General features: G+C 37.8%; 2 protein-coding genes and 2 non-coding genes across 4 annotated transcripts; 3 read left to right on the top strand and 1 right to left on the bottom strand.

Moving 5' to 3' along the window:
* Positions 1 to 5,710: 5,710 nt before the first annotated feature.
* LOC141635038 (small nucleolar RNA R71) lies at positions 5,711 to 5,817 on the top strand. Its single transcript, XR_012539746.1, has one exon. It is a non-coding gene; the product is annotated as a small nucleolar RNA R71 (small nucleolar RNA).
* A 27,876-nt stretch (positions 5,818 to 33,693) lies between these two features.
* Positions 33,694 to 34,458, bottom strand: LOC141626235 (uncharacterized). Its single transcript, XM_074440161.1, has one exon. It carries the CDS (start codon positions 34,456 to 34,458, stop codon positions 33,694 to 33,696), a length of 765 nt encoding a protein of 254 aa, XP_074296262.1.
* Positions 34,459 to 40,865: 6,407 nt separating this feature from the next.
* LOC141636789 (small nucleolar RNA R71) lies at positions 40,866 to 40,972 on the top strand. The gene has a single exon (XR_012541374.1). It is a non-coding gene; the product is annotated as a small nucleolar RNA R71 (small nucleolar RNA).
* Positions 40,973 to 54,919: 13,947 nt separating this feature from the next.
* On the top strand, positions 54,920 to 66,718 carry LOC141626597 (uncharacterized). Its single transcript, XM_074440307.1, has 4 exons — positions 54,920 to 55,277; positions 63,754 to 65,967; positions 66,048 to 66,200; positions 66,387 to 66,718. Exons 2-4 carry the CDS (start codon positions 65,248 to 65,250, stop codon positions 66,618 to 66,620), a joined length of 1,107 nt encoding a protein of 368 aa, XP_074296408.1. The 5' UTR covers positions 54,920 to 55,277; positions 63,754 to 65,247; the 3' UTR covers positions 66,621 to 66,718.
* Positions 66,719 to 72,089: the final 5,371 nt, after the last annotated feature.

Genomic DNA, 72,089 nt, shown 5'->3' with positions numbered 1-72,089 from the left:
TCTTAGCATTTGAACCATTGCTTTCATTGTCGCTTTCGGAGAATAGGTCAAGACTGACGCTACTTAGACAAAGATTGGTGATAGGTTTATCGCGTACCTATGCAAAGATAAATTCCCTAAACTCAAATAAATGTAGTAATAGCGGTCGAACAACAAGGAAACGGGAATTACGTTATGAATTGCTATGAGTAGATTTTTATCAAGGTCGACTTCAATTTTGGTTTGATTGTTTTGTTTGATGATTAATAAAAATTGTAATGTAAATTATATGATAAAAGAGAGTCTAAGGGGTTCGGGTCACACATGCAAGGGTAAATATACGATCATGATATATTCGGTACTAATAACATTGTCAATTGCTTAGGCTTAGAGACACCCACCTTACGATATTAGTGTCAACCATAGACCGGGTCGTAGAGAAACTCTCGTCCATGACTAGGTCGTCCTACTATCCATGCTTTGTCTAATTCAATTCCGTGCCTCTCGACTTATAGAACGAATGAAAAAACATAATCAATTGAATAAGGCCTTAAACAAAGATTAAACATTATGGCACAAGCATGTGATAGAAGCAATTTAAACAATATTATTATTAACCTATTTAAACATTTTATATATTTGATTTTGCATGGCTCCCCTAGCCCTTAGACTAAGAGATTTAGCTACTCATATTAAGGTGTAAATTGTAAACTATATAAAGAGAAATGATAAACATGGTTGAGTGATTTATATGAACTAAATGTTTTAACATGTGAAATAAAATAAACTAGAGTAATCTAATTAGAGTGCTAAATTATAAACTAGTATAAACTAAATAGATATGTAAAATGTAAACTAGAAATAGAAATACCTTAATAATAGAGAACTTGTATGGAAGAATAAATTAAACCAAATGCTTGAAATAACTTAGAACCAAATGTTTGAAGAACTACAAGCTTAACTAAATTGTAAACTAATGAGAAAACTATTGAGAGATTATATTGCTTAAGGCTATGAAGAACAAACGTGAGACGTAAAATTGAGATGCCCAAAGCCTTGGAATACCTCTCCTATTTATAGGAGAGGAGAAAGAAACGTAAATCTCCTAGATTCATGCGGCCCCGATCGGGGTTGGGTGGCCTCGATCGGGGTCGTGTGTTTCCGGGTATTTTCTCTTAATTCCGCACTTAATTGCTTGAGGAATCCAATGTTTGCGATAAATGATCCTTAATTCACCCGGTTAATGCTTCATAAATCCTTCTATGAACATCCAAATGAGCATCCTAAGCTTGTTGGAATCTTATGATTTCCACCTTGACTTGGACTTGAACATTGGGCTTTGACTTTGATTGTTGGCAACATTTGCAATTCTCACTTCAATCCAACAAATCTTCATGCAAACACTCATTCAAACACTTCCATGCTAGTCCAATATTAGGTCTTGTTTAGCTTAGTGGACTTGGTGTACAAAATGATAGGAAAAAGCCTCTAAATGCTTAGATTCCTAAAAAAATATGTTAAGACAAGCAAATACACTAGAACAACAAATATTAGCTCATGACACTATGATAAGTGCTAAACTACAAATAAAATGGAGCTAATATAGGGGGTGAAAGTATATCAAATATGCACTTATCAAACTCCCCCAAGCTAAACTCTTGCTTGTCCTCAAGCAAGAAACCATATCCCATCAAATGCAATATCCCAAACAAGCTAAGCATAATGATTTAAAAACCCGAAACAACATGGGCAAGGGATAAAGCAAGATATGGATGAGATTTACACGACGGCGCAGCATAGAAAACTTTGAATGAACCTTTAAGCTCTTGCATGATCCTTTGACTTATGGAGTCTCAAGGTGCACTCAAACTCTTTTATGTGAAAGGACAATTTTGTGAAAAACACTCAACTATCCTCGACTTATAATAATGTGCCCGCAATCTAATATGGTGATCAATCAAAACTAGTAAGCCAAAACAATCAAATGCAAGCATAATAAAGAAGCCAAATGGGTAGGAAGAAGGCAATATGTAATGGGTAAGAAGGGGGAACAAATGAATTATGGTAATGTGGAGCTAAGTCAAGCTAGCAACTACCAAATTGTAAAGGTGCTCAATCTCATTTCTATCCCAATTTGCAATTCAAATCATAAGAAAACTCTCCAAAATATATGAATAATGTATGAGAGTTTCTTACATCAACTTCTTCTTCTCTTTTTTTCTTTTCAATTCATACTTCTTTTTTCATTTCATTCTCGTTTTTTCCATGCTTTATCCATTTCCTTTTTTCAACTTTTTTTCTTCTTTTTTCCATTTTTCTCAATTCATCATTTTTTTTTCTTTCATCTTTCTTTTTCATTTTCCTCTCTTTTATTTCTTGAGCATTAAGACCAAGCTCACATGATTTTCATAACTTTGAAACAAATCCCAATTGAGCACCCAAACAAGACCAAACAAGCTACTAGCTCAACAAGGCAGACAAGTTATAATGTAGCTATAGAACATTGTTTGTGAAGGGGTCAAGAAGGCAAATATATCATGTGAATGGCTCCAAAATGCTATAACAAATGAATGAATGCTTACCAAGAGATGAAATGAAAACCATATTTGTGCGTTTTGATGAAACACACATTATAAGGAGACACTTACACTCACCTAAGAGAGACCGGATATGGATGCATCGGTCAAAAAGAGGCTCTACCTTACCATTTTGTAGCTTGCCACAAGTCAAGATCAAGCCTATTCGGTTCATTCTCCATCTCCTACCTACTATGTCAAGACATCCCCATGTAGCTAATATCCCAACATGAAAGAATAAATCATTAGCAACAAGCCATTATTAGGATAAGCAAAGATGAAAGTAGGCTACAAGCAAGCACAAAGCAAAAATTTCTCTCAAAAATTTTCAAAATTTCTACACTATATGCGAACTACACTATAGTCAAATGCAATATCTCCCCCCAAGCTAAACATCACATTGTCCTCAATGTGCCAACAATTCATAATACCCAATCAAACCATAAAAATGGCTCAAAGCACAAAACAAGAAGGACTAGAGGTTATGTTTAATGGGTTGCAAGACCTAAAATAATATGTAAAGCAATGAAAAGCTTACTCGACTTGCTAGCCTCCCCCAAGCTAGCATGAATTCGGGGGATGGAAATGTTCTTTGTGATCTTTAGTGAGGAAATGTGAAGAAACGAGAGAGAAAGGAGGAAATGAGTACCGTCGGGTATGCTTGAATAATAGAAAGAAATCTATCTTTTTTTTTTACCCGTATAAAGCAAAGGCTAGGAAGTCACAGAACCACGACCCCGATCGGGGCCACCAACCCCGATCGGGGTTGACTACTCCTTTAGGTTTGACTTTTTTCCGTATTTGATTTTAATTCCTTCTCGTTTCTCCAAAACCACGTCCCCGAATGGGGTTTTTGCATGGGGAAGCGTGCCATAATCTCTTCTAATTCTTCTTCCTTCATTTTTCACCTAGAATTCACAAAAAGAAACATCGTCAAGTCGAGTATTTTATTTCTAAACTACGAAAAACAATAAATTGCAGAAAAATAAATAAAAACAAATAAAAAGCTTGGGTTGCCTCCCAAGAAGCGCTGGTTTAACGTCCCACACGACGTAAGAAGCTTATTGATTCAAGTTTCATCATTGAGCTTGCTTCCAACCAAGCTCCATTTCATAGCTCCTTTAGCATTCCACAACCATTTGAAATTTTTCAAATAAAATTTCCTTTTCTTCTTTTTGGCACTCTTAGCAATAGTGCCCTTAGCATCATCACCTACAAAACAAACAACACCCACATCGTCCTCCAACGGATCCATTAGTAAAGATTCAAGCGTAGTAGAGGCATAAGAAGAGTCCACAGTGCTAAATAAATAACAAGACTCTTGTAACATTGGGCTTCTAATGGTGTTGTTTTTGCTAAAGGAGACCCAGTCATCCCCCACTTCCAACGTCAACCTCCCATTTTTCACATCAATTAACGCACCCGCGGTGCATAAAAATGGCCTTCCCAATATAATTGGGGTTTGTGAGTCCTCGGCCATATCAAGTATGAGGAAGTCAACAGGTATGAAAAACTTGCCGACTTTGACGGGAACATCTTCTAAGACACCTAGAGGTCGCTTTAAAGAACTGTCCGCCATTTGCAATGTAATACTTGTGCATTTTAAAGCACCCATGTTAAGTTTTTCACAAAGGGAATAGGGCATGACACTTACACTAGCACCTAGGTCGCAAAGGGCCTTATCAATGGTATATTTGCCTATAGTGCAAGGAATAGAATAGCTACCGAGGTCCTTAAGTTTCGGGGGAGACTTGTTTTGTAAGAGTGCACTACACTCTTCGGTGAAAGCAATGGTCTCAACCTCATTGAAGGATCGCTTCTTTGAGAGGATTTCCTTCATAAACTTTGAATAGGAAGGGACTTGGGTAAGCAATTCCATAAACGGGATGGTGACTTGCAAATTCTTACAAACTTCCAAAAATTTAGCAAACTTACCTTCCTCCTTGTGCTTTTATAGACGATGGGGAAATGGTACTTGAACAACTTCCTTGGCAGGAGCATCCTCCACATCTTTCTCACTCACATTGGGAATACTCACCTTCTTCGTAACGACATCACTCTCCTTAGCATTAGGAGAGACTTTTTCAACAATCACATTGTCATTATCTTCGGGCAATGGGGGCTCAACATTCATGGCATCAAGCTTGCTCTTCCTCTTAAGCATCAACAATCGATGAGGAAATGGCACACGATCCTTAACAAGAGGCTCTTCACTAGCCTTCTTCTTGTCATCTCCCCCAAGCTTGGCCTTTTTAATAACCACCTCTTCATCCAAAGTCATGGATTGCGCATCATAGCTTGAACCACTTCTCAAGGAAATAGAATTAACAGTTTCATTTGGTTGCTCACCTTGGGGAGGTAGTTGACCATTCTTCCTTTAAGAGATAGAAGCGGCTAGTTGAGCTACTTGTTGTTCCAACATCTTGACCGCGGCACTATGAGCTTGATCATTCTTTTGAATTTGAGCCAATAGTTCCCTTTGCATTTGGATTATCATGCCCTCGAGCTTACCAACTCCTTGATTGTTTTGTTGGGTATTTTGTGGTGGATTTTGTTGGTAATTGTTTTGTGGGGGCCTTTGTTGATTTTATTAACCAGGTGGAGGGATATACTTTTGTTGTTGAGGAACATAGGCATTTTGTTGTGGTGGGGGTTGAGAGTTAAGCACATTATTGCTAGTGTAAGACAAGTTCGGATGAAATTTTGAATTCGGGTTATAAGTGTTGGAAAATGTACCCGGTGGATATAAACTTTGTCTTAGAGCTTGAAAAGCATTTACCTCTTCGATAGGAGCTCGGCAATGAGCGGCATAATGACCCGCACCTCCACAACCATCACAAACTATGATTTGGCTTGTTGAAGACACGACATTTAGTTGTTGAATGGAATCTTTAGCATCTCTTTCCGCCAATTGTTGTTGGAGCAAGGCAATTTGGGCTAGCAAAATGGAGTTGTTAGAGGATTCATCTTTACCTTGGGATGGCACAACTCGGGAATTGACATATTGAGCATCATGGACCGCCATAGATTCGATCGTGGCATGAGCAAGGTCGGTGTCAATTTGATCAAACCGCCCATTGTTGGCGGAATCAAGAATCTTTCGGGACTCGGCACAACATCCATTGTAGAATGTTATTGCTAGAAACCAATCATCTAGCCCATGATGTGGGCATTGTCTTTGAAGCTCTTTGTACCTCTCCCAAGCCTCATATAAGCTCTCAAGAGCTTGTTGACGGAATCCGGTGATTTGGCTCCTCAAAGTTTGAGTTTTCTCCGGTGGAAAAACTTTTGATAGAAAGCAACGGCCAAAGTCTCCCAATTGGTGATTCCCATGGCGGTGCGGTCAAGGCTATTGATCCAAAGCTTGGCCTTGTCCTTCAATGAGAAAGGGAAAAGTATTTCCCTTATTTGGGCTTGGGTGACGCCCGTTTGATAGATCATGGAGCAATAGTCACAAAAGTTTTGCACATGCAAATTGGGATCCTCCAAAGGACTTCCCCCAAATTGCTTCCTCTCCACAAGGCTAATGAAAGCCGGTTTGATCTCGAAGTTCGGTGATGCCTGTCGTTGTGTGCACTGAAAATAATATTTATAATACCAAACTACAACTAGAAAGTGGTAGTAAGGATCGATCCGCAGCGAGGTAGGGAAATTATAGTTGCTTTTATTTCAGTCTAACGGTAACAGTGAGGGGGGGGGGGGGTTATATGAATTATAGCTAAGTCTAAAAACATAAACTAAATAAACAAATAAAAGTAAATAAGGACGGTAAACAATGATAAAAGAAATTCTAAGACGGTCAGTTCACTATAGCTACGATTGCACATAATCCTAGGTAAATCCGAAATACAGTCGTGTACGATTGCACATAATCCTAGGTAAGTCCAAGTTAACTAGTAGCTCCTTTCGGCCTATGCTACCAGTCCCTAAGTCTCACTAATGCTAGCTCTCGCCCCGATTAGTGATTCCTAAAGCCTAAATTACATTATCTCTCGATCTCAGCAATTTAGTCGTCTTAATTCATTAATTAATGGCCTTCCCTATCTCTCGATCTACGGGTTGGTCAAAACTAAGCATCTAACAAGTCTCCTCTCGGTCTCATTGTTAAATATTGCACTTAACGAATCAAACAAACGCTAATCAAACACGGTCCGGTCGATCGACCAACTACTTCAGTCGACCGACAACACGGCTTAGTCGATCGACTAGTTAAGCCAGTCGATCGACCATGCCCTAATTCGGGGTCACCTATTCTAATGCCATCTACGCCATAGATCCCCTACATCTTAGCAAAGGGTATTTAGCTAGACATACTAGCGATAATAATAAAAGTAAAATTAACAACTAAAGCAAATGAACTCATAATTGAATTAACTAAACAAATAATCAACATGAAACGATAAATTTGCTTTGGGAAAACTAAACTAGCAAGAACTAAACTACGGAAGAATTGAAAGTAAACTGAAATTAAGGAATAAAGTTACCGAAGCAAAGGAATAAGCAATGAATCCGAAAGATGAGAACTTTGTTGAGAATTCTAACTACGAATCATTAATGTATTATAGGAACTGAATTAAACTAAGCTAATGAATGATAGATGTGTCAAGCAGCAGGTAAAGTTACGTTATATAGGAAAATAACATAACCTATTCCTAAAACTAATTACAATTGGGCTTCGGTCTCTCGTCTTTTAAATTGCGCATCAGCTCGTGGAGTGGTCGATCGACCAATGAGGCCAGTCGATCGACCACATGCGCTGTACAGAATGGCATTCTGACGATTCCTGCAGCGCGCACCAATATTAAAACAGCCGCCGTTTCTTCGTTACTTGGTCAAATCAGGCGTTCTACACGGAGTTGGAAAGCTAAGAGGATAAGCTTTCACCTCCAAATGGAATCACTCGATTATCTGCTATAGAACTCGAGATATAGCCATCTATAGCAGCCTGCAATGTCGAGAAGCATTTTGACAGTCTATTGACCATGTAGGTCAGTCTATAGACCACTGTAGCTGGTAATCCGCTTCTAAAACTCTCGCAAATACATCTTCCAGGCCTTGAAATGCGCACTATGTTCGCTTCCCGAGTGTTTACTCCATGTCAAATGCAATGCTAAGTACTTACGGACATATTCGACTTGATTTCCGCTGATTCTTCACATTTCTGCAATATTATACAAAAACACGAAAGTAGACGAAAATAGGGAAAATAGTAGCATAAACTACATAATTGAGCTCTGAAATACGTGTGAAATAGGGTGTAAAACATCATATTTAGGACACGCATCAAACTTCCCCAAACCAAACCCTTGCTTGTCCCTAAGCAAGAACTAGACTCGATCCTAAGACCTAATGGAACGAGTTCAATCTCAGAGCGAAATGCAAACTGTAAAGCCTAAACCAGTTTAATGCTAGAATTAACAATCAATTAGCAATATGAATCATGCAAACGAGTTATGAAGTTGGTAAAAACTGCTGAACCATCATCTATAGAGACTTATCATTATGGACTCTCACGGGTCGCTCATATCACACATAAGCACAGGTGAGTATATGTAAAAGATAGAAAGAATTCATCTTGTTAATGACACTCACCTAACTACGACCTATAAGAACATGCCTGCAATATAATGTGAAAGTAATCCCTACAACCGTACATATGCATTCCAACCGAACAGATGACCATGACACATGCCGAGGTAAATATGGATATGTGAGGCTATGGGCAAGAAGGGCTAAGACGAATTTGGATAAAAACAGAGTTAAAAGCCAAGCTAGTAACTAAGGGAACCAAATTAATAAATCATCCCAAATCCTTGCTCAAAATTCAATCGAAACGGTGTTAATTTTCAAGCACAAAACTCACAATCTCCGTAATTAAATAACTCCCCATAAGATACAAATGAAACATGGGAGTATAAATCACCAACTCATAAATATTCAAACCATGTGATTTTTTATTTTTCTCTTTCTCGGGTTTCAGTCGATCGACCGAAATGGGCAGTCGATCGACCGTCCTCTACAGTACAGCACTCTTTTTCTCTTTTTCGAATCATTTTTCTTTTTTTTTTTTTCTTTTTTTCTCTTCTTTCTTCCCTTTTCCATCTCTTCCCAACTTCATCTCAAAATGAGCATTAGCTACCAAAAATGAAGTAACAATCCGTAAACGTAAACTACTAGCTTGACAAAGGCAGGCTAAATGTAGGATGTAGTTAACGGGACAAAAAGGCTATTTTTGGCAGTGTGAAGCTTATGGGCAAAATGAATAAAGGGATGACCTCTTCCACATGTGTCAACAAACCACGAACCCGAATGCATACAGGTATTAAGTAGATTAAGTTCATATTTATGCAAATTAATGTAACATGTCTCATAAGAAGTAACTACTCACAATCCTAGATGAACTGGTCATAGATGTCACCAGTTATAGGCTTTAAACCTCAGAAAATGATGTAGTTTGCCAAAAATCTAAGTCAAGTTTCATGTCCAGCAAGAATTTAACGAAAACTCGTAGACTATGCAAATGATTCTACTAATAACATGTCAATTAGCAAGGCTTATGCATAAAATAGCTGAAAATGCAATGTCATCATTGAAATACTATCGTTCCGACTCGACTTATAAGCTAAAATAAACGTGCATTTTGAATTTTTGAAATTTTCAATTTTTTTGATTTTCTGTATATATAAGAGAAATGAAATAACAAATGCAAACTGAAGTGCAACAAACGTGAAACAGAAATGCAATAAAACATATGAATGCAATGCAAAACCCTTCCCCAAACCAAATCACACAATGTCCTCATTGTGGAAAATCATATAATGAAATAAGAGGGAAAACGGGAATTTGCGATAAAATTAAGTAAAAAAGACATGAAGTAAGAGCTCGGAAACTCACAAGACTTTAAGCGCAGCAAAAGAAAACCTCCCCAAACCAGCGTGAGCTAGGAGGTTTCAGTAGCCAGCAGTGCTACCAATAAGTACTTGAAAAGACAGAATATACCGCGCATTATCCGAGAAAACAAAAATGAAGCGGTAAATTACGTGCAAAGAATTAAATTGAAGAAAGAAGTAAAGCAGCTACAGTGGTCGATCGACCGATGGTCCTGGTCGATCGACCAATTCATGATGATCAGAGGGTACTATACTGCTGAGGGCAGTCGATCGACTGACCTACTTGACGAAACAGCTTCTTTCTTCGGATTAACTCAATGAATTGAGTTAACTTGGTCTAATAACCTGTAAATGCACATAAAAACACGCCCAAAATTGCGCTAAACCCAATTATAACAGTCTAACGACTGAAATTAAACTAAGCACACACTAAGAGTTCTTATTTATTTTTTTAAACAACTACGAATTTTATTCGCAAAACTAAACAAATCACATCCGGGTTGCCTCCCGGCTAGCGCTGGTTTCAGACAGGTCCCGCTCGACCTCTTTTTCTTCAGCAGCTTACTCTAATGGAGCCCAAACAAAACAACTCAAGGCTCTCAGCAACCTATCATACATCTGCGCATGTGCTACACAAAACTGTAAGTAGCACCATAAGATAGAAATAACATAGGAAATCAAAATGTAAAAACATTTAAGCCTAACAAATTTCCTATGGAAGCTCCTAAAATCATCCACAAAATAATTCTGCCCTCTAGCTAAGACGGAATATAAAAGCTCAAGTTAACCACAGGTGGAGAAATAGAGAGCTCAGGAGCAATTGACTCAAAAATAACGCGAGTAGAATTAAGATGCTCAGACGGGTATGAACTGTGAGGTGGAGAAATCTGGTCATCTAAAGGAGAAGGTGGATAATCATCCCAAATGAAAGGGGCGGTAAAGTGAAATGGGTCAATCGGGTCCTCTATAATAGGTTCATCTATAATATCGTCATACACATCCCAATTAACCTCAAGACTGTCAAAATTTTCCTCCTCACTCTTCTTTTCGTTAGACTCATCAAGTTGGAGGTTCTCAAAGAGATCCTCCAAATCGTCCTCACTATCAGTGCAAGAATAATAAAGGGGTTCTAAACTATCCTCATAAAAAGGATTATCAACCACGCTAATGGTCTCCTCTATCTCTCCGTCAGCATTTCCTAAATCAGTTTCTAAGGTCTCACCCACCCCCTCATCTGAGTCAACATGAAGAGAAAAGTTGGGTTTAAGAGATTCAGTAGCAAACCAATTAAAGAATTCTAATACTTCAATACGGGGATTCCTTCGAAATCCCACTTACCTATAGACTCGGGGTATGCTCGCGTAAGGTCATTCATATGCCGGACAATAGTGCAGCATATTTGGAGATCAGAAAAGGCATCTCATCTGGGCTCAATAAACTCCCAAACTCTGGCTAAATAAGCACCAAATATTTCATCCTCTTCATGTGGAAAACTTAGAACATGAAACATGAGTACGGTCTCAAGGAACCAAAGTTCCCTGTGACTAAAGAAAGAAAGACTAAAATTAAAAACAACTAAAACTAGCGTTGCCTCCCCGGCTACGGCGCCAAAATTTGATGCCTGTCGTTGTGTGCACCAAAAATAATATTTATAATACCAAACTACAACTAGCAAGTGGTAGTAAGGGTCGATCCGTAGGGAGGTAGGGAGATTATAGTTGCTTTTATTTCAGTCTAACGGTACGGGGGGGGGGGGGTTGATATGAATTATAGCTAAGTCTAAAAACATAAACTAAATAAACAAATAAAAGTAAATAAGGATGGTAAACAATGATAAAAGAAATGCTAAGATGGTCAGTTCACTATAGCTACGATGGCACATAATCCTAGGTAAGTCCGAAATACAGTCGCGTAGGATGGGTAAAACAAGTCCTCTCGGTCCAAGTTAACTAGTAGCTCCTTTCGGCCTATGCTACCAGTCCTTAAGTCTCACTAATGCTAGCTCTCGTCCCGATTAGTGATTCCTAAAGCCTAAATTACATTATCTCTCGATCTCAGCAATTTAGTCGTCTTAATTCATTAATTAATGCCCTTCCCTATCTCTCGATCTACGGGTTGGTCAAAACTAAGCATCTAACAAGTCTCCTCTCGGTCTCATTGTTAAATATTGCACTTAACGAATCAAACAAACGCTAATCAAACACGGTCTGGTCGATCGACCAACTACTTCAGTCGACCGACCACACGGCTTAGTCGATCGACTAGTTAAGCCAGTTGATCGACCATGCCCTAATTCGGGGTCACCTATTCTAATGCCATCTACACCATAGATCCCCTACATCTTAGCAAAGGGTATTTAGCTAGACATACTAGCGATAATAATAAAAGTAAAATTAACAACTAAAGCAAATGAACTCATAATTGAATTAACTAAACAAATAATCAACATGAAACGATAAATTGGCTTTGGGAAAACTAAACTAGCAAGAACTAAACTACGGAAGAATTGAAAGTAAACTGAAATTAAGGAATAAAGTTACCGAAGCAAAGGAATAAGAAATGAATCCGAAAATAAGATGAGAACTTTGTTGAGAATTCTAACTACGAATCATTAATGTATTATAGGAACTGAATTAAACTAAGCTAATGAATGATAGATGTGTCAAGCAGCAGGTAAAGTTACGTTATATAGGAAAATAACATAACCTATTCCTAAAACTAATTACAATTAGGCTTCGGTCTCTCGTCTTTTAAATTGCGCATCAGCTCGTGGAGTGGTCGATTGACCAATGGGGCCAGTCGATCGACGACATGCGCTGTACAGAATTGCAGTCTGACGATTCCTGCAGCGCGCACCGATCTTAAAACAGTCGTCATGTCTTCGTTACTTGGTCAAATCATGCGTTCTACGCGGCGTTGGAAAGCTAAAAAGATAAGATTTCACCCCCAATTGAAATCACTCGATTATTTAATCTAGAACTCAAGATATAGCCATCTGAAGCAGCCTGCATTGTCGAGAAGCATTCTGACAGTCTATAGACCATGTAGGTCAGTCTATAGAGCACTGTAGCTGGTATTCCGCTTCTAAAACTCTCGCAAATACATCTTTCAGGCCTTGAAATGCGCAACAAGTTTGCTTCCCGAGTCTTTACTCTATGTCAAATGCAATGCTAAGTAATTAGGGACGGATTCGGCTTGATTTCCGCTGGATTCTTCACATTTCTGCAATATTATACAAAAACACGAAAGTAGACGGAAATAGGGAAAATAGTAGCATAAACTACATAATTGAGCTCTGAAATGCGTGTGAAATAGGGTGTAAAACATCATATTTAGGACACGCATCATCCGGCGCGGTGATTTGATTGGTTGTGATTCCGGCCGGAAGCATGGCCGCGGTGGGCTTTGAGTGATTGGAAAGTTTCACCATCTTTTTGGTAGTAGATGGTGATGATGGTGGGGATGATAAACTTGAAACCTCCTCCTCTTCAAAGGCTTCTAGATCGTTTAAGTAAGACTTTCTAGCACTTTCAACTTGTATGGGAGGAGTGGCTTCTTTCACTTCCCTCCAAAAACGTCGTCTTCTCCTAAATGTTTTCTCGGGATCGAAATCCGGTGAAAGCAATTCTCCACTACGAGAGGACCTGGGCATAAGACAACAATTTCTAGAGAAGTGATAAGTAACGGTCTTGAGGAACACGGTCTTAAGGAACAAGTGTTCCTCAAGACAAAGGAAAACAAGATAAAATCGACAATTCAAAAAGCAATAAAACCGTTTCCCCGGCAACGGCGTCAAAATTTGATAGGTTTATCGCGTACCTATGCAAAGATAAATTCCCTAAACACAAATAAATGTAGTAATAGGGGTCGAACCACAAGGAAACGGGAATTACGTTATGAATTGCTGTGGGTAGATTTTTATCAAGGTCGACTTCAATTTTGGTTTGATTGTTTTGTTTGATGATTAATAAAAATTGTAATGTAAATTATATGATAAAAGAGAGTCTAAGGGGTTCGGGTCACACATGCAAGGGTAAATATACGATCATGATAAATTCGGTACTAATAACATTGTCAATTGCTTAGGCTTAGAGACACCCACCTTACAATATTAGTGTCAACCATAGACCGGGTCGTAGAGAAACTCTCGTCCATGACTAGGTCGTCCTACTATACATGCTTTGTCTAATTCAATTCCATGCCTCTCGACTTATAGAACGAATGAACAAACTTAATCAATTGAATAAGGCCTTAAACAAAGATTAAACATTATGGCACAAACATGTGATAGAAGCAATTTAAACAATATTATTATTAACCTATTTAAACATGTTATATATTTGATTTTGCATGGCTCTCCTAGCCCTTAGACTAAGAGATTTAGCTACTCATATTAAGGTGTAAATTGTAAACTATATAAAGAAAAATGATAAACATGGTCGAGTGATTTATATGAACTAAATGTTTTAACATGTGAAATAAAATAAACTAGAGTAATCTAATTAGAGTGCTAAATTATAAACTAGTATAAACTAAATAGATATATAAAATGTAAACTAGAAATAGAAATACCTTAATAATAGAGAACTTGTATGGAAGAATAAATTAAACCAAATGCTTGAAATAACTTAGAACCAAATGTTTGATGAACTACAAGCTTAACTAAATTGTAAACTAATGAGAAAACTATTGAGAGATTATATTGCTTAAGGCTATGAAGAACAAACGTGAGACGTAAAATTGAGATGCCCAAAGCCTTAGAATACCTCTCCTATTTATAGGAGAGGAGAAAGAAACGTAAATATCCTAGATGCATGCGGCCCCGATCGGGGTCGTGTTTTTCCGGGTATTTTCTCTTAATTCCGCACTTAATTGCTTGAGGAATCCAATGTTTGCGATATATGATCCTTAATGCACCCGGTTAATGCTTCATAAATCCTTCTATGAACATCCAAATGAGCATCCTAAGCTTGTTGGAATCTTATGATTTCCACCTTGACTTGGACTTGAACATTGGGCTTTGACTTTGATTGTTGGCAACATTTGCAATTCTCACTTCAATCCAACAAATCTTCATGCAAACACCTATTCAAACACTTCCATGCTAGTCCAATATTAGGTTTTGTTTAGCTTAGTGGACTTAATGTACAAAATGATAGGAAAAGCCTCTAAATGCTTAGATTCCTACAAAAACATGTTAAGACAAGCAAATACACTAGAACAACAAATATTAGCTCATGACACTATGATAAGTGCTAAACAACAAATAAAATGGAGCTAATATAGGGGATAAAAGTATATAAAATATGCACTTATCAATTGGCAGTTTCTTCTTCTTCTTCGGATTCGCCATCTTCAGAGTCCAAGTCTCCCCAGCAATATGCCATCATAACTTGCTTGAATTCCTTCTTTGTTTTGTCACGTTGATTTTTGTCTTTAATTTTTTTCCATGTAGGGCAATCTTTGATCATGTGATCATTATCACCACACTTGAAACATCCACGATTAGAGAAAGACCCTTTTGACTCAGAAGTTTACTTAGGAGTTTGCTTTGATTTGTTATTTGTCTTATTTTGATTTTGAAAGAAGGGCTTTTTCCTATGACGTTTAACAAACAGTACAGTTTCATCTTTAATATCTGAAGAATCATCAATCTTACTAGACTCAACTTGTAAGGCCATCTGCCAGCTTCCTCCTCATCCTGATTCAGAGTAATCTCGTGAGCCATTAAGGTTCCAAGTAGCTTCTGATAGGATAACGAAGTTAGGTCCTTACATTATTCTATGACAGATACTTTATATCTCCATCTGCGAGACATACTTCTGAGTATTTTTCTAGCAATTTCCCCGGAGTCAAAAGTTCTTCCTAAATTCTTTAGCTCATTGATGATGCTAGAAAAGCGAGAGGACATGCTATCAACTGACTCGTTTTGCTCCATGGCAAACAGCTCGTATTTTCGCATTAGTAATGCCATACGTTGCTTTTTGACAACAGTGGTTCCCTCATAGGCTAATTCTAGACCATCCCATATTTCATTTGCAGATGAACTGGTTGAGAAACGATCGAATTCAGTAGCAATCATACCGTTTTGCAATAAGCTTATTGCTTTTGAATTCTTCTCAGCCTTTTTATAATCCGCCTCAATATAGTCTTCTTCTTTCTTTTCGACGGTAGTGCCATTACTGGTTGCAAGTAAGATCTTATTCGTACCATTCTTGATAATCAACCAGCACTCCCAGTCATTTTCCTTAATGAAGTGGGTCATCATATTTTTCCATAAACCATAGTTCTTCCCATTGAATATATGACACTTTAGGTGTTTGGAATCCATTTGATAAAAAATAAATGCAGCGGAAAAAAGATAAATAGACTCAAAAAAAGATCAGACTCTAGCCGTTAGGCTTATGAAGAGCACGAGGCTCTGATACCAATTGAGGAGTCTATTGATCGAATACGAAGAGGGGGGGGGGGGGTGAATTGAGTATTAAAAACGGTGACCGCTTTTTCGATCTATATGATATAAAATAATTATTTGATTTTATTGATTAAATCAACTAATTAAATTACTAATAATAAATGCAAAATCGAAATAACAAAAATAAAGAGAGACACACAGAATTTTTGAAGTGGTTCAGTTTCACAAGTCGAAACCTACGTCCACTATTCTCGATTAATAATTTTTAGTACCTTTCTACGGATTACAAAAATTATCAATCCACTCGTATAATCAACTATATGATTATAACTCAGATTGAGTATCGCTAAATACTCTAGGTTGCTCTTACGTTAATAAGAAAAGTACAACGATAAATACTAATCTCACGTTATGCGAGTGAGTACAATATCTTGTGTACTTAGTATCCTATAACGATTTCTCTTCGAGTGATTGACAAAATTGATGCGCAATTTTTGTATAAGCAAATTGGAAAATAAGAATTAAAGCTCAAATTATTTTTCTTAAAATATTTTTCTCTCTAAAAGTGTAGATGTGTGTGTCACGTTTAAATGACAAATGAATGAGAGTATTTATAGTAGTAGAGAATTAGGGTTTAGGAATGTTCTGGAATTAGGGCATAGGAATGTTCTGGAATAATAAATCCCTAAACTACTTGATGAACAAGTAAGAAGCAAAGGAAGAAGGAGTTTGGCCTCCTAGGGTTTCGGCCACCTAGGGTTTCGGCCTCCCTAGGGTTCGGCCGGCCTTTAGGCCTCCTTCGGTCCACTATTGCTTCCATAGTCCACAACAAATCGAGATAGAATTTAGTTAAAGCCCTAGGTTGCATGACGATATAAATATCGTGTTACAAACCAATAGTTTATTCAACTTAAATTCTTATTAATTAATTCCAATTAAAATAAATACTCTCTTATTTTTATAAACCATTAAAAATATATTTTCCAAAAATTAACGCATCATTTTTGTCTAGCAATGAAGTTATGGCTATTAGGTCATAACTTCAATAACCTTTAAATCAAACAAAGTAAAACCATTACCGGATGACGACCTATACTATCTAATCTTCAGTAGATCTTCAGTAAACGAATCGTCTCTTCACAAGTCTCTCATCTTGAGTCTCGTGGTTGATTTCTAATCTTGATCTTGCTTGAATACATCGATCAAGTGTATTTGAAGTTGTACCTTCTTGGTCCAAATTTCAAGCTTGCATCATTGTAATTGTTCCTTTCTATATTAAGACTTAAGAACACAATTACACGCACATGTTTATAATATTAAGTCCACATACAAATCATTACTGTCATTATCAAAACAATTAGTTAGGACTAAAGGTCCAACAGTATATGGCAGGTTTCATTCGAAAGTTGATAGAGAGCAGTAGTGGGGGAAGTCGCCGTAACGAGGAGAACGATGAGATTGATAATGATGATGACGAGGGTGTTGAGACATTTAATCCAGAACAAGATAATATACAGATAATTCTATCACAACACAAACAAGATGGTAAATAGTAAGTGTTCTAAAATTTATTTTTAGCTTTATGAAATATATATCATTCAAATCATTTTATTTAAATTTTCAATATATGTTTGTTTTAATTTTCAGGTGGAATGACAAGTGCATAAAAAAATATGTCAGTTGGTTGTTCACAAATAACATTTCAGATGAAGAGTACTTCACCAAATGGAGTGAGGCGAGCCAAGCACAGCGTTTGAAGATGTGGAATTGGTTTAGGGTAATTTAAAAGTTACCTATTATTTACTTTACGTTAATATTTTTATTTTATTTTTATTAATTAAAGTCATCTTCTATTACTAATTAAACACTTGTTTTTGAAATAGAAACATGCGAAGTCCGTCGATAAAGAGTATGACCCTAAGCATGATTGGCAAAAGGAGGTCACGAGGCGGATTACCAAGCTTATTAATGGACTCAAGTATCTAAAGAACAAACCCGATTGGGTACCGCTCTCTTGGTGGGTGAATCTGAAGGAAAGAGAAGAAAAAGACCCTGAATTTGCCAAAAGTTCTAAGATAAATAAGGCAAATAGAATGTCGGGTGCTAAGGACGGGAAAGCACTAGGCACTCATACTCTAGCCGTAAGAGTTGCTCCGATGCTTTCAAGGAATTGGTAAGTATTATACTCCCTCCAAATTTATTATTTTTCACAAATTGGTTACAAGTATTGATTGCTGAATATAATCAATTTACGTTTTTATGCTACTTTCAGGGTGAGTCGGCCACACCATACAAGTTGTTTACAAAGACCAAGAAAAACAAGAAGGGCGAGTGGGTTAATCCTCGAGCTGCTAAGACCGACGTAAGTTAATATTTATTGTATTTCTCTAATTCATAATGTTAATACTTATTATATTTTCCTCATTTATAAATATAACATCATTTTTTCCTTATTTGTTTTTCTTTTAGGCCGTTTATCCAGAAGAGATGAGTCGATCAACGCCCCCCGGAGAGGCTACAAACGAGTACCGTTCGTTCTACAAAGCGGTCGATGGTTTTGACAATCGTGGAAGATTTTTCGGGAACGGTGATGTAGCGGCCGAACAATGGTATGAACGTTCGTCTAATAAAGGTACTCGTCGATCATTCTCTTACACTCCTACCCAGTATACTCAATTTGCCACCCAAATAAACAATGAACGAGCCGAACGACAAAGTCTTGAGGAACAAATGCGCGCCACTCAAGAAACAGTCCGTCTCCAAGCTCAGCAAATGGCAGAAATGAAACAAGCAATGGCTGAGATGCGCGCATCTCAACCCCCTTCCTCGTGCTCCGGTTTCGCCCGCCCTTTCCGTAGAGAAGACAATGAGGATGGCGGGCATGGCTTTGGTAGTGACTTTATTGAGCCTCTAGGTAATTATTAGTACCGTCGTCTATGTTCTTATGTTGGTAGTTTAGTTAAGGCTACCTTAGGACATTTATGGTTATGGATTTTAGTAGTTTAGTTGGTATGTAAAAGATATTATTTTATGAGATATGTAAAAATTTGACCTTTAACTTTTATGTAATAACTTCAGTCTTCCAATCGTGTTCGGTTTTCTATCGATGCTTTCGTTGTCTACTCTTGATTCCCGCTCATGCGGTCGACATGATAATGGATTCCCGCTTGGCGGTCGACGGTTGTATTTGGTTTTTGCAGGTTTGGTGCGTAAAAACAATGCAAAATCCGCATTGTGGCTGGGCAGCAAGCCGCTGTTTCCAGCTACTGCCCAGATAAGTCCTGACGGAAAAACCATCAGGATTGAGTAACTTCTGACGGAAAAACCGTCACAGAAGTCAACAGTTTGTTGACCAAAGTGACGGAAAAACCGTCAGTATGGGGCATCTCCTGACGGAAATACTGTCACAGAAGTCAACAAATTTGTTGTCTTATCTGACGGAATTTTCGTCAGGAATGTCTCATTTCTGACGGTTTTTCCGTCACACTGGTCAACATTTTGTTGACTTGCCTAAATTTGATATTTTGACGGAATAACCGTCAGAAGGCTACCATGTGACGGAAATACCGTCAGAAATCTGTTTTCTGTGACCATTTCTAGTGACGCTTCAATCATAATGGAAAAACTGTCAGGACTGGCTGTTCCTGACGGAAAAGAGGCTGTACTGACGGTTTTTTTTCCGTCAGTTTACCGTGTTTATTTTGTAGTGTATATTACTTAATAATCATTACTTTTGTTTTGTTTATTTAAATGTACTCGCGATCAATGTGTTACTGTGTAAATACATACTCCTTATCACACTATTTAAACCTATTAAAATCTTATATATATTCAATTTCTCGCAATATAATTAATTTTTTTCATTCTCAATACTATAAAAACTTATCTCTTACCAGTTTTCTTTAAGTTCTGTTTTTAATAAATACAATGACTCTCTCATATATATTTTTCTTACCGGATTTAATGGTTTAAGTTTTATAACTTTCTCAAAATGTTTTTTACGTAAATGTAAAATATCATGAGACACTCATTTTAATCATCTCTACATATCAAAATATTTCAATAAATATAATCAAAATTATACTCAATTGAAAGCATTTTTCGCAATGAACATAATTATTTACATTTTAGATTTTTTATCAAAATAATTTTTTACTAAATTTAGAATCAAATTACCGTAATTTTTTTATGTAATTTTATAATAAATTTATTAAACTATAATTAATATTTTGCTGAGATTTATACAGCATTTATTATGCTTATATTAAATGATTAGCTGTAATTAATGATTGTCATTAAGGCTGTATAGGACACGTGGTGCATCCACAACGCTCTAACCCAGTTTTATATATATATATATATATCAAGTCACAATACAAAAGACACAAGTCTCTAATTGATTTTTTTTTATTTTATGTGTGCTTGAATGTTTATTTCCACTCCTTACTATATAGAGAAGAGATGTTTGACACTGGTTATAGTAAGCATTTTCTATGAAAAAAGACATATTTTTCAGATTCAAAAACTTCCATTTTTTATCAGCTCACATAAAATTATACCACTATTTAATTACCGTGCAATGCACGTGCAGGAAATCTAGTAATTATTAAAAGACTAAATAATGAAAGTTAAATTTTTGTTAAAGTAAAGAAGAAAAAAAAAAGTTTGTTACTATTAGAGAAAATTGCACAATTTCACAAATAGGATTATACATCCAATTGTACCATAAGCATGGTACAACCAAGTATAAGAATCCGAGATTATGTAAAACAAAAATGTCGGTATCACACAATGAAACGTTTATTTTTATAAAATAACTATTCGCTCATTGCTAATGAGTTGTTTTTACACAATAAAAGTGTCTCACAATATAATACCGTATTATGTAATAATTACTGTAAAAAATTGAAAGATAAAGATCATCCCTTGAAAAAAAACACAAAAATCAAGAAAGATAAAAATGTCTTTAAAAATTTTGACTGATGTGTACTAGTGTACAACCGTGTAGTGTGAACCAATTAAATAAAACAAAAATCAAAGAATTGGAGGAAAGTGGGAAACAAAGAGGATAAATGTATAATACACTGTGTATGTTTGACCTTTTGGAGGGATTGAACTCAAAATTTTGGTGCCCTATTTTGCCTTGTGATTTTGGTGCCCTATTAGAGAGCTGAAATGCACACCATGTTGACCCCCGGATACCAGACTGAATTGCAAAGCCTTCCTGAAATGAAGACTGTTTGAAAGAGTAACAAGTTCAGTGAATAGTTCCTCAATTTTTATTTTTATTTTTGCATACAGAGCATCAACATATATTCCTGTATCACAATATTATCGAACCCAAAATAGTCATACTTAGTTTTAGTTTTACTATTGTTAAAAATACTAACAATTTGATTCTCGTTAAAGTCTAAAAGTTTTCAATATTCTGAATAATGACTTTATTTTTTAAACTTTACATAGAAAAAATTTAAAAAAATATTTCATTTTGTAGATGCGATCATATAACTATCACCCTTTATGAACCTTATTTGTGCTGAGAGATCGAATACAATCATACCAATGACAAATTAAAAATTAACGAATGAGCTAGTTGCAATTTGTAAATGATGGGACACTTGTTATACCTATTGAGAGATGACAGAGAAGTTAAAGAGAGGATTCTCTAATTTCTTTGCGACGACTTAAACTTCTCTAAGGGGAAGTATAAGAAATCCACTAATAATCTCTATAATAATAGTAAATAATTCACCAAAAAAAAAAACAAAAAAAAGTCGCCTATTTTTGCTGCTAGTACTAGTATGAATAATACAAAATCGAATTCGCCCAAATCATTGAGGAAACCTAATCTTAGGGTTACTCCACTGCGATTTGAGACGAAACTTGATCCTGTGGAGGAAGATGTGGAGTGCGATGCTGGTGAAGATCAGTGGAGGAGCCAAATCTTGATCGTCCTCCACTTCAGATCTCGAAACTGGATGTTGATGGCGAGATTTTATTTTGGTCAACTACTGTTTTCTGGTATATCCTCGGTAGACCTGTTATCGGGCCGGGTTGAACTGGCTAGGCCCTGAACAGGCCAGGGGGGAGGCGGGCTTGGCTGGCCTGGGCAGATGTCTGACCCGGGCCAGGCCAGAGGCCGGTTGGGGGCAGGCTGGAAGCGGGTTGGGTCGGGCCGGGCCTGATGGACCCTTATGACTTTTTTTTTTCTAAAAAAAATAGTGACAACGAAATTGCAATCGTAATCGAAAAGCTTTATATTATTCCGTAATAGAAACGACATACATTCGATAACTCCGTAACTAAATTACATAATTATTTGACTTGAATAATGACGACGGAATAAATCATTGGAATTGACAGACTCGATTTAAATATCACGGGTATAATTCACGAGTAATGCCATGGGCCACCTTCAAATGACGATACATGACGTCGTAGCCTTCACCGGTCCTCCATTTGTAGTAGGGGCATCTTTTAATAACAATTGTGTAAGTGGTTTAGAAATTTTAGAAAAGTCCTTGATGAACCGGCGATAAAAGCCAGCATGTCCAAGGAAACTCCTCACTCCTTTAATATTAACAGGAGGAGGCAATTGCTTAATCACTTGCACTTTTGCTCGATCAACCTCGAAGCCCCTATCTGAAACTAAGTGCCCTAAGACAACTCCCTCGTTGACCATAAAGTGACATTTTTTCCAGTTAAGCACAAGATTAACCTTAATGCAGCGCTGCAACACTTTATCAAGGTTAGACAAACAATTATCAAAATTAATCCCATAGACGCTGAAATCGTCCATAAAGACCTCCATAATAGACTCTATATACTCAGAAAATATCTCCATCATGCACCTTTGAAAGGTAGCTGGAGCATTGCATAAACCAAAAGGTATTCTACGATAAGCAAAAACACGTTGAGGACAAGTAAAAGTAGTCTTTTCCTGATCATCCGGATGAATAGGGATCTGAAAGAACCCTAAGTATCCATCTAAATAACAGAAGAACTTATGAGAGGCTAACATTTCTTCCATCCGAAAAATAAAAGGAAGGGGGAAGTGATCCTTCTTTGTGGCGGCATTCGGTTGTCTATATAGTCTATGCACATCTGCCAACCAGTCACAACTCTAGTAGGTATCAACTCATTTTTATCATTCTTAACCACAGTAGTTCCTCCTTTCTTAGGAACCACCTGAACTGGACTCACCCATTTAGAATGACCAACAAAAAAGATAATACCTACATCAAGTAGCTTCATTACCTCAGCCATCACAACATCCTGCATCTTCTGATTCAGCCTGCGCTAACCTTGTCTGCAAGGCTTGTCATCTTCCTCTAGCTCAATCTTGTGGATACAAATATCAGGGCTGATGCCCTGAATATCGTCCAAAGAATAACCCATCGTTCTGTTTTTCTTAAGAACAGCTAACAAAGCGGTTAGCTGCTTATCATCAAGCTTAGCACTAACAATGACTGGATACTGCTCAATATCATCTAAAAATGCATATTTAAGATGAGAAGGAAAAGGCTTACACTCATGTACCTTTACCCCAATAGCGCATGAAGTGTTTACCATTTGTTTTACCTTTTATCCTTCAACGTTGGTGATTTCATGCTCATCTATTACAGCTTAAAGCAGATCCAACACAGCGTCATTGTTCTCCGGGTTATCTTCACAGTCATCTAACAACATCAAAGCTTGCAGTGGATCCCTTATCATGGAATCCGATCAGACCACGTAAACAGATTCATCAATGATATCAAATGAATAATAAGTATACTCTATCATTGGTCTAGCAAGTGTACAAGGCAAACTGAATGTGATAGCGTCATCCGCCACCGTAGGAGTCAAACGCCCTTGTTTGACATCGATAATAACCCCAGTTGTACACAAGAATGGTCTTCCCAATATAATCGGGGTCCTGGCATCCTCAGCTATGTCTAAGACAATAAAATCTACTGGGATAAAAAATTTGCCTACCTTGACAGGCACGTCTTCTAGGATGCGTAAGGGTCGTCTAACTGATCTATCGGCCATCTGGAGGGTGATATTAGTAATTTTAAGGTGACTCATATTAAGGTTCTTGCAAACACAGTAAGGCATGACACTGACACTGGCTCCTAAATCACAAAGAGCCTTTTCTATTACTTCATTTCCTATTACACAGGTAATAGAAAAACTACCCAGGTCTTTTAATTTGGGCGGAGCTTTATTAAGAATTAAGTTACTAGACTCTTCCATAAAGGCCACAGCCTCAAACTCACTAAGCTCTCTCTTATGCGTCAAAATATCTTTCATGAATTTCGCATACGAAGTTACCTGGGTAATTAATTCGGTAAAAGGAACGGTTACCTGAAGGTTCTTGACCACCTACACAAACTTACCGAACTGTCGCTCAACCTTAGCATCTTTCAGACATCTCGGATAAAGAATTCTGGTAAGATTAAGTGGGTCTGCTATTTTTCCCTTTACCTTTGTCTAAACTTGGCATCTCCGCGGTAGGGGAAAATGATACATCAGCGTGTTTAGACTTCGAAACAGCGTCTTCGCTATTGCATGTACTCGATCGAGTACTTTTATCACTCGATCGAGACCTTTTCTCTTGGGATCTGCTCGATCGAGGAACATAACCTTCTCGATCAAGGTCGTCAATTTCGGCACTACTTGATCAAGCACTTTTATCACTCGATCGAGAACTTTCAAAGGAGGAATTGCTCGATCGAGTGCCCAAATCACTCGATCGAGAACTTTGACGAGGTTCAGCAGCGTCTTCATCAAATTGATCTTCCAAAACAGTTTCCGGATTTCCGTCAACAGATAAATCAGCATTTTCCGGCATTATTGGTCCATCATAGGTAAGACCACTTTGGAGATTAATTGCATTAATCCAGTCGCAAGGAGGTGATCGATTCGCATGATTCATTTGCTCGAATGCAAATTGTGTGAATTGATATTTCAACTTCTCTATGGAGTTCTCATTGTCTTCCGCATTTTTATGGAGTTGAAGTGGCAAAGATAGCACCAAGGATTTCAACTCCGTAATCTCTGTATTTGTAGAAGAAGAATTATCTTGTTGTGGCATCAAATTAGTGGGACTTGAGATACTTGATATGGCTAAATCTTCATAAAGTTTAGAGAACGAAATCCCTTGCTTATATTGTTGGTAAGCATGGACTCGTTCTACTTCTGCTATACAAGTAATAGGATCATGTCCTTCCGCACCACATCTACCACAAAATACCTCTTGCTCAATCATAGCATGGACCTGCTCATGATCACCCGAAATTGGCGGACCCTCAGACTCGTCACACCTAGCGTTATGAATCTCTACCTCAGCTACAAGAGATTCACCATCTCTTTCACTCATTCGCCTGCCTCCTCTGGGATTTCCATACTCAGCTACACGAATGGCCATGTCTTCAATAAGATGTCATCCCATATTGTCTTCAATATTCTTCTGAAATCTCCTTTTAGATGCAACATCCAATATGGCTCTTTGATCGGCATACAACCCATTGTAAAATTGGTTGCACAAGAACCATTGTTGGAAGCCAAGATGAGGTACAGAGCGAACTAGCTTCTTGAACCTAGTCTAAGCTTCATTCAAATCTTCAGTGGCCAATTGTATAAAATTAGTGATTTGGCCTCTTAATGTGTTGGTGTGCTGTAGTGGCAAGTACCTTCTGTAAAAGGTGAAAGCTAGGGAATTCCAGTCAGTAATACCAGCAGCTTCCCTATCCAAATCTCTCAACCAATCCCGGGTGTCATCAGTCAAAGAAAAAGGAAAAAGAATTTCATTGACCCTATCTTGTGTCACCCAAGAAACTAAAGGAATGGTGGAGCAGTAATCAGTGAACAACTCCATATGCTTACACGGATCATCACCAGCTACTCCCTTGAAAAGATTCTTCTCAACCAACTGAATGTAGGATGGATGAATTCCAAAGGTACCAGCATATGTAGTAGGAAGTAGGAAACCTTTGGGTAAGGAATCTACTGTAGGCTCCGAGTGACTAGCGATGTTAGGCATTTTAGCAAACGAAGTTGTGAAACATCAGATATTACAGTGCCCTCTTCTAGGACGGATCACCTGTAAAACAACTATAGCACTAGAGGAAAATATGAGAATAGTCTCAAGGAATAAATTCCTTGAGGCTAGAGACAAAATTAATATAAAGCAAACAAAATAACACCGTCTCCCCGGCAACGACACCAAAAATTGACACGGCTGTCGCAACCCTATCAAAAATAAAACCAATCGGTCTCTATAAAATGTAGTAGAGGCGGTCGGGTATCAAATCCACAGGGAGATGGGAACAATGTATGCTAAATTAAGTCTACCTAAGTAACCGTTTCTTTGGCGGTTAATTGTTTGATTCTAAACTATGGAGATAAAGGGGAAGAGAACAATAAAGAAACAAACAATAAACGAAGAAATTACCAAAGAGAGAAAACAGCTAGGACAGTCGGTTCACCATGGTTTTCTAGAGATCAAATCTAAGGTGAAAGGTTAGCTTGAGCTCGGTCTGCAGGTAATGAAAAGGTCCTTCCGGTCCGCTATTCGCCTTAAAACATTACTAACTTGGCTTTCACCCTCATTAGAATTTCCTAATGTTCACTGCAGGTCTTACCCCTTCCAATCTTCCGATCTAGGTCAAGGCGTATCAAATCAACTAGCTAAATCCGTCGACTCAAGCTGCTATTTGCTATTAAATGCAATGATTAACAACACAAACCTAATTCTAGCCAAGCCTAATCACCTAATCATATCTTCCCTAATTACCATGGCTCCCCTTATGTCCTAGCATAGGAAATTAGCTATACATAACGTAAATTGAGAAATCAATAAAGACAAACGAGATTAATATATTGAACATGATAATTAATTACTAAAGAAACAAAAGAAAGAGCAATAAATAAAATAGATGAAGACAAGAACGATAATTGCAATAATTAATAAACAAATTCAAGATCGAAAAAACCGAACAATGTAATTCCTAGCAATAGAGTTTTTAGGTCTAAGGAGTAAAGTGCCAAGAGAAGAGATGAGTTTTTCCGTCTTTCTCTCCTCCCTTATTTATTCTAAGATACAAATAAAATATCCGAAAGATAAATCTTAAAGATTGCATAATCATGAAAGACTCTCGATCGAGTAGAAACATACCACTTAATCGAGCCAAATATAAGTCAAACATCTCGATCGAGCAAAGCAAGCACTCGACCGAGGAACTCAGTAAACACCCATCTCGATCGAGTAAAGCAAGTACTCGATCGAGAGTTTTCAGCATCAAAGGTTACTCGATCGACCAGATTTAACAGTCAACTTAATCGATCGAGCATAGTAGCACTGTATCAATGTGGATGAACTCAAAACATCTTTTGAAACAACTTCATGCATCCTTAGGTGACAATTTCCGGGATCCGATTCTTCTATCTTCTTAATGTATGCAAACGGGACAGGTTCAGGCTCGATTATGCTCCTCTCCGGCTCATACCTACAAATATTACAAGACAAACCAAAGTAGACTATTTGGGGGCATTCGTAGCTAGATGCCACATAAATAACACAAAAATGCGTGTAAATATAGGGTAAAAACCTTATATAAAAAGCACGCATCAATTATGATATGTTGGTTGTGATTCATGCATTGGTCGTCATTACATATGTTTCAGGAATTATTGTTGTGGTTGTTGTTGTTGTGGTTGTAGTTGTTGTTGTTGATTATTTTGGAGGCGTAAGACGGTTGGGATACCGTCTTACGCTTGAGTCACCTCTTGGAGCTTTCCACTCCAAGAGGGATGTGCACATTAATGGCTTTAGTTTGGAGAGACGCGTGTGGTTGAGACACGGCGTCTGGTAGGGGATCCGGTTGGCTTCCGGACCCGGTACGTCTGGGCGTGTCCCGGTACCTGTCTATGGTTATCAGTATGTCTGGGCATGTGCCGGTACTAGTGTGGTTGTCGGTATACCTGGGCGTGTCCCGGTACTCTGGTGGTGGTCTTTTAGTATTATATCATTCACATTGGTAGTCATGTTGCATGTTCACACTTTAGTTGTGTCGTCTTTTATTTGTTCATTGAAACTGACGTTTGTGTGTCTGTGTTTTATCACCTGTCTCTTTTGGGGTGGCATGTGTTGATCAATATGATGTCCTTTAGCCATATGGGGAGCAGGTTAGATACAGATTGTTGAATAGTACGCAAGAGATGGGACGAGCTTGATGAGTCACGAGATGAGTATCACTAGTTAGATGAGTATAGTAGCCATGAGTTTTAATTTATTCATTAGTTTATGGTTTGTAATCACTAAACTTGTCATTTATAATAAATATTTCTTTATCGTATCTCCGATTTGTCGCCTCAGGAAACAGAGAAGGTAACATCTCCCCATTACCTTGGTCGGGTAAGAAGGGGGTGTTACATTTCACCTAGTCGGGATACATTTCTTTCTCTTTTTTTTTTTCTTTTTCCATTTTTTCATTTTTTTCCTATTCTATTTTTTTCTTTTTTTTTTTTCTTTTTTTAATGAATAATTAAAGTACGAAACATGAAATAAAATGATACATATAATACAAATGGTATAATATATCTACTTCCCCACACATGAATGGCATTGTCCCCAATGTTTCAAAGGACACTTAAATAAGTAAGAAAGAAGATCATACCATAATGAGTCAATGAGAACTGGAAGGACTCGCACGGTCGTGGGCCGCACTGCACGTGCCGCTCTCCTAGCTACCCTTGCTGCCTCTCGCTCTTGTATGCCAGCCAACATCTCTTTTGATAAAGGAGAAATCTCACCAGGATAACGTTTCAAGTAGAACTGATGCAAAGATCGCTGATAAGCCAAGGACTCCAAAAGATGGTCGTCAATCTCCTCCATATTATCATCGTGGCTCTCCAATCGATCCTCTAGCCTTCATAACTGAGTACCCAACTGAACCAAACTAGCATCAACAGTGTCTCCCCATCGATCCACCATAGTACACCAACTAGAGAAATCGCCCCATCCACCTCCCTCAGAAAGAGTCGATTCTTGTACCGACTCGGTCCACTAGTCCCCAACCTCTTTGTCCTCACTAGCAAGTCTCTCATCCCTCTCCAGCATAGCTACATCCACATATCCTTCATCCTCTGACCCAAACACAGTGTCTGGAATAGAACCATCCCGAGTAATGTAGAAATCGCTCGCTCTTGGACCAAATGGAAGAGGATCCCCCACAGGGCTAGGGAGTTTTACGTAAGATATGCGGTCCAAACTATAATGCCAAAGGCCTCACGACTGCCTTCTACTTTTGATACGAAACATGTAAGCACCACGGAGGCCATCCAAAGTAAAACCACAGTCACCTACTACCTCCAAGCAAGAAGCAGATATTTTGATATTGAAATAGTTTCACAACAGAGTTATCATACCCCCTTGATAAATCTTCCTTGCAGCAGCCTTTCTAATAGGAAGGCACGTACCAACAAACAAAGTAGCCCAATCCGGAATACCCTTGGCCTCAGGAATCATTGCCCATAAGTAGCTCAACTCGGACATGTTAATCTTAGTGGGTTCACTATGGCCCAAAAATGTCATAGATATAAAACAGTGTAACAATTGAAGAAATGGATGGAAAATCAAATTGCTCAAGTGGCCTTCTTTGTTTTCTTTACCTGTAATGGCTTCCCAAAAGTTCTTCCATTGTGACTCAGTGAGCAAAGAGAATTCCCCATCATGAGGTAGTTCGATGTGAAGGGTTGAACGCAAGTCATCTTAATCAAGCTCTCGTTCCTTCCCACCAAATTTGAATGTAATCCCAGTCATCTCCCATTCTCATCCATCTGTTTCTCCAAAGTTGCCGAGAATTCATAAGTGTAAACTTTGTAAGTAGGACAACATTTCCTTAATAAAGGTCTAAGCCCACCCTTGGTCATGAGTTTGTCCATAATTCCATAAATACCTTCTAGGTTCTACTAATACCTCCTCCAATTTCAAAAATCTAATCTCCCATTCTCCAGAAAGCACAAGGAATGAACAATGGCACACAAATTAACAGAAAAACATCCAATAATTCACCTACTTCAACAAATTAACCTAATTTCAATTCCACACAAATTCAATACTAATAATAACAACCTTAGTAGACTAAAGTTAGGTTCAGCAATGAATCTAATTCAAAGAAAACCAAAATTGAAGTTGAATTTAAGAGAGAAACTCACCAACTATCAAATTGTTATTATATAAGTATGATTATTTTTCGTCAATTCCGAGTGAATTAGGGCAAATTTCGAACCCAAGAGAAGAAGAAACAGTAGCGGGTGTACTGCGTATGCTGCCAACGAGTAGGTGGTGGCCGACCGAGGTGGTTTTGGCCGGAGGTGGTGGTGGCTACAGAGTGTGGGTGTGGTGTCGTCGCTGCTGCTCTTGTTCTATCGTTTGTTCTTTCTTTTTCTCTCTTTTTTTTTGAATATGGATGTGTGTATGTGTGTATGTTGTGAAATAGGGAAGGGATTAAAAAGAAACAGGAGGTGATAGGCGGGTGGTGGGATAGTAGCCCAGGTGGTGAGCGTGTGGTGGGAGAGTCGCCTAAAAATTCGTGAGGAGGCTCGCCTATGAGCTAGGTGTGCGGTGTACTGTGCAGCATTTTCTTCGGTTTTTTTTTCCGTCTTAACCTCGCTAATGTCACTCAAATCCCCGACTTGGGATTGTATCTCTGAACTCTCAACACTCCACAAATGGCATAGCATTTTCCGACCTGACAAAAGAACACCATTAGTATTGAAATAATGCAATTAAAATTAACGAAATAAATTAACTGAAAATAAGATAACTTGAAATAAATAACCAAAAAAAAAAACGGGTTGCCTCTCGTAAGCGCTTTTGGTTATAGTCATTTGCTTAACTTAGGGGCGAGGGTTAATCTTCATAAATAAGCTCGTAGAGAGTCAAACTCTCCACCGTCTCAACTTGAAACCCCTCGTAGGTACGCTTTAATCTATGACCATTCACTTTCAAAACCTTGTTAGTAGCCAAACTATGTATATCAATAGCTCTATGAAATGCCACATCCGTAACTACATACGGTCTAACCCAACGCTACATTAATTTACCCGGAAATAGCTTAAAACAAAATTGAAAAAGGACTACTTTTTTACCAATGGTGAACTCCTTTCTAGATATCAGCTTGTCATGTAATAATCTCGTCTTTTCCTTGTAAATAGCCGAATTCTCATATGAATCATTTCAAATTTCCTCAAGTTCTTGCAACTCCAATTTTCTACTCTCGCCTACTCCTACCAAGCTTGTATTGAAACCCTTCCATACCCAATAAGCTCGATGCTCCAACTCCACTGGCAAATGACACGGCTTTCCAAACACTAACCGGTATGGAGACATACCAATGGGTATCTTATAAGCGGTCCGGTATTCCCACAACGCATCTTCCAAGCGTTGACTCCAATCTTTACGGTTGGGGTTAACCGTCTTCTATAAAATAGACTTCACCTCTCTATTAGACACCTCTGTTGGCCATTAGTCTGTGGGTGATATGCAGTCGAAACCTTGTGGGTAACATGATACTTCTTCAGTAAATCACCAATTGTTCCATTGCAAAAATGCGTACCATGATCACTGATTATAGCTCTCAGAAATCCAAACCTAACGAATATGAAAGATTTGATAAAATCTGCAACCACTTTAGAATCATCAGTCTTAGTGGGTATTTCTTCTACCCACTTCAATACATAATCAACATCAAGCAACATGTAAATAAATCCGGAAGAGTTAGGGAACGGTCCCATTAAATCAATCCCCCATACATCGAAAATTTCACAATAAATAATGGGGTTTGAGGCATTTCATTGCATTCGGATATATTCTCCACTCTTTGACAGTTGTCACAAGACTTACAAAACCCATGAGCATCTCGAAAAACAGGTGGCCAATAGAAACCACAATCGAGCACCTTCTTTGCTGTTCTCTTGGACCCAAAGTGGCCACCACATGCATGAGAATGACAAAAAGTGGGAATAGAAGTCATCTCATTCTCAGAAACACATTGTCTAATGATCTGATCAGAGCAATGTTTCCATAAATATGGGTCATTATCCCACACATAATATTTCGCGTCACTACGAATCTTATCTTTCTGAGCTTTTGAAAACCAAGTAAGAAACTTGTTAGAGACCAAATAGTTAACAATATTAGCATACCATGGTTCTATAGTACGTAAAGCAAATAAAGTTTCATCAGGAAAAACTTCCTTTACCACCTCTAATCCTTGGTCATGGTCATCAGTCCTTACCAACAAACTCAAGTGGTCTGCAACCACGTTCTCTACACCTTTTTTTATCTTTCAGCTCAATGTCGAACTCACCAAGGAGAAGAATCCAGCGGATTAACCTTGGCTTTACTTCCTTTTTCGTCATAAAGTGGCAAAGTGCAGCATGATCTGTATAAATAACAATTTTTGTACCAAGAAAATAAGAACGAATTAGGGGCTTGAATAAGTACAGCATCATTAAGGGTCATACATGTATAATGAATAACCTGAGAAGCTCTCCGATTCTTTTGACCCAAGACCGCCCTAAGAGCATAATCGCTCGCATCACACATGATCTCAAAAGGAAGAGACCAATTAAGGGCTTGAATAATTGGAGCAGTTGTAAGACGGGTTTTCAACCGAGCAAATGCCGTCTTACAAGCCTCATCAAAAACAAAGTCAACCTCCTTTTGCAGCAATTTGCACAATGGGTGTGCAATCTTGGAAAAATCCTTAATGAAACTTTTGTAAAAACCTGCATGTCCAAGAAAGGAGCGAACTTCTCGCACATTAGTAGGATAAGGCAAACTCTTAATTGTATCAATTTTAGCTTTATCTACCTCTATCCTCTTACCTGACACAACATGTCCCAAAACTATACTCTACTCAACCATAAAATGGCACTTCTTAGAATTAAGTACAAGGTTAGTTTCAATACAACACTTCAAAACAAGTGATAAATCATTTAAACATGCATCAAAAGAGTCACCATGCACAATAAAATCATCCATAAATACCTCAATTAATATCTCCACATACTCGGAGAAAATACTAATCATGCAGCGTTAAAATGTTGTGGGTGCGTTACACAACCCAAATGGCATGCGCCGATACGCGAATGTGCCAAAAGGGCATGTAAAAGTAGTCTTCTCCCGATCCTCAAGAGCAATGGCTATCTAAAAATAACCTGAATATCCATCCAAAAAGTAGTAGTATACCTTTCCAGCGAGTCTCTCTAACATCTAATCAAAGAAAGGGAGGGGAAAATGGTCTTTCCTAGATATCGTGTTCAGTCGACAGTAATCTATACACACTCTCCACCTATTCTGGACTCTAGTAGGTACTAAATCCCCATCTTTGTTCTCTACAACAGTGACTCCACTTTTCTTAGGGACAACCGGAGTCGGACTAACCCACTTGCTATCAGAAATAGGATAGATCATACCTACTTTTAGCAGCTTTAATACCTCCTTTTTCACAACCTCCATCATAGGAGGATTCAACCGCCGTTGCGGCTGCCTTACCGGTTTTGCCTTATACTCCACAAGAATCCGATGCATATAAGTTTATAGACTTATGCCTTTGATATTGGCAATAGTCCAACCTATAGCTTACTTCTTGTTCCTTGGTGAGCTTACTAGAGATAATTGCAGGCAATGTATCTCCTTCACCAAGAAACACATACTTCAAATGATCTGGGAGTGGTTTTAATTCTACAATAAGTGCCTTCAAAATAGACGGTAACAATGTTTCACTAGTCACGGTTAGTTGTAAAGGGGGTGGTTCCGTGTGCATGAATGATACTCCTGTCAACTTAGTAGCTTTTGGTACTCATCTGGATTGTCAAAATCAAAGGTATCCTGCACTAATGGCTCAAACACATCATAAAGACATAAAGAATGGTCATCAGTGGGGAATTTCATAGCATCAAAAATATTATACTCCACCACTTGACCATCAAACTCCATCGTAAGAGAACCGCTAAAAACATCAATCTTAGTTTTTGCAGTTTTCATAAATGGTCTCCCTAACAGTATAGAGGCAACTTGTCTATCATGCTCCATATCTAGCACATAAAAGTTAGTAGGAAAAATCAACTTATCTACCATAACTAACACATCCTCAACTATTCCCTTTCGATAAACAATGGACCGATCCGCTAATTGAATGACAATATTTGTTTTACTCATAGGTCCAAGTTTTAATAATTGATAGATGGAATGGGGAATTACATTAATAGAGGCACCCAAATCTAAAAAAGCGTTATGAATTTTGGTGTCTCCAATAGTGCAAGGTATTGTGAACATTCCCGGGTCTCCACATTTAGTGGGCGATTTTTGTTGAAACATTGCCGAGACATGTTCACTTACCTTTACCTTTTTTACTCCCTTAAGCCTATTATTCCTCTTAATAGCACAAAGTTCTTTTAAAAACTTTGCATATTTAGGGACACTTTTTAGCAACTCTAGAAGGGGAATATTTACCTCACATTTACGAAAGGTTTCGTAAACATCGTTGTCATGCTCCTTCTTGCGAGTATCCTTTAATGCTTCAGGAAAAGGTGGTGTGGGCATATAAATCTGGACCGGTGGGTCCTTAGCAATAGAACTAGGCACCACAATATCTTCCTTAACCACTTGTGAACTTCCCTCTTCTATCACAATCTCCTCTTCCTCTTGGATTGTAGCTTCTTTAGATTTAGCTTTAGGCTTCTCTACTTCTACCAATTACCTTCCATTTCTCAAGGACGCCGCACTTATATTCTACCTCGGATTCTCTACCGTTTGAGATGGTAGAGCACCCGAATGTTTAGCTTCCAACCGATTGACAGCAGTAGCTAGTTGACTCACCTGATTTTCAAGATTCTTAAAATTCAGCTTGTTGTCTGCTCTAACTTGAGTAACACTGAGAGTAAGAGCCCGAATAATATTTATAATCTCCAACTACAACTATAGCTAGCGGCAGCCGGGTCGAACCACAGAGAGGCAGACGTAATTTCTAGTTGTTTAAATTCGGTCTAAAGTAACAAAAGGTGGGGGTTTGATTGGGTTTGGTCTATAGCTAAATAAAAGAAAAGTAGACTAATGAAATATATAAAATCAAATATAAAAGAGGTACTAGCATGGTCGGTTGATTATAGTTTCGGCGGCAGCATATTAAACAAGTCTAATTCAAACACATGAGGCGGGAAATAAAGAGATCCTCTCGGTCCACTCTTAACAGATAGCACCTTTCGATCTCGCTATAAGTCCCTAATATCACTAATACTGACTCTCGTCCTGAAAACTAACTAATAATCTAAAATTTACCTATCTTTCGATCTTAGCATAGTTTAGTCATTTTAATTGGTGATCTAACAACTGTCCCTATCTCTCGATCTAATGGGTCAGTGTTATCCTAAGCATTAAACTAGTCGTGTGCACTCGATTCGTCGAATTAAGAATTTAAACAAATAAAACGAAAATAAAAACCTCGCGTGGTCAGTCGATCGACCAGGTATGGCGGTCGATCGACCAACACACGAATCAGGCCGTGTTCTTTATATTGCCGCCTACACTACAACTCCCCTACATCCTAGCATAATTGATTTAGCTACTCATACTAATGATAATAACAACAATGAAATTAACGAAATAGACAGAAGGTTTCATGCTTAAAACGAATGAACAAACAATTAACAATAAAGATAAATCGGTTTCGGGAGACTAACTAACAATTCCTATACTATCAATGCAATAAAGATGAACTGAAAATAGAGCAAGTGAATACCGAAATTGCAGAAGGATCGTAACGGAATGAATGAAATCATAACGAAAATCCAATGCGAAATAGTTTCCCAAACCCTAATTATTTCTAAGAACCGTATGTAAAACTTAATGTAAAAACTTGATTTTTAAAACTGATGTTTCTAGGTTACGTTATATAGCAACTAACATAATATTATTTCCTAAACCTAACATAACTTTGGGCTTCAAGATTCATGGTCTTTTAATTCTCGTCTGGAATAGCAGTTTGGTCGATCGACTGCTAGGACTGGTCGATCGACTGAATAGCAATGAACAGTAGCTTCTGGAACCCGATGGTTGGTCGATCGACTGATGATAGTGGTCGATCGAGTGCTTGAGCTGCTACTTGACTTCTATAATCTCGTGGATTTGTCTTTTGGGCCTTGAATTGCGCACCAAGCTCGTTCCTTAAGCGAATACTTCACGTCAAATGCAATGCAAGATACTCGGGGATGGATTTAGCTCGATTTCCGGTCGATTCTTCACATTTCTGCAATAATGTACAAAAATACGGAAGTAGACAGAAATAGTGAGAAATGTAGCATAAACTACATGAATGAGCTCTGAAATGCGTGTAAAATGGGATGTAAAACATCATATAAAAGACACGCATCAAACTTCCCCAAACCAAACCCTTGCTTGTCCCCAAGCAAGAACTAGACTCGATCTAATGACCTAATGGAACGAGTTCAATCTCAGAGCGAAATGCAACATGTAAAGCCTAAACCAATTTAATGCACAACCAACAATCAATTAGCAAATGAATCATGCAAACGAGTTATGGAGTCGTTAAAACTACTCGAACGTCAATCGTGTAGAGACTTATCAAATTGGACTCTCACGGGTCGCTCAAATCACTCATAAGCACAGGTGAATATATAAGAGGATAGAAAGAATTTATTTTGTAAAGACTCTCACCTAACTACGACCTATAAGAACATGCCTGCAGTCTAATATGAAAGCAATCTCTACAACCGTACATACGCATTCCAACCAACAAGAGACCATGACACATGCCGAGGTATATATGTGGATATGTGAGGTATGGGTAAGAAGAGGCAAAACATTTATGGAAAAGTGGAGGTACGGGTGATCAAGCTAGTACCGAAACGGAACCATATGGCAACATCCAACTTCTTGCTCAAAAACAAATGGAACGGTGCTATAGCAAGCACAAATCTCACAATCTCCGGGTATAAAAGTAATCAACTAACTCCCCACAAAATATGAATAATACATGGGAGCAAAAATCGCCAAAAGATAAGGATTTTGAATTATGCGAATTGATTCTTTCTCTTTTTCTCGAACCTCAGTCGATCGACCAAAAGGGGCAGTCGATCGACCGCATGAACAGTACAGAACTCTTTTTTTTTTCCTTTTCGAATCATTTTTTCATCTTTTTTTTTTCTTTTCTATTTTTTTCTTTCCTCCTTTTCATCTTTCCAACAATATCTCAAACATGAGCATATGCTACCAAAAACTAAGTAACAATCCCAAGAACACAGACTACTAGCTTGACAAGGGCAGTCTAGATGTAGGATGTAGTAATGGGACAAAAAGGCTGTTTTTGGCAGTGTGGGGTTCATGGGCAAAACTAATAAGGGGAAACCTCTACCACATGTGTCAACTAACCACATACCGAATGCGTACAGGTATTAAGCAGATTAAGTTCATATTTATGCACATTTATGTGACATGCCTCATAAGGAGTACTACTCACATTTCTAAATAAACTGGTCATAGATGTCACCAGTTATAGGCTATAAATCTCAGAAATATGATGTAGCTTGCCAATTTTCAAAGTCAAGTCTCAAGTCCAGCAAATAAATAACGAAAACTCGTAGGTATGCATTTATACGATTCTACTAATAACATGTTAATCAAGCAAGGCTCAGGCAAAACAGGTGCAAAATGCAATATCATCCTTGAAATACTACCGTTCCGACTCGACCTATATGCTAAAATAAACGTGCATTTTATGGAAATTTTTGAAATTTTTCAATTTTTTTGAATTTCGTATAAAATGAAATGAACAATGCAAAACAGAATGTTAACGTGAATGCAAGCAAATGATATGCGACGCAAAACCCTTCCCCAAACCAAATCGCACAATGTCCCCATTGTGCAAAATCATGTAATGAAGAAAAGAGAAATGGGAATTCGCGGGAAAATAAATAAAATGACATGAAGTGGAAATCGGGAACTTACAAGACTTTAAACGCAGTAAAGGAAACCTCCCCAAACCAGCGTGAGCTTGGAGGTTTCAGTAGCCAGCAGTGCTACTAAAAAGTACCTGAAAGACAAATAAAACTCACGCATAAAATCGAGAAGACAATTTTTGAAGCGGTAAAATTGTGCACAATTGTGAAAATAGAAGAAATAAATAATTTGACGGAAAGTAAAATGGAGTAGAAAACTCCCTTAAGTCCGCATATCGACCAAACACAGCAGGGGAGAGGTCGTGAATAGGTACATCAGCGTCCTTTGTCAATCGACTAAGAACGGCAGTCGATCGACCAATGTGTCAGGAACAGTAGCTCCTAGAAAGTGCAACTCAGTCGATCGACCAATGTAGCCAGTCGATCGACTAAAAATACTATTGTACTCCTTATTTCTTCGTATTTGCTCAATTACGGGAGCTAAAGAGGTCTAAAAAACCTGCAAATGCACAATAATACGCGCCCAAAACTACGCAAGAACCCAAAGCAAAGTCTCAAACATATAAAATCCTAAGCAAGCAAAATAAAATGCGAAGTTTCGCGCACACAAAAGCAATAAAAAGTGTCTAACAAAAGCAAATAAAATGTTTGGAAAACATGTGATCAACTAGTAGTTGATCAAGAACGGCCACGGAATAGCCCACTTTGTCGGCTTCTGGCTACTAGAGGTAGCCTCATTGGTGCTTATCTTAGCAGTTGCACCCTTCTTAGCTTCCACGTCCGTATGGCTCAACGGATAAACACTTTCATCATCTCCCCAGTCAATGACCTCTTCTTGCTCATCAAAGTCCAAGTCGGACTTCCGTGCCTTGACCGGTTCGTCATCAACTTCCTCATCAATGCCATAGCTAAGGCAACCAAGACCTCCTCTTTGAATGATCGGCCTCTTTACAGTTGGAGCAACTTGCTGTTCTTCCTTCCCCAAACCAGCTCCTGCAATATCAGAAATAGACAAATCTTCCTCCAATTTGCTCCCAATCTGGGGCGGAGGGGTTACAACAGGAATAAATATAGGTGAATTAGGAAGCACAAAGTACGATTTCTTGTCAGAAACCGTGTTACAAGTCACAGGCCACATGGGGTCCTTTTTCTTAGATGGCTGAGCAAAAACAATAGAATGCTTGCCCACTTTAAAAGTCAGGGTTCCTAGACCGACATCTATGTTGCACCAAAAGCGGTGTGCAGAAATGGCCTACCCAAAATAATGGGAATATGGGCATCCTCAGGCATGTCAAGTACCACGAAGTCGACGGGGAAGAAGAACTTCCCTATTTGGACAGGGATGTCCTCTAAGACTCATATTGGCTGGACCGCAGATCGGTCAGCCATCTGTACTGTCATATCTGTCACTGCGAACCTAGTCAATTTGAGCTTCCTAACTAGACTCAAAGGCATGACGCTTATACTAGCTCCTACGTCACATAATGCCTTCTCAATAGAGAAGGTACCTATATTGCAAGGAACATAAAAGCTACCCGGGTCCTCTAACTTATGGGGTGCAGTGTGCGACAAATAAGAGCATGACTCTTTGGTTAGTGCGACAGTATGCACATTTTCAAGTGACTTTTTCTTAGACAGGAGTTATTTCATGAATTTAGTGTAGGCAGGCACTTGATTGACCAACTCAAGGAAAGGAACTTGTACATTCAAACTACGAATAACCTTTTCAAATTTATTGAAAGATACCAGTTCCTTTGTCGGCACTAGTCGCTCTGGATATGGGGCTGAGAGAAGTACCTTAGCCCTTTCTTCTAAATCTCGCGCGCCGACATCCGTGGACTTAGGCTGAAAGTCCACCACCTTCTCCTTATTGAAGCTTGAACCCTCCTCAGACCGTCTCAAATGTGAGCCATTAAACGTCACTGGATCGAACTTCAGAATTGGGACGGACCCATCAGCACTCGGGTCTTTCCCCAATACTTTCGGAGTTGTCGAACCCCGGAACAAATGGTCTCTCAAATTATCGGGCATTGAAGGACGAAATTTCTCAATATCAGCAGGAGTCTCAGTCGATCGACCACCATGCTCAGTCGATCGACTGAGATGTACATTTTCAGAAGCTCCTGTAACCCGCATATCAGTCGATCGACCGGGTATATCAGTCGATCGACTGATATACCTGGTAGACGCCTTTTTCTTTGAATTATTCGTTCTGACTTTGTTTTGACTTGGTTCGCCTCATTCTTTTCGGGGGCATCCTCGACCATAGCAGGCCCCTTCAGGGTAGACCCACTCCTCAAAGTAATGGCATTTAGGGTCTCTTTCTGGTCAGTTTGAGTCGGTAAGTGTCCGGGAGCTCGAGTGGTACTCTTACTAGACAACTGAGCAATTTGGCTCTCTAGTAGCTTCATCCCGGCCTCTCTAGCTTGGGACTCCTTCAGCAGCAAGTTCTTAAACTCAGCAAAATCGGATTGTTGCTACTGCGGCACATAAGGAGGTTTTTGATATTGTTGTTGCTTTTGATGAGGGGGCACATAATCTTGCTGCTGCTGCTGTTGTGGGGGTTGAGTCGGATTTAGGACGTTCTGGCTACTCCACCTCAAGTTGGGGTGGACATTCGGCTCATAGTACGTGTTTGTCTGCCTATAGTGTTGAAAGGCAGCACAAGACTCGAAAGGGCTGGGACAATTCTCTGAGACATGTCCCTCAGCTCCACATCTTCTACAAACGAAAGGACCGTCTGAAACAGCATTTAGTTGGTACATCCCACCTTTAGAAGCTCCTCCTAATTCATATTTGTCAAACCTTGCAGTGAGGGCTTCTAGTGCAGCAACAGAGGAAGATTCAGCAGCTCTCCTCTGGTTTCCTATCGAATTCCCATATTCGGCCTTATGAGTGGCCAGATCATCGATGATCTTCCACCCCTTGGTCTCTCCCATGTTCTCAGCAAATCGGCCATTGGCTGCAGCATCCAATATGGCCCTCTGATCGTCGTACAGTCCATTATAGAACTGATTGCACAAGCTCCATTTTTCGAACCCATGGTGCGGTATGGTTTGCACCAGTTTCTTGAAACGGACCCATTCTTCATGGAAGTTCTCATCCGGCCCTTGTTTAAAGCTCGTGATCTGAGCTCTAATGGCATTCGTCTTCGAGGCAGAGAAGTACTTTTTGTAGAATGCCAGGGCTAAGGAATTCCAGTCAGTGATCCCATGTGCGGCTTGGTCCAGATCTCTATACCACTCTCTTGCAGCATCACGAAGAGAGAAAATGAACGTGGTCTCCTTGATCTGATCTTGGGTCACACCGGCCGACGGGGGTATAGAGCAACAATAATCAATAAAAATCTCCATGTGCTTTGCTGCATCTTCATTTGCAGCTCCCCCGAACTGGTTTCTCTCAACCAGGTTAATATAGGAAGGCTTTGGCTCGAATTTTCACGCCTCCCCAGGTAGTTCGAATCCTTTGTAGAGATTCGCAGCTGTTGGCTCTGAGTGACTAGCAATGGTTGCTTCTTCAGCCATAACTGGGATTTCTGGAGAAGTAACTGTCTCGGCTGAAGAAGTAGAGGCAGGAGATGTAGGTGGATCTCCTTCGAACAGAGCGTTCTCGTAGTGGCTTGACAGAGTACTCAACTCTTCCTCTGTCGGTAATATCCTTTGTGATCGTCTCAACTCGCGCAAGGATTTCTCGATCTCGGGATTTAATGGTACTACTTCACCACCCTGTGACCTGCGCATATGAAGAAACTACAAAAAGAATATAAGAAAAGTTTAAGGAACGGATGTCCCTTAAACTTAGAAAGACTAAAAATAAAACAACTAAAAGAACTATTGCCTCCCCGGCAACAGCGCCAAAATTTGATACCCGTCGTGAGGTGTCAAAAATAATATTTATAATCTCCAACTACAAATATAGCTAGCGGAAGTCGGGTCGAACCACAGAGAGGCAGACGTAATTTCTAGTTGTTTAAATTCGGTCTAAAGTAACAAAAGGTGGGGGTTTGATTGGGTTTGGTCTATAGCTAAATAAAAGAAAAGTAGACTAATGAAATATATAAAATCAAATATAAAAGAGGTACTAGGATGGTCGGTTGATTATAGTTTCGGCGGCAGCATATTAAACAGGTCTAATTCAAACACATGAGGCGGGAAATAAAGAGATCCTATCGGTCCACTCTTAACAGATAGCACCTTTCGATCTCGCTATAAGTCCCTAATATCACTAATACTGACTCTCGTCCTGAAAAGTAACTAATAATCTAAACTTTACCTATCTTTCGATCTTAGCATAGTTTAGTCATTTTAATTGGTGATCTAACAACTGTCCCTATCTCTCGATCTAATGGGTCAGTGTTATCCTAAGCATTCAACTAGTCGTGTGCACTCGATTCGTCGAATTAAGAATTTAAACAATTTAAACGAAAATAAAAACCTCGCGTGGTCAGTCGATCGACCAGGTATGGCGGTCGATCGACCAACACGCGAATCAGGCCGTGTTCTTTATATTGCCGCCTATACTACAACTCCCCTACATCCTAGCACAATTGATTTAGCTACTCATACTAATGATAATAACAACAATGAAACTAACGAAATAGACAGAAGTTTTCATGCTTAAAACGAATGAACAAACAATTAACAATAAAGATAAATCGGTTTCGGGAGACTAACTAACAATTCATATACCATCAATGCAATAAAGATGAACTGAAAATAGAGCAAGTGAATACCGAAATTGCAGAAGGATCGTAACGGAATGATTGAAATCACATCGAAAATCCAATGCGAAATAGTTTCCCAAACCCTAATTATTTCTAAGAACCGTATGTAAAACATAATGTAAAAACTTGATTTTTAAAACTGATGTTTCTAGGTTACGTTATATAACAACTATCTTAACTTTATTTCCTAAACCTAACATAACTTTGGGCTTCAAGATTCACGGTCTTTTAATTCTCGTCTGGAATAGCAGTTTGGTCGATCGACTGCTAGGACTGGTCGATCGACTGAATAGCAATGAACAGTAGCTTCTGGAACCCGATGGTTGGTCGATCGACTGATGGTAGTGGTCGATCGACTGCTTGAGCTGGTACTTGACTTCTATAATCTCGTGAATTTGTCTTTTGGGCCTTGAATTGCGCACCAAGTCGTTCCTTAAGCAAATACTTCACGTCAAATGCAATGCAAGATACTCGGGGATGGATTTAGCTCGATTTCCGCTGGATTCTTCACATTTCTGCAATAATGTACAAAAATACGGAAGTAGACGGAAATAGGGAGAAATGTAGCATAAACTACATGAATGAGCTCTGAAATGCGTGTAAAATGGGATGTAAAACATCATATAAAAGACACGCATCACTTGCTCAGCTGCTTGTTGTGGCACTTGTTGAGTAAATTGTTGTCCTTGTGGTCGCTGGAGAAACTGACTTCTAGGAGGGCCAGATGATGGACCGGCTTGAGAATTTCCCCAACGAAAGTTAGGGTGAGCCTTTCATCCTTCATTATAAGTTTTGGAATATGGATCCCATTTCCTGTTATTTATAGTACTCTCCCAAACTCCAATCACCTCTTCCTGACCACTTTCTTGCACGTAAGGGCACAAATCGTTCGGATGACCCTCAGTAGCGCATATGCCACAAACAGTAGTCATCTGTCTCCCAGATAACATATCACGGAGAGTGGAAACAATGTTATCAACCTTTTCTTCCAAGCCACGACTAACACCCATAACACTCACTCCTCTTTGTAATGGTCTCCTGTCAAACTGTCTAGAGGTCTCAGTTAGCTCTACGATAACCTCCCAAGCTTCATCTGGATTCTTGTTGGCTATGTTTCCTCCACAAGCGGAGTGAATCATTCGACGGTCATCTTGGTTCAGTCCACCCCAAAAATACATAATCATATCCTGGTCAGAGTAACCATGGTAAGGGCAACTAGCACAACGTTTCTTAAATTTCTCAAGGTACTCACACATAGTTTCTCAGTCTTGCTGATGAACATTACTGATGGCTCTTTTCAGTTGAGATGATCACGAAGGAGGAAAATATTTCTCTAAAAATGCCTTCTTCATACCTACCCAAGTAGTGATACTCCCCGGTGGTAGATAGTTTAACCAGTCTCTCGCATTGTCCTTCAAGGAGAAAGGAAATGCTCTCAATTTCAACTGCTCATCAGTATTAACAGGTGGTTTCATACCAGTGCACACAATATGAAAGTCCGAAAGATGCTTATTCGGATCCTCAATGCTCATTCCACCAAAACTTGGTAATTGATGTATCAAACTAGATTTCAGTTCAAAAGTAACTTCATCATCAAATGCTAGAAAAGTGACGCACAATGGTTGAACGTTAAGATTTGGAGCTGTGAGCTCCCTTAATGTTCGAGTGTGCCTAGACATATTCTCAGTAGTAATAGGAATTTCCAAATTATCCGAATCAGAGTGTATATCCTTCTCGGAATCTGGGTGCTAAAAAACAACTAACGAACCTTCTCCGATTTGCCTTAACCTGAAAAGTGTGCGTTCAATCTCTGAGTCGTAATGCTCGAGTGGTTTGTCAGAAGAACGAGTATTAGGCATAAAATAAAACAATAAAATAAAAGTCTACACTAAAGAAACACAAAAATTAACTATTGTCTTCCCCGACAACGGCGCCAAAATTTGGTGAGCCAAAGTCGTATGCTTCACAAAGATAATATTTATAACACTTAAAACCTCTAACTAAGTGATAGTATATGGTAATAAGGATCGATCCACAGAGAAGGCGATGTAATTTATGTGAATTATAGTATAGCAAATAAGTAACCAATTTGGGGGGAATTTAAATGATTGAGTAACTAAACTAGAAATTAAATAAGCGATTGAATGAAGAATAATAAATATGAATTCAGATGGTTTAAACGGTCTCGGCGTAAGAATTTTCACAAACTGATTATCAAATTGATCATAGACTAACAACTTGTTGGAATATATGTCCTCCGACAATAATGCGATCACAGCTGTCGATCATGATGATCACATGTTTAAATCTCATTTTAAGAATACATGTGGGATGTAATATTTTACGGTCAACTGGTCCACACATATCGGTAATGAGTGGCTGCACAGAAGTTGACATTACTGTCGTGCGACGGTGGCGATCAGTTGATCCCCTTAGGTCATACCTATAGAGAAATACTCTTAATTGATAATTTAATTAATCGTATGCCGATACGAGTTAATTAAATTGCTTAAAATTGACGGATGATCTTGTGAGTAAAGTTACCGTGTCTTATTGTAATTCGATTAAATTAGATACGGTCTAAGTAATCGAATTGTTTTATTACTTGGATAAAATTATTTTTTACGAAACAATTGAAATTGAAATTGAATGAATGATTTATTATAAATACAAGACGTTGTGATTTATAATTGATAAACCGTTTTGGTAAAGTAATTACGAATTACTAGTCGATTTTCTAACATATTTTATGAGTATGTTGATTTTTAATATGTTGAAAATACATTACAATTTCACATGTCAAGTAACATGTCACATATGTCACAATTGACAAATGACAAAATAAAATGGACCTCCCATTTTATATATGTGCCGAAAATTGGGGGGGATTATGGTCGAAATTGTGTTAATTATTTTAAATGAGAAAACACAATGATTAAAATTACTTGTAGCCTTGCATACCTATTATTTCTTGGGTAGAAAAACAAGCTCTGGGCACCCTTCCCCCTCAGCACTGGTTTTCCAAGGGGAAAAGATAGAGTTTTTCCTCTATCATTCATTCACTACTTCAACAGATATTTTTCTAGTGAAAGAAAATAATATTCTCTCTATAATTTGTGAAAACTTAGAGAAATAAAAACCTCACAAATCTCTCCTCTCTTGGCCGAAATAACAAGAGAACAAAATTATTTTTGTGTCAAATTTTAAGTAAGACTAATATCATTACTAGTTCATAATAATATTAGTTATTAAGATTATTCCTTGGGTATATGCTTTTGGGAGAGGTTCTAGTTTGAACCTTGTTCGTCCATTGTTGGAAAGCTCAAGAACTAACAAGAAAGAGATCTTGTTGGTGCCCAAAAATCTGAAACATATAAGTAAGATTGTCGATTTCTTCTCTTATCTTGTTTTAGTTTGCATGCATAAGATCTTCCATTTATTTTATGAATAAATAAATTATTTCATATATGAATATGTAAACTTATGAGATTAATGAATCTAACAAGCGGTATCATGAGCCTTAGGTTATTTGCATGCAAATCGGTTTATGGTTTTTCCGAGTTATAAGATTAACATACAAAACTAATTAATTTGGATTTATGAAGATAAACCTAAAAAGAACTTTGCATGTTAAAAGTTTCTGGTCCTAAGTGATTTTTAGGACATTTTGGTTTATTTATGGATTTTATTGTTCATTTTATATATTATTGGCATAAAAATGTCATTTTTGGACGAAAAATAGCTAAACTTCGAGTTTTTCAGTGGCTTTTTGATATATTTTCACATATATTATCTACTGATAGACTGTAAAGTTTCATATTAAAATAAGTTGTTTTGCTCGAAATATGAATTTTTTAAATTAAAATCGTATTTAAATGGGTAAATAGGTTAATATGAGTTATATTTCAAATATGGTCATAGAAATTTAGTATGTTGTCACATGCAATTTTAAAAGATGTGTGTAAAATATTTGTCTATAATGAAGTCTTTATGCATGATTTATGAATTTTTAATGAAAAATCACATAAATAGTGATTATAATTAGTAATAATGATAAAACAAACTTCATGACTAAAGGAAAAATGTAACATGTTGCATTTTATCATATATTTCAGATCTAAAAGTGAAAAGTTGATGAAAATAGTTTTTCTCATATTTTTATGGTCATATTTGTTAAAAACGATAAACCGCAACATTGTTTTTCTCGATAAATTTTCGAAATTTTTAACCTTATTTTTGAACATTATGAGTGTCATGGTATTTTTCCAGAATGTTTATGAGTTTAAATTTCAACTTTCGAAATTATTTGAAATTTTTTATAATTTAATTTGAAGTTTATAGCATAATTTTGTATTTTTGAGTCCGTTTATGAACAATATTAAGAAATCAAGTTTAATTATTGTCAAAATGTTAGTGGAGACTAATTTTTGAGTCCTAAGATGGGTAGGGTAATTAACTTGTACATAAATATGAATTTATGTAATTATTGTGATTTTAACAAGTTATAATCACGCAAATCCATGAAAACCGATAAATATACGTTATTGGCTCTTAAAAGGCGATTTAGTATAAAATTTAGAATGTTCATACATATTATAATGATGCATTTTATTTATGATTGTCATATTTTAATTTTATGTAATTTTTGAATTATGTAATTTTACTTAGTATGGCCTTAGTTTTAATTGGTATTACCCGAAATGTATGGGAATATCGATTCGGTTGTAATTATTGTGATCTCGTATCACCGTTTTGTAATTTAATAGATTTATTTTATTTTATTACAAATGTATAACAGGAAATTATGTAATTCATTTTGTAATTTAATTATTCCGGAGTTCCTTGAAGACGGTGCCATTCGAGAAGGCGATCCATCAAAGAAAGTGTTGCCTTGAAATACGTGCCGAGACCGAAGTTCAAGAGACAAAAGGAGTTGGTTTCCGAATTTGTAATAGTTTATTAGATTTACTATTTTAAGAAGGCCATACTAGGATTTTATTTTTATGCTTTGCATTTTATTTATATGTTGCATGCATCGCTAAATCGCCATAACTAAACATGCATTTTAAATCGAGTTTATCGACCGTGTCAATTACAATTATCGTAGTTCACCGCTTTAGTTCACTTAAAACGTGATAGATAATAAATTGACATGACCTCTCGCTAAAATAAACAATTGAGACTTAGCCTTACCAAAAAAGTAGAAACCATGAAAACCTGTTTCGTGAGGGAGTGCGCTCGGCCACACCGGGGTACAAACCTTGTTACGTAGGGGAAGTGGGTGATAAATGTCTATCCACCGAATTCATGTTGATAAGGGATGAATCGGCTACACCGGGCCCAAGTTAATGTGAATTTGGATCATGGACACATTTATTCGAAATTTGGGTTGAACTCAACAAAAGTATTCTCGACCATTGCCGGATGTGTTTTTGGGCTAAAGATAAATATTAATGTATTTTTATCGACCGAGAGTTCTAAAAGTAGAATCGATTAAAGAGTTAATCCACCGAGTTATATTGATAAAGGATGAATCAGCTACACCGTGCCCAAGTTAATATGAATTTAGGTCTTGGAATTATTTATCAAGTTGGGTAGAGGTCACTAGATAAATGCAATAAAACTTGTTTAAATTAAAATTTACGAGTATTATTATTATTTTGAAAACGACAAGTGTTTTATTCCTTCTATTTTTGTTTTGTAGACCACTTTTATTTCTCATAACAAATGGCCGCACCAAACACAAATGCCACCACTCTCATTAATGTTTCATGGCTCCGATCCTTCATGGATCGTTGTAAACATGAAAAGAATGGGTCAAATTTCTCTGATTGGGATGCCCAACTCAAATTAGCCGCCTAAGGTGACGACAACCTTCGTTACCTCATTGAGGCCTCTCCACCCGAACCTAATGCTAGGTCGAGTGTCGCCACTAGGGAAGCATATGAGGCTTACCACAAAGAGTCTGTCGCTATGAAAAATGTGTTGATTTTTGCTATGGAGGCGGATCTCCAAAGGAGAGCCTTTAAAATGGGCACCGCTTATGAAATCTATTCCAAACTGTGACAATGTTCTCACAAGCACCGAGGATCGTCCAATATGAGGCGGCCTCAGCATTCTTTGATCTCGATTTCAAGGAGGGCCAAAAGGTTAGCCCTCACGTGCTCAAATTGTTGGAGCTAGTCGAGACATTGAAAATTCAGAAGGTTGAAATCCCTAAGGAGCTCATTGTTGATAGGATTCTTCACTCTTTATCCAAAGTCAAAGCATATGTACAATTCCGGGTGAATTTCAATATGCAAGACAAGGACGTGTCTCTTGAAGAGTTACACAAGTTGCTTGTGCAAGCCGAAAGAGACATGGGGCTAAATGTTAACCCACCGAAGGATGTGCTTAATATAAGCACTAAGAGCAAGGGGAAGTTCAAGAAGAATGGGAAAAAGGGTAAGAGGCAAGCTCCCATGTCCACCAAGGCTAGGACTTTTGAAGCTAGCACTTCCAAAACCAAGAAGGGTCCTCTTGATAAATGCCATTATTGTAATGGTGTTGGACATTGGAAGAGGAATTGTTCCAAGTATCTTGGTGACATCAAAGCTGGAAAGATCACTCCAGTAGGTAAATGACTATCCCTTCTTTTATGTTTCTAATTCAACTATGGTATTTTGATACAAAGTTGTGATAATGTATCCCCTTTTTAATGTAAATAGGGCCTCCTCCAAGCAAAGACAAGGGAAAAGAGAAGCAAACTTAATAAATCATGAAGGAGCTAGGAGTAGCTACCAATGAAGCTTGGCTTTTATTATTGTCTTTATTTTAATGTTATGAATTTTAGAACTACTTTGGTTTCCGTGTTTGACATGGAAATGTGTGATCCTTTTAAACAACGGTTGTATTTTGGGTTATGGTGGCTTGGCTTGCAACCCAAGTCACCCCTTTTATCATATTTGTTTGTTCTAAAAATTCGTCTTTATATGCTTGCACATAGAAACATATGATCATCTACTGAAAGTGATCCAATATACAATTATAATGATAGGATTCATTATATGTCCACAAGCATAAGGCTTGTGTATGATCAATTATAAAGTGATGTTGAGTTGATAAACTCTCCTAAAGGAATGTCAATTACCAAGTACACTCATCAAATCTAAAATCTATTAGTCAATCTATGAGATAATACTCCTTCTACTTCGAAATCATTATTTGTGTCTCATGAGCTATCTTTGAATATCTAGTGTATTTATTCTATAGATAGAGTGGGAGAAAAATGAAGACACAAAGAACACAAAGAATAATTTGTATGCTTGAGTAAATGAGATCTACGAAGGGAAGAATGATTTGTATACCAAATTAGATAGTATACATGAATAGATGAGATCTATGGTCTCGAATAGATGAGATCTACATGACAAAGAGACCAAGTGAAGTAATCAATAGAATATCTGACCAAAAGAAAGTTTTTGATAGATAATGACTAAAGAAAAGTCTCAACGAGAGATTTTGCTAGTTTATGACCTAGATATGAATAGAGTTTCAATATTGATTTTTAATTAAGAGCCTAAATGAAACAAAGTTGCATCCTTGAATATAAATGAGATTTATGATTAAAAGTTGCAAAGAAATATATGCTGATGTCTACAAGAGCTAAGTTAATTGTTAACCACGCTAGTGTCATTACTTAACCTCATTATGAAAATGAAATGGTTAAATCTCCTTCCGAAAAGGGTATTTTGAGAAGAATGTCTATTAAATGGGATTTCACTTTTTAAATAATGACATTGCTACGCATCATTATAAAAATGAATGAGTAAGAGATTAAAATCTCTTTCCATAAGTTTAAGATTAAAACCTTTTCAAAATAGGTATTTTGAAAAGATATGTTGGAAACATATATGGTTTTATCTTAATAACTTGGCAAAGCAAAATTGATTTCAATTCTTGAAATGTTTCGATTGAGTAGTCAAATACGAAACATGTGGAATTGAGTGGGAGTTTGAAATTATCATGTGAAGACATGAAATTTAGTGGGAGCAATCATCTAGTAAGAATTTATAACTCACTACTCATTGAGAATGACGAGTTAGTACTATCTTTAACAAAGAAGTATTTGAGTTTCCAATTCTGGATGAAAATGGACTAAGATGAATCCAATCACATCATGGGATGTTGGATAGGCATTGAGATATGCACACCAAATCAACGAGAAATGAAGGTTATTCATATCGATGAAAATAGAATTACCATAAGCAGTCATGGTCATTCATTGAACCTAAGAATGGTTGATCACATGATTAAAATTACTAATGTTTCCACCATTAGAATAATCATGCACATGTCCTATAATGAATCATACGCTTAAGAGCATTATGAATCATTGGTAAGCCATATAAGAATCGTCATGAATTCTCGAGGAGAACTAATGAGCTATTCTAGTGTTTGATAGAACACTCTGTTATGTGATAAGAAGTTGCACATATTGAAGTTCGAAAACGCGCGGGTAAGGATTTATGAAAATCCTAAGCTATTTAAGCTAAAAGAAGAAATAAGAAGTTTGAAAAGATACTTGGTTATAGTAAGAAGTTACTCAAAACTAGTATTTTCAAAATTTGCTAGGACTTATGAGAAGTGATAGGCTAATCATCTTGACAATTGTTGCAAGATCCTACAAAACATATACCTGGTACATTATGAGTTGGAAGAACACTTGACTAGTGCGAGTTATGTCGTCCACCATAATTCGTTTGTTATGTGATAAACAACAAGAAAGTTCTCTAAAAGTAAAGAACCTAAACCTAGTTTGGGAAACTAGATATGTACTTGGTGAGATTCATGCTATCTAAGACAAACATTAAAATAAAGGAAAATACAATTCAAGAGTTTGAACACATGGACACATGATATGTTAAACACATGTTGCGAGTAACTAGTGTTTACACACTTACAATATACATCACAAGGTGGTAATTTGGTATAGACTACCCAAATATGATGTCCACATTTGTCGTTTGAATTATTATTAACTCACCTTATACTTTGTTATATCCAAACGGGTTGTAAAGACAATTGAACCCCGTTACAGTGAACATGGATTAGCATTGTATTCACCCATAGTCACTTACATGAGGTGACGTCTCGAAGTGACTAGAGTGTGATGCGATTGATGGCAAGTTGAAGTGCCATGGAGTCATGCGAGATGACTAGTCGATCACATAGGCTGACTGTTAGGAACACTTTGTCGGGCTAATGACCGCTTATAGAGTTCTGGCAAATTTATATAGCCTGGTCGTGGCAAGAGCTACTATAGTATTCTGATGAGTCGATTCTTTTGACTAAAGACTGTTCGCCTAAGGTGGTACAGTTTCAGATTAACTTTGATTTATGTTACTACGACCTTCGTAAATGGGGTCAAATGGGCATATTTTGGGTTATAATGGTTGTGGCTAGTCGAAGGGAATAGTGCGAAAGGAATTGTCCTCCCCTTGTCAGGTTTATAACAATATCTCAGGGCCACTCGAGGAGTAATGAACTGGAAATGCGTGGCCACGCTCGGAAGGTATCTATGGTTGATAATTCCGGTCAATCAGTTATTCTCCAGATCGAGGAAACCACTCTCGATATGATCACTTGCAAGTACGACCTGAAAGACACCTTGCATTGAGTGGGAGATAGTAATAGGACAAGAGAATTGGTGATGCACACTTGTCGAGTACAAGTGGGAGATTGTTGGAATATGTGTCCTCCGACAATAATGCGATCACAACTTTCGATCATGATGATCACATGTTTAAATCTCATTTTAAGAATACATGTGGGATGTAATATTTTACAGTCAACTGGTCCACACATATCAGTAATGATTGGCTGACTAGAGTTTGACATTACTGTCGTGCGACGGTGGTGATCAGTTGATCCCCATAGGTCATACCTATAGGGAAATACTCTTAATTGATTATTTAATTAATCGTATGCCAATACGAGTTAATTAAATTGCTTAAAATTAGCGGATGATCTTGTGAGTAAAGTTAACGTGTCTTATTTTAATTCGATTAAATTAGATACGGTCTAAGTAATCGAATTGTTTTATTACCTAGATAAAATTATTGTTTACGAAACAATTGAAATTCAAATTGAATGAATGATTTATTATAAATACAAGACGTTGTGATTTATAATTGATAAACCGTTATGGTACAAGTAATTACGAATTACTAGTCGATTTTGTATATGACATATTTTATGAGTATGTTGATTTTTAATATGTTAAAAAAACATTACAATTTCACATGTCAAGTAACATGTCACATATGTCACAATTGACAAATGAAAAAATAAAATGGACCTCCCATTTTATATATGTACCGAAAATTGGAGGGGATTATGGTTGAAATTGTGTTAATTATTTTAAATGAGAAAACACAATGATTAAACCTTACTTGTAGCCTTGCATACCTATTATTTCTTGGGTAGAAAAACAAGCTCATGCATTGGGTATATGCTTTTGGGAGAAAATAATTTTTTGGGTAGAAAAACAAGCTCTATCATTCATTCACTACTTCAACATATATTTTTCTAGTGAAAGAAAATAATATTCTCTCTATAATTTGTTAAAACTTAGAGAAATAAAACCTCACAAATCTCTCCTCTCTTGGCCGAAAAAACAAGAGAACAAAATTATTTTTGTGTCAAATTTTAAGTAAGACTAATATCATTACTAGTTCATAATAGTATTAGTTATTAAGATTATTCCTTGGGTATATGCTTTTGGGAGAGGTTCTAGTTTGAACCTTGTTCATCCATTGTTGGAAAGCTCAAGAACTAACAAGAAAGAGATCTTGTTGGTGCCCAAAAATCCAAAACATATAAGTAAGATTGTCGATTTCTTCTCTTATCTTATTTTAGTTTGCATGCATAAGATCTTCCATTTATTTTATGACTAAATAAATTATTTCATATATGAATATGTAAACTTATGAGATTAATGAATCTAACACAACTTCCAATTGACTCTTGAGCAAACTATTGTGGGAACAATTTCCCAATTCCTTTGTTATATTATTTGGCTCGAAACGCGATAATCAAATAACCTAATTGTCAAACAACCTAATACAAATGATTAAGTATAATTCAACAACATGAACAAATAAGAAACGATAGAAGTCATAGCCAATAAAACACGTGATTATTAGTTCGAATCACAAGTTAATTCTCTCTTTAACCTAGATATGATGAAACACATCCAATACAAAGGGTAAAGATTGCTACTATATCTAGCGAGGTTGAACAATTACGGATTCATTCACTAGAATAACAATAGATTGATAATTGTAAAGATTAATTAGCTACTTTAATCTAAACATTCAACAATCATAAAATTGAAACAAATAATTAACAATATTCAAGAGAAAAGAGAAAGATGAATAATAGTCTCACAATTTCAATAAATCTGTTGCTTCAAATTTTAATCCGAGATGAAAGGATTAGTTGCTCATGTCTTTTCTTGCTAAGGAAATTAATTAGGGTTCTTCTTCTAATGATAATAGGAATAACGAATGATAGGTCCAAATCTAAGTAAAACAAATAGGTCTTTTCTTAAGACAAATAACAAACGCGGAATTAAAGTTCCCGTCCGTCTTCAGTATTGGGCAGCTAGCCCAGAGGCCGGCAACTCGCCCGAGGCTTGCCCAAGGGGTGAGCTACTCTCCCATCATGCTTCCCGTGAATCTGATCAGCGCACGCTCTCCCATGGCTCGCTTAGCGCTCGCCCAGTGCTTCATACACGCTTCTTGGGCTTTTTCTTCGGGCTAATCACACAAGCTTCATCTTATCTTCTCTTGTTCAATCCATCAAACTCCAACAACAATATATGATCCATGAAATTACGCACTAAACCCGTCTTTTATCCAACATAAGACAATCCTCCAACATCACAACATAAAGACAAATAGTGATCCAACCAATTCCACCAATTTAACACTCCAATATAATCTATATCCTCCTTTTTAACACCTATTAAACACACTATATCATAAACCTAGTCTATTCATTTTGTTGTCCACACCCAATTATCCCCACCACTTTTCCCCACCCAATTTTTCCCTCCATCTTGCTTCCCCTCCAAAACCTCGTCATTCCCACAGATTTTTATCAAACTTTTTGTTGTTCATAGAATTTTGCAGGTATGTATACTCCTTGCTTTTTGTTATTTAGTTATTGAATATTGATGATTGTTCATAAACTTCTAAATCTGGTTTCAAGCCAATTGATTATATAAATTGTCTTTTATTATTGGAAAATGGTAATACTTTATACTTTGTTTAGGCTATACTAGTTGTGACTTGTGAGCACCAACATAATAGGTTATTATTAATTAAAGTTACATAAAGTTTCATTATTTAATCAATCTGTGTTAATTATTTTTTGTCCTGTATATATTTAGATGTCATTCTCAAAAGGTCGCATTGTGATACACTATGGAGGAATATGGCAAATGACTCCTCATGTACGCTATATTGGAAGTAAAATCGATATCTTTGAAAATATACCTGACGGTGTGGACTATATATATGTTAGAAATTTGGTTGATAATTTATATTACACTAATGTTATCAAACTTTATTATCTCGATCCAAGAATGACTTTTGAGATCGGTGTCAGATTCTTAGGGAATAATAAGACCTTTGAAACTTTTGTTCGCCTTTTAGTTGATATAGGGAGGTTCATGTTTAGTGATACCCGTCGTTGTGAGTACCAAAGATAAAATTTATAATTCCTATTAAGACTAACCTAGGCTAGTGGTAACAGGGTCGAACCACAAGGAGGCAGATGTAAATTCTAGTTGATTTATATTCAGTCTAAGGTAACAATTGTGGGGGTTGAGGCTAAATGATCTATAGCTAAGAACAGATAAAGATAATAAACTAAAAAGACGGTTTAACAGATAAAGAAAGGGGTACTAGGATGATCGGTTCATTATAGCTTCGGCGGCAGCAAACGAAGTCGGTCTGAGTCAACACAGGTGAGGCGGGAAATAAAGAGGTCCTCTCGGTCCACTCTTAACAAATAGCATCTTTCGATCTCGCTATAAGTCCCTAATATCACTAATACTAACTTTCGTTCCGAAAAGTGACTAACGGTCTAAACTATACCTATCTTTCGATCTTAGCACAGTTTAGTCGATTCAATTGATGGTCTAACAACTTACCCTATCTTTCGATCTATTGGGTCAGTCATAAAAGGGTATCTAACTGGTCGCATGCATTCGATTCGTTAAATGCAACAATTAAAATAAATTAAAACGAAATAAGCTCACGAGGTTAGTCGATCGACCAGGTAAGGTGGTCGATCGACCAACACGCGAGTTCAGGCCGTGTCTAATCTAATGCCGCCTATGCTACAATTCGCCTACATCCTAGCACAAACTATTTAGCTACTCATGCTAAGGGTGAAAACAATAACATTGACGATGAAATTAGCTACTGAATTCATGCTTAAAACGGTAAAGAAAGCAATTAACATAAACAATGAAATTGGCTGCGGGAAACTAGCTAGCAATTCTAAACTATTGATAAAATAAAGATGAACTAAAATTAGGCGGAAGAATACCGAATTGCGCAGAGGAAAGATTAGTTATTAAGGACCGAAAATCCAATGCTCAACAATCCCAAACCCTAATTATCTTTCAAGATCCGTATGCGGAAACTTACTGAATAAAACTTAGGTAAAACTTGGATGAAAAACTGAATAATAGACTTGATGCTAAACTAGGTATTCTCAGTTACGTTATATACAAAGTTCACGTAACAATTATTCCAAAACCTAAACTTAACGGGCTTCAAGTTCCTCGGTCTTTTAATTCACGTCTGGAACAGCAGTGTGGTCGATCGACTAAGGTAGGTGGTCGATCAACTGGTCCTCAGTGTACAGTAGCTTCTGGAACCCGAACATTGGTCGATCAACGGAGGGTGATGGTCGATCGACTGCTTGAGCTGCTACTTGACTTCTTAAAACTCGTGGACTTGTCTTTTGGGCCTTGAATTGCGCACCAAGCTCGTTCCTCGGGTGAATACTTCACGTCAAATGCAATGTAGGATACTTGGGGATGGATTTAGCTCGATTTCCGCTGGATTCTTCACATTTCTGCAATAATGTACAAAATACGGAAGTAGACGGAAATAGGAAGAAATGCAGCATAAACCACAAGAATGAGCTCTGAAATGCGTGTAGAATGGGATGTAAAACATCATATAAAAGACACGCATCAAACTTCCCCAAACCAAACCCTTGCTTATCCCCAAGCAAGAACTAGACTCGATCTAACGACCTAATGGAACGAGTTCAATCTCAGAGCGAAATGCAAACTGTTAAGCCTAAACCAATTTAATGCACAACCAACAATCAATTAGTAATGTGTATCATGCAAACGAGTTATGTAGTCGTTAAAGATATACTGAACTGCCAACTGTATAGACTTATCAAATTGGACTCTCACGGGCCGCTCAAATCACTCAATAAGTACAGGTGAATATATGTAAGATAGAAAGAATTAATTTTGTAGTGACTCTCACCTAACTACGACCTATGAAAACATGCCAGCAATAGAATATGAAAATGATCTCTATGACTGTACATATGCATTCCAACCAAACATATGACCAATGACACATGCCGAGGTGTATATGGGATATGTGAGGTATGGGTAAGAAGAGGCGAAATATTTTATGGTAAAGTGGAGGTACAGGTGATCAAGCTAGTACCAAAACGGAACCAAGTGGCAACATCCAACTTCTTGCTCATAATTAAACGAAACGGTGCTATAGCAAGCACAAAACTCACAGTCTCCAAAATATTAAATCAATAAACTCCCCATAAAATATAAATGAAACATGGGAGCAAAAATCGCCAAAAGATAAGGATTAAATTATGCGAATTGACTTTTTTCTCGGATCTTCAGTCGATCGACCCAATTGGTCAGTCGATCGACTGCCTTGAACAGTACAGAACTCTTTTTTCTTTATCGAGTCTTTTTCTCTCTTTTTTTTCTTTTGTTTCTTTCTTTCCTTTTTCATTTTCCAAACAACATCTCAATCAAGCAAATATCACCAAAAACGAAGTAACAATCCCAAAAACGTAAACTACTAGCTTGACAAGGGCAGGCTATATGTAGGATGTGGTTAACGGGACAAAAAAAGCTATTTTTGGCAGTGTGGAGCTTATGGGCATAATGAATAAAGGAAAACCTCTACCACATGTGTCAACAAACCACAAACCGAATGCATACAGGTATTAAGTAGCTCAAATTCATATTTATGCAAATTAAGGAAACATGTCTCATAAGGAGTACTACTCACATTCCTAAATAAACCGGTCATAGATGTCACCAGTTATAGGCTCTAAATCTCAGAATTATGATGTAGTTTGCCAATTTTCTAAGTCAGATCTCAAGTCCAGCAAATAAATTAACGAAAACTCGTAGATATGCATAAACGATTCTACTAATAACATGTTAATCTAGCAAGGCTCAGGCAAAACAGGCGCAGATGCAAAATCATCATAGAAATACTACCGTTCCAACTCGACCTATATGCTAAAATAAACGTGCATTTTATGGGAATTTTTGTTTGAAATTTATCAATTTTTTTTTTGATTTTTGATGTATATGAAGAAATAAACAACAATGCAAGACAAAATGTAAACGTGAATGCAAGCAAATGATATGCGACGCAAAACCCTTCCCCAAACCAAATCGCACAATGTCCCCATTGTGCAAAATCATAAAATGAAGAAAAGAGAAATGGGAATTTGCAAGAAATAAATAAATATGACATGAAGTAAAGAAATTAGGAACTCACAAGACTTTAAGCGCAAAGGAAACCTCCCCAAACCAGCGTGAGCTAGGAGGTTTCATGAGCTAAAGATGCTACTATAAGTCTTAGGAAAAGACAGAAAAATACCACGCATAAGACTGAGAAAACAATTTTAAAGCGGTAAAATTGTGCATAAATGAGAAAATCAGAAGAAATATATGAATTTTACGGAAGATAAAAGGGGGTAGAGAACTCCCTTAAGTCCGCAAATCGACCAAACACAGCAGGGGAGAGGTCGTGAACAAATACAGCAGCAGCAGTGGTCGATCGACCAAGAAGATCGGTCGATCGATCAAGTGGGCGTGAACAGTAGCTCCTGTAAACCTGCAAATCAGTCGATCGACTATATAGGCTGGTCGATCGACTGAAAACACTGCTGCGACATCTTAATTCTTCGTATTAGCTCAATAACTAGAGCTACCGAGGTCTAAAACCTGCAAATGCACAATAATATGCGCCCAAAACTGCGCAAAACCCAGAATAAAGTCTAAAGTACTTAAAAATCCTAAATAAGCGAAATAAAATGCGAAGTTTTCGCGCACACAAAAAGCAATAAAAATTGGTTTAACATAAGCAAATAAAATGAAGTTTATAACGAGCTCGATCAACTAATAGTTGATCAAGTAGGACCACGGTATGGCCCACTTCGTCGGCTTCTGGCTACTAGAGGTAGCCTCAATGGTGCTCATCTTATCATTTTGCACCCTTCTCGGCCTCGACGATGGAGAGCTCAACGGATCAACTTCGTCATCTCCCCAATCAAGGGTTTCTTTGGGCTCATCGGAATCCAAGTCGGAATCCTTTGCTTTGATCGCTCGTCATCAACTATCTCATCAATTCCATAGCTCAAGCAACCAAGACCTCCTCTTTGAATGATACGCTTTGTCGCATGACTAGAGTGACTGCAAAGACATCCTTCCCCAAACCAGCTCCGCAATGTCTAAAACAGATTCTTCCTCCTTCTCGCTCCCAATGGGGGCGGAGGGGTTAGCACAGAGTAGTAATAGAGGCGGAGCAATTCGGGGAAGCACAAAGTACGATTTCTTTTCGTAAACCGTATTACAAGTAATGAGCCACATGGGGTCCTTCTTTTTAGCAAAGTTGGACAAAAATGATTGAATGTTTCCCAACTTTGAAGGTCAAAGTTCCAGAGCCTACGTTAATAATCGCACAAAGAAGATGTGCAGAAACGGCCTACCTAGGATGATCGGTATATGGGCATCCTCAGGTATGTCAAGGACAACAAAGTCAACAGGGAGGAAAAACTTCCCTATTTGGACGGGTATGTCCTCTAGGACTCCTACAGGCTCGACCGCAGATCGGTCGGGCATCTGAACTGTCATGTCTGTGATAGCAAATCGGGTCAACTTAAGCTTCCTAGCTAAACTCAAGGGCATGACGCTTATATTAGCCCCTAGATCACACAATGCCTTCTCAATAGAGAAGGTGCCTATTTTGCAAGGAACAGAAAAGCTACCCGGATCCTCTAACTTATGGGGCGCAGTGTGAGACAGATAAGAGCAAGACTCCTTAGTAAGTGCGACAGTGTGCACTGTTTCAAGTGACCGCTTTTTGGACAAAAGTTGTTTCATAAATTTAGTATAAGCGGGCACTTGGTTTACTAACTCAAGGAAGGGGACTTGTACATTCAGACTACGGATAACTTTTTCAAATTTGCTGAAAGATACCTGTTCCTTGTCGGCACTAGCCTCTCCGGGTAAGGGGCTGTAAGAAGGACCTTAGCCCTCTCCTCCAAATCACGCGCGCCGGCATCCTTGGACTTAGGCTGAATGTCCGAAACCTTCTCTTTGTTGAAGCTAGACCCCTCTTCAGACCGTCTCAAATGTGAGCCATTAACCATCATTGGGTCGAACTTCGGGACCGGGACTGACCCATCAGCACTCGGGTCTTGTCCTAAAGTCTTCGGGACTGTGGTAGCCCGAAACAAGTGGTCTCGCAGATTATTTGGCATTAAAGGACGAAATTCCTCAGCATCAGCAGCGATCTCAGTCGATCGACCACTGTCCTCAGTCGATCGACTGAGATGTACAGATTCGAAGCTCTCAGTAACCGTGCTTGATCGATCGACTAGGTATATCGATCGATCGACCGATATACCTGTAGACTATTTCTTTGATTTATTCGTTGAAGCTTTCTTTTGACTTGTTTCAGGCTCATCTTTTTCAACAGCGTCCTCGACCATGGCAGGACCATCAAGGGTGGACCCGCTCCTCAAAGTGATGGCATTTAGGGTCTCCTTTTGTTCTGGTTGAGTCGGCAAGTGTCCGGGAGCTCGAGTGTTGCTTTTGCTAGCCAATTGAGCAATTTGGCTCTCTAGTAGCTTCATCCCGGCCTCTCTTGCTTGGGACTCCTTTAGCAACAGGTTCTTAAGCTCGGAAAATTCAGAGTCTGCGATTGTTTCGCTGCGGCATATAAGGAGGTTTCGATATTGTTGTTGCTTTTGATGAGGGGGCACATAGGGTTCTTTGCTTTGCGGCGGAGCTTGAGTTAGATTTAGGACATTTTGGCTTCTCCAACTCTAGTTCGGATGGGTATTCGGCTCATAGTAGGTGTTGGTCTGCCTATAGTGTTGAAAGGCAGCACAAGATTCAAAGGGACTAGGGCAGTTTTTCGAGACATGGCCCTCACCTCCACACCTTTCACAGACGAAAGGACCGTTTGACACAGCATTTACCTGGTACATCCCACCTTTAGAAGCTCCTCCTAGCTCATACTTGTCAAATCTCGCAGTAAGAGCCTCAAGTGCAGCCGAGAGGAAGATTCAGCACTCTCCTCCTGGTTCCCTCTAGAATTCCCATACTCGGCCTTGTGGGTAGCTAGATCGTCAATGATCTTCCACCCCTTGGTTCCTCCCAAATTCTCAGCAAATCGTCCATTGGCTGCAGCATCCAAAATGGCCCTATGATCGTCGTACAACCCATTGTAGAAATGATTGCACAAGCTCCACTTTTCGAACCCATGGTGCGGTATGGTTCGCACCAACTTCTTAAATCGGACCCATGCTTCGTGGAAATTATCATCTGGCCCTTGTTTAAAGCCCGTGATTTGAGCTCTAATAGCAATCGTCCTTGAAGCAAAAAAGTACTTCTTGTAGAATGCCAATGCCAATGAATTCCAATCGGTGATCCCCTGAACAGTCCAGTCCAAATCTCTATACCACTCCCTTGCGGCATCAAGAAGAGAGAAGATGAACATGGTCTCCTTGATCTGATCTTGGGTCACGCCGGTTGGTGGGGGTATGGAACAGCAGTAGTCAATAAAGGTCTCCATATGCTTTTGCATCTTCGTTTGCAGCTCCCCGAACTGGTTCTTCTCAACCATGCTAATGTTTGAAGGCTTTGGTTCGAACTTCCTGGCATCTCCTGGTAGTTCGAACCCCTTATATAAGTTTTCAGCTGTCGACTCAGAATGACTAGCTATACTTGCTTCCTCGGCCATGACTGGAATTTCTGGAGAAGTAACTGTCTCGGCTGAAGAAGTGGAAACGGGTGAAGACTGCGGGTCTTCTTCGAACAGATTGTTCTCGTAATAGCTTGACAGAGAACTCAGCTCTTCCTCTGTCAGTAGTATCCTTTGTGTTCGTCTCAACTCGGGCAAAGATTTCTCTATCTCAGGGTCAAATGGCACTAGTTCACCACCCTGTGACCTGCGCATAAGAGGAAACTACAAAAACAATATAAGAAAAGTTTAAGGAACAGAAGTCCCTTAAACTAAGAAAGACTAAAATTAAAACAACTAAAATTAGGACTATTGCCTTCCCCGGCAACGGCGCCAAAATTTGATACCCGTCGTTGTGACTACCTAAGATAAAATTTATAATTCCTATTAAGACTAACCTAGGCTAGTGGTAACAGGGTCGAACCACAAGGAGGCAGATGTAAATTCTAGTTGATTTATATTCAGTCTAAGGTAACAATTGTGGGGGTAGAGTTGAAATGATCTATAGCTAAGAACAGATAAAGATAATAAACTAAAAAGACGGTGTAACAGATAAAGAAAGGGGTACTAGGATGATCGGTTCATTATAGCTTCCAAGGCAAACAAACTAAGTCGGTGCGAGTCAACACAGGTGAGGCGGGAAATAAAGAGGTCCTCTCGGTCCACTCTTAACAAATAGCATCTTTCGATCTTGCTATAGGTCCCTAATATCACTAATACTAACTTTCGTTCCGAAAAGTGACTAACGGTCTAAACTATACCTATCTTTCGATCTTAGCACAGTTTAGTCGATTCAATTGATGGTCTAACAACTTACCCTATCTTTCAATCTATTGGGTCAGTCATAAAAGGGTATCTAACTGGTCGCATGCATTCGATTCGTTAAATACAACAATTAAAATCAATTAAAACGAAATAAGCTCACGAGTTCAGTCGATCGACTGGGTAAGGTCGTCGATCGACCAACACGCGGGTTCAGGCCGTGTCTAATCTAATGCCGCCTATGCTACAATTCGCCTACATCCTAGCACAAACTATTTAGCTACTCATGCTAAGGGTGAAAACAATAACATTGACGATGAAATTAGCTACTGAATTCATGCTTAAAACGGTAAAGAAAGAAATTAACATAAACAATGAAATTGGTTGCGGGAAACTAGCTAGCAATTCTAAACTATTGATAAAATAAAGATGAACTAAAATTTGGGCAGAAGAATACCGAATTGCAGAGGAAAGATTAGTTATTAAGGACCGAAAATCCAATGCTCAACAATCCCAAACCCTAATTATCTTTCAAGATCCGTATGCGGAAACTTACTGAATAAAACTTAGGTAAAACTTGGATGAAAAACTGAATAATAGACTTGATGCTAAACTAGGTATTCTCAGTTACGTTATATAGAAAGTTCACGTAACAATTATTCCAAAACCTAAACTTAACGGGCTTCAAGTTCCTCGGTCTTTTAATTCACGCCTGGAACAAGAGTGTGGTCGATCGACTAAGGTAGGTGGTCGATCGACCGGTCCTCGATGTCTGATGAGCTTCGGAACCGAACATTGGTCGATCGACTGAGGGTGATGGTCGATCGACTGATTGAGCTGCTACTTGACTTCTTAAAACTCGTGGACTTGTCTTGTGGGCCTTGAATTGCGCACCAAGCTCGTTCCTCGGGTGAATACTTCACGTCAAATGCAATGTAGGATAGTTGGGGACGGATTTAGCTCGATTTCCGCTGGATTCTTCACATTTCTGCAATAATGTACAAAATACGGAAGTAGACGGAAATAGGGAGAAATGCAGCATAAACTACAAGAATGAGCTCTGAAATGCGTGTAGAATGGGATGTAAAACATCATATAAAAGACACACATCATTTAGTGTGAGCTTGACGAAGAGGTTGGTGATTTGAACTTAAATGTCCCGTTTCTCGATTTGTTGAAAGGTGAACATGAACCTTCCATCAATAATCGCCCTCATATTGTTGTTGAAGACATTGATTATGATGAGGAAGGGAGTGATAATGAAGATGAGGAAGTGGTTAGTGCTATAGGTAAAATTGAGGCTGAGAAACTCAAAGAAAAAGAGTTTGGTGCTGAAATTAAGAGTCTTAGTAAGTTAAGCGGATGGTCCAAACATGGATTTAATGGTACATTTAGTGATTTTGAGGATGAGTTTGAACTAGATAGCCCAGGTGAGAGCTCTAATAAAGATGATATTGGCTACCTTGTTGATCCGGGAAATGCTAAAAAGAGTAAGGTCGGAAACATGGAATATAAGCCAACAACCCCACAAGATACCACTTTTTTTGTTGGGAAATTGTTTGATAATGTTGTGTAGTTTAGGAAAGCATTGATTGATTATTGTGTAAGCTCCGGCATAGATGTCAGGTACACTAAAAATCACATAGACAAGGTAGGTGCTAAATGTAAAACTTCTGGGTGTCCTTGGAGAATATGGGCATCTTCTTCCGAAAAAAGCAAAACTTTCCAAGTTAAGACTTATGTAGGTGAGCATAAATGTGGTAGAGGAAACTTGGTAAAAAAAAATAAGTTCAACATGGATTGCGAAAACCTATATTAACAAGTTCAAGATTAATCCATATCTAAAGTTGCAGGAAATCGTAGACATTATTTGGAGAGAATGAGGAATTGATGTATCCATTTTTATGGCAAAAAAGGCAAGGAAAAAAGCTCAATTACTAGTGGTCGGTGAATATAAATAGCAATATCTTTTGCTTCATCGATATGCAGCTGAAATACTAAGGGCAAATCCCGACAACAATGTTAAATTTTCCTTGGATAAAGGGGTATTCAAAAGGGTCTATATATGTTTTTCAGCCTTAAAACATGGTTTCTTAGTGGGGTGTAGGCCATTTATATCTATTGATGGATGCTTTCTTAAAGGGCCCTTCGGAGGACAACTTCTTGTGGCGGTGGGTAAACATGGGAACAATCAAATATTCCCCATTGCTTGGGCAGTTGTTGAGGTTGAGAATAGGAAATGTTGGAGTTCGTTTATTGGTTTATTAGCCACCGACTTTGAAACGACTGATGGTAGTGGATACACTATAATGTCAGACCAACAAAAAGGTCTTTTGTAAGTTGTATCCGAGGTATGGCCACAAGCTGAATCGAGATGTTGTGTCAGGCATGTGTACATGAACTTTAAAGAGATATTTGGAGGAGGGCTAGATTACAGAAAAAGGTTTTGGAGTATTGCCAAAAATACAACAGAGAATGCTTTTCAGGAAAATATGGCTAAGTTTAGGCTAATTTCAAATGATGGGGAGATGATTTGCTAATTAGAAACTACAAAAAATGGTGTAAAGCTTTCTACACACATCAATCACAACGTGACAGTGTTGACAATAACATGAGTGAGGTATTCAATGCTTATATCCTAAAGTGTAGACAAAAACCTATAATATCAATGTTAGAAGAGATAAGAGAGAGTCTAATGGAGAGATTGCAAATAAAGAGAGATATGATATCAAAGATGGATATCTTTCTATGCTCGATAATTAAAGAGAAATTGGAGAAATCTAAGATTGAAGCAAGGGGCTGGTCGGCTTTTTGGGAAGGAACATTCTGCTATGGAGTAAGTGATGGCGCAACTCAGGTTAAGTTCGTTGGGGATTTGAGGCATAAGACTTGTAGTTGTAGATCATGGCAATTAAATGGCATACCATGCATACATGATGTGGCGGCCATATGGAAAAATGTAGAGCACCCCGAGCATTATGTTGCAGAATGTTACCACAAAGTGGGCTACTTAAAAGCGTACAAATTCAACATGGAGCCACTAAATGGTCCACAAGAATGGCCTATTTCAGAGTATCAGCCAATCAATCCGCCACCTTTAAACAAATTGAGAGCTTGTAGACCAAAGACTAAAAGGAGGATGAAAAGCGGTGAAAAGTCTTCTACTAAAAAACTCACCAAAAGCGGTGCTGTTGTGAGGTGTAGCAAATGCCGAGAACTGGGTCATAACAAAAGGAACTGCAACAATAATATTACTTCTGAGATCGAGATACCTAGTCAACCGATGCATCAAATGTATACCAGCCCTAATGATTTCAATTCATCAGCTAATGTAAGTAATACTCGTATATTTTAATGAATAACTTCTCATCATTGTCTTTTATGCTTATTAATATTGTACAATGAAAATAGGCGATACAACCAAGGAGAGTGGCGTACTACACTGATTATGAAGGCCAACAAACTTTACAATCCATGACCAATTGCCAAGGTAACGTACCTGATGTCGGATCATCTTTCATGAAGCGAAATGGTAGAATGTGTATCACTAGCCAAAGATTACAAGTAAGTTTGGTTCGAGTCTCATTTCTTATTAAAAGTGTATAATAATTTAAAGTCACTAATTTATATGATCTTTATATTTATTCATTAGACTTTGGCTCGTACCCGGAGAGACCAACATTAATGACTTGGTGTCAATTTAATGTAAATTCATGTGTTTTCTGTATTGTTCGTGTACAAATGATACAGGTTCATTTTTTGGAAATATTGGGGGACACTAAAACTGTGAAGGTTAGAAGTAATCTTAGTAAAATGAAGCAAATATGGGGCAACGAGAGGAAGGAACTCGTTGATTGCAAAAGGAGTTTTGATGTAGAGATACTAATAAGATTTTTTATGGTTGAGGAAGAACATGTTGGGACATTAACCAAACATTGGATTTATTTTAATTTTGTGTCAGCCTCAATTTATTTTCGTTTTTAATTTAGTGGTTTGTAATAAAGATAATGATGTAAATTAATTCTCAGGTCCTTAAAGATTAGATTTTGATACTTTGAATCCTTAACGATTAACTTTTGATACTTCGATTCCTTATCGATTAACTTTTTTACTTCGGGTCCTTAAAGCTACATTATGGAATACTTTGAGTCTTATAATATACTTTACTCAAGTATGTGGATTAGTGTCACATTAAATACTAGGTTAGCCAATGGGTGATTTAGCTTTAGCTTGCTAGAAAGTTCTCCAAAATCAAGCATCTGATTATATGAGCATGTGTCTTGCAAACTGCAAAAGATGTGCTATCTTCCTATCCGACATCCGTTCCTCATTAATACACGGGAATGGCCTCCCCAAGATGCATGTTCAAGCTGGATTTACAGAAAGCCTATGATTCAATTGAGTGGCAGTTCCTGGATCAAATGTGAACTGCATTAAATTTTCCTGAGCATTTCAGGAAGATTGTTATGACCTGTGTAACCACAACTTCTTACTCTCTTAATCAGTGCTGCTAAGTCTGAAGTGGTCTTTAACGAGGTACCTGATTGGCTTAAGAATGATATAACACAAATTTCTGGGTTTCAGGAAGGTACCCTACCTTTTATGTACCTGGGCGTGCCAGTACAGCCTAGTAGGTTAACTAAGCATGATTGTAACATTTTGATTGAAGGAATTGTTGCAAAGGTAAGAGGCATAGGTGCAAAAAAAATTGAGCTATGTAGGGAGGGTAATCCTTATCAATTCTGTCCTAGATACACTGTATAACTATTGGTCCTCTATATTTCTAATTCCAAAAGGAGTAGTCAAAAAAATTAAGGCTATTTGTAGAAATTTTTTGTGGAGTGGTGATGATGTATATGATGGGACATCCCTTGTGGCTTGGGATAATGTTTGCTGTAGCAAGAAAGTGGGTGGTCTCGGCATTAAAGAGAAGCAGGGGTGTGGAATCTAGCAACTGTTGGGAAGCTTGTTAACTGGATTTACACAAAGGCATATCGTTTATGGGTACTTTGGATAGATCATGTTTACTTGAAAGGAGGAGACTGGAATGTTTATGAACCTTCTGTTGATTCCAATTGGAATTGGAGAAATGTTTGTAGAGTCAGGGATGCTTTGGCAGGTGGTTTTCAGAATAATCAATGGGTGGCAAACACCAGAGTTTATTCTGTTAGCAGGCTCGGCCCTAGGGGGTGTCATGAGGGACATTTGCGTAGGGCCCAACCTTGGAAGGGGCCCAATATGAAAAAAAAAACTCAAAACTCAGAAATGTGCCTTAGTGCCCCTGCTCCTAGGTATGTAATCTTCAATTTCTGTGTACAATCAATTTTCTCAAAATCTTATCCATTTCACCATCTTCTTTGTCTTCAATTCCTTTGTACACAGTCAATTTTCTTCAATTCCAAAGCAAACTCATTTCAGATTTTCCATTAATTTGGCTAATTCTTACGCCAGACAGAGACAAAAGAATAGAAGGGGGTGACCTAAGAAGATGCGATTCATGATCGGATGGTGGTGTTGAACCGTCAACTATAGAGGAAGTGGTGGCGGAGGAGGCAGGAGTTTAATGGGGGTTTTGTGCTTGGTACTTTAGGTTTTCAATTGTTCTTTTTAGTCGTGTTGGTATGCTAATATGAAGTAACTTGTTTCTTTTGTTGGGCTATCTTTTCTTATTAAGCCCGTCCTATGCTATAGAACGGTCTTATAGAAGAGTAGTTGTTGTTTTTTTATGTTGATTTGGGTCTTAGACTCTTAGCCATAATTTTTATTCTATTTCGTTATATGTGCTGCAAACCTCTAAGTTATTTACCAAGATATTAATTATTGTATGTATATTTATTTGAAACTTTGTATATTATAAAGAAAAATTCAAACTAAAAGATTATTTATTTAAAAAATTATAGTGTGTATAACAAGAGACATTATTAAGGTTTTCGATATTTTTTACGCTAAATAAAATTATTTAGAGGAAATTTTTTTAAAAAAAATTCAAGCCAAAATAATTTATTGGGGAAAAAAATTGTGCTCCCATGTCTCAAATTCCTACTTCCGCCACTGATCATACATTGTATTTTTTTAAAGGGCCCCAATTCACGATTTTGCCTAGGGTCCCGAGAAGTCTAGGACAGGGCATGATTACACTCATATAAGCCTAAATTGAATAACTTAGCCCTCGTGTTCAGAGCTTCATTCTTGATTAACCACACAACAACTAAATGCTTGGGCACATTCCATTTACCCCACACCTCTTTGTACCACTGTACAGGGGAATGTGTTCCCTATAACCAATAGTAACCAGAACTAACTGAGTAGCCTTTAGGATCTACCATCCATTGACCACCCTGAAAACCAGCCTCCATTTTTTTCCTAACTTTACATACGTTTCTCCAGTTCCAGTTGGAATCAGGAGAAGGAGTGTATGTATTCCAATCTGCCCCTTTCATATACATATGATCAATCCATAATACCCAAAGTCTATCAACCTTAGTATAAATCCAGTTCACAAACTTGCCAATAGTTGTCACATTCCACATTCTTGCTTCTTTAATTCCCAAGCAACCTTCTCTTTTACTACAACATACTTTCTGCCAAGCTACTAAAGGAACTTTATGATACTCAGAATTACCACACCGAAGATAGTTCCTACAAATTGCTTCAATCCTTCTTATAACCCCCTTTGGGATTAAGAAAATAGAGGACCAATAGTTATCTAAACTATTAAAGACATAATTAATGATCACCAGCCTACCAGCATAACTAAGCTTGCGAGCACCAATTCCTCTCACCTTGTTCACTAATTTGTCAATACGAATGTTACAATCAGCTTTTAAAAGTCTGCCTACCTGAATTGGGAAACCGTATCTGAAAGGTAATGCACCTTCCTGAAAACCCCTATCAATCGTGCTATATACTTTAGTAGTATTCTCATGTTTGCTGTTCCATGTAAAAAAGGAACCCACAGTCTTTAGTTCATTTAGATGACAGTCAGCTACCATCTGCCTCATAGTCTAAATGTCATTCTACGTGAAACTAGCCCCTCCAATTCTCTCATTCAAATTCATGAGATTATTAAAACCCCACACATCGTCTAAGCATTAAAAATATCTCTGCTTTTCTGCTTAATGGTGCTCCATAAACTTGCTCTTTCCATTGCCTTGTTAAGCCCATACACTAATGTAAACCACTAGGACTTCCCCATTAATTTATCATAGACTTTAGAATGAATCACTAATCAGTGATGTGTGGACAAGGGAAATCATCCACGAGGGTTTTGAAAATGGAGTCGCCGACAAGTTTTAAGGAAAATTTGAAAACCGTTTTAGAGAAGAGGGCTCGAGTGTGGGTACGTGATGGGAAGCCCATTAATAAGACACCCATCCCCGTCTGTTGCAATAACGGCCTCTACTAAGCAAAATGAGGACTAGTCGAATGAATTAGATTTGTTGAAGTGCTAACAATGTTTTAACCCTAACATGTGAGAGCAATTTCAAGGTCATCTTTTAATACAAAAACTACTTTGTCCAAGTTATTTAGCATGCGAGATTCATTAACCTATCCTAACAACAACCACAACCATAACGCAATAAATACAAGAATTAAACCAAACGTAAATAACCTAATTAATTTGTTCCATATTCCTAGTCAAACTAATTAACTTATCGGTTTGAATTTAATCCTAAATTCATTACATGCATAATTAAAATAAATTAACTAATTTTTCTAAATAACTAACTAAAACGACCAATCTAAATAATTTCTCTTATTCTAATCAAACCAATTTAAATTTACTACCTTAATTCAAAGTTCATGCATAAACATAAGATGATTAATTAAATAATTATCTGCATCCTAACTAATTAATTAAACAATAGACATGATCTATGAACAATAAAAAAACGAGTAAAAGAGAGAGAGAGAGACGAGAATTTATTCACCCTAAACTTACATGTATGATGAACTCAGCTTTGATTGATGGATGTAGGTTTTAACGAGAGTGAGTACGTCTTCGACAGTATTCAACTCAAAACAAAAGATTAGACTTTTAATTGAAAAATTAAAAGATTGATTTTCACGGTTTTTACCTCTTGCGCAAAGATTTTCAAATCATCACCACGGGCTCGTTTCTCAACAAAATTTCGATTCGAAAGATGTTTTGAAATCGCAGGACTACAAAGTTTTTATCTTTAATAAAAATCAGAAGTGAAAATGACTTTGAAACAACTAAAAATGAGCGACAATAGGAGTAGCGCGAATGTAACTATTCGAGCAACTTAATGCTCAAATCTTTATTAAAACTCGTGCGTAAGGATCAAGGACAATTTATGAGTTTTTGTTGATGATTTATGGAGGTTTTGTGATGGATTAATGGTGGTTTACGTGGGATAGATGGAGGTTTTTTGAAGGATTGCTCTGTTTTCGGTGTTGTATGCGGCTGTTTTCGAAGGTTTTTCAAGCTTTCTCTCTCTGCTTTTTTTCCTTTTATTTTGTGTATCCTTTGTCCCATGAATGGTGATGAAAGTTTAGTATTTATAGGAGAGCAAAGGCTAGATTTAGGTTGGTTTATGATGGACAAAGGATGCATGTTTTGTGTATGAACATACACTAGATTTTGGAAAGGAATATGGGAAGGATATATGTTTCGATATGCGGAGGATTTGATGAGCTTTAGATGATGTATTATGGTAGGATATGGAGATGGCTATCTTGGCGATGAAGCAAGGAAGCGAGCTAGGACGAATTGAGCATAGAAACTGGGCTAAAAACATGCTAAAAAAAGAGGGTACGGGCTGGGTGCTGTACGGTTTTGGTTTGAGCATGGGTTTGGTGCCTCTGGTTTGGGTTGGGTTGGGTGGTGGGTAAGGGAAGGGCGTGGGTCATGGCTAAGGATTAGTGCAGGCTAGGCTAGAGTAAGGGTTACGGGTTTAAAAGGTAGGACTCGGTTTCAAGTGCTTGGGTTAAATCTCGGTTTTGGGAAGAAAAGGAAGGGTATGGATGTTGGTAGTGGGATTCGAACATGGGATCAATAAGGAGGTTGTATGGGCTTCAAAATTGTCTCAAAAATCGCGCGCAAGTACCGCCTTTAAAACCGTCATAAAAATTGATTTTTCTAATCAATTTCAAATTACGATTTTAAAACCAACTTAAAACCTTGAAATCAATTTTAAAATTAATTTAAGAAATTTACATTTAGAAATTAAAATAAAAAAAGTCGTTTTTTGCTTTATTCTGAATATAACTGGTGAGCCGAGGTCGTATACTCCCAAAGAAAAATAATAAAGTCGTACCTTAAACTATGTAGTAGAGGTAAGTCGGGTGTCGAATCCATAGGGAAGGCGATGTAAATAAATGTGTATAATATAGAGCAAGGGTAACTAAAGATGGGAGGATTTATAATGATTGAATAACTAATGACTATTAAAATTAAACAAGAAATGAGTAAATAAGATGAATTTAGAA

This window comes from Silene latifolia, chromosome Y (genome assembly GCF_048544455.1).
Source record: "Silene latifolia isolate original U9 population chromosome Y, ASM4854445v1, whole genome shotgun sequence".
In the NCBI taxonomy this organism is placed as follows: domain Eukaryota; kingdom Viridiplantae; phylum Streptophyta; class Magnoliopsida; order Caryophyllales; family Caryophyllaceae; genus Silene; species Silene latifolia.
Note: the sequence above shows the minus strand (reverse complement) of the source record. Positions and strands in the feature narration are given on the sequence as shown.

Coding starts and splice junctions, on each gene's coding strand:
- LOC141626235 (XM_074440161.1), bottom strand. CDS start 34,458: ATGCCCACACCACCTTTTCCTGAAGCATTAAAGGATACTCGCAAGAAG.
- LOC141626597 (XM_074440307.1), top strand. CDS start 65,248: ATGAGTGAGGTATTCAATGCTTATATCCTAAAGTGTAGACAAAAACCT. Junction 65,968..66,047: donor ATTTCAATTCATCAGCTAAT/GTAAGTAATACT, acceptor CAATGAAAATAG/GCGATACAACCAAGGAGAGT. Junction 66,201..66,386: donor TCACTAGCCAAAGATTACAA/GTAAGTTTGGTT, acceptor CAAATGATACAG/GTTCATTTTTTGGAAATATT.